General features: G+C 35.3%; 4 protein-coding genes across 4 annotated transcripts; 1 reads left to right on the forward strand and 3 right to left on the reverse strand.

Annotated features, from left to right (window-relative positions):
- Positions 1-2,521: 2,521 nt before the first annotated feature.
- Positions 2,522-3,335, reverse strand: LOC140812832 (dehydration-responsive element-binding protein 3-like). The gene has a single exon (XM_073171199.1). The coding sequence runs from the start codon at positions 3,203-3,205 to the stop codon at positions 2,546-2,548; it is 660 nt and encodes a 219-aa protein (XP_073027300.1). The 5' UTR covers positions 3,206-3,335; the 3' UTR covers positions 2,522-2,545.
- Positions 3,336-11,257: 7,922 nt separating this feature from the next.
- Positions 11,258-14,608, forward strand: LOC140812841 (uncharacterized). Its single transcript, XM_073171210.1, has 9 exons — positions 11,258-11,555; positions 12,324-12,400; positions 12,649-12,877; positions 13,045-13,199; positions 13,322-13,367; positions 13,474-13,565; positions 13,661-13,757; positions 13,864-13,920; positions 14,013-14,608. Exons 1-9 carry the CDS (start codon positions 11,415-11,417, stop codon positions 14,205-14,207), a joined length of 1,089 nt encoding a protein of 362 aa, XP_073027311.1. The 5' UTR covers positions 11,258-11,414; the 3' UTR covers positions 14,208-14,608.
- Positions 14,609-38,107: 23,499 nt separating this feature from the next.
- On the reverse strand, positions 38,108-40,991 carry LOC140812851 (protein JINGUBANG-like). The gene is made up of 2 exons (XM_073171221.1): positions 40,263-40,991; positions 38,108-38,963 (listed from the first exon to the last, which is right to left on the reverse strand). The coding sequence occupies exons 1-2, from the start codon at positions 40,914-40,916 to the stop codon at positions 38,235-38,237; spliced, it is 1,383 nt and encodes a 460-aa protein (XP_073027322.1). The 5' UTR covers positions 40,917-40,991; the 3' UTR covers positions 38,108-38,234.
- Positions 40,992-56,734: 15,743 nt separating this feature from the next.
- On the reverse strand, positions 56,735-59,466 carry LOC140832679 (auxin-responsive protein IAA27-like). Its single transcript, XM_073196820.1, has 5 exons — positions 58,679-59,466; positions 58,030-58,256; positions 57,472-57,610; positions 57,089-57,150; positions 56,735-56,969 (listed from the first exon to the last, which is right to left on the reverse strand). The coding sequence occupies exons 1-5, from the start codon at positions 59,212-59,214 to the stop codon at positions 56,932-56,934; spliced, it is 1,002 nt and encodes a 333-aa protein (XP_073052921.1). The 5' UTR covers positions 59,215-59,466; the 3' UTR covers positions 56,735-56,931.
- Positions 59,467-60,948: the final 1,482 nt, after the last annotated feature.

Raw genomic sequence — 60,948 nt, forward strand, 5'->3', positions numbered from 1 at the left:
ATGTGCGTCAAGCTGCTGATGTTGTGCTATTTGATCTGTTTGTCTAGGTGGATCATATAAAATGATATCAGATCTTAACAGATAAAACTATCTTTGCTGAGGACATGTATAAGTAACCTCTTGAGAAGTTCGTGTGTGTCAAGATGTTGGCGTTGTACCGCTTGATCTGGTTGGTTATGTAAGTCGTAAAAAAGTGACATTAGATCTTAACGGATAAAACTGTCTCTGATTGGGACATGACCGACGATAAAAAAATGGTAAAATGATCTTTAAGGAATATGAGACAACGTCAGCAGATAGACTCGTATCCTCGGACTCATATACCTAACAGTCCAACCCATTAGCAAATAAGTAGGTGAACTTTGTGCTATCACAAGTATAATGAAATAAAATTGCGCCTTGACTGACAGCTATAGTTTTTGGCTTAGTGGTAAGTACTTGATCCTACCAGCTCACTTTCATGACCACCAATGAGAAGACACTTATTATTAGATGTGATAAAAATATCTAAATTGTATATCTAATATATAATTGTCAGCTAATATGTGAATACAAAGATATATACAATGAGAGGACAACATATTGAACATTATATATATATATATATTTATATATATATATATGTTTTAAAGTCATTTTCATTAAAGTTGTTTTGTTCTTAATTTATTAATATTGCAATTAGTGTGAGTAATTTAAACAAGTAATTGCTAATTAAACTATGATTAAATTGTTGTCAAATCACAATTATTCTTTAAATAGTTGGAATGGAACATCAAATTATGATTGATTTATGATTGCTGGAGAAAATTGTTAAATATTAGTCAAAACACTGTTATCACGTCCAATGCAAGACATTTGTCGAATATTCAGTTTCTACGAATTTTTTTATCACTTTGTGCAGTGGTTTTAATTGTAAATTAAATCTAATTATTATTATTATTATTATTTTTAAATCATTTGAAGATCAATTTTGACAATTATCTCATAAACTTTCATTTTCAATCCTAATACGAACTACCAAAAATAATCTTAATCTCAACTTTTTTCACACAAGTTTTTACCAAAGAAAAGAGTGAGTCTCATGTGAAATCGTCTCACGGGTCGTATTTGTGAGACAGATATCTTATTTGGGTCACCCATGAAAAAGTATTACATTTTATGCTAAGAGTATTACTTTTTATTGTGAATATGGGTAAGGTTGACCCGTCTCACAGATTATGATCCGTGAAACGGTCTCACATGAGACTTACTCTCTTTCTCAGAAAAAGACATGAAGAATAATTGCATGATTCTACCAGAAAGTTTTAAAATTTAATAAGAAGTAAAAAGTAACATCTATTTTTAATAATTTATAACCTCGTTATCTGACATCAATATCTCATATTCAGTATAAAATATATGGTACGATAAATAAATTATAACTAATTTCTCTCCATCTAAAATAGACTAATAATATATATGTTTTTTTTAATGTATTAGTGTTACAATAGCCAACAAATTCCATCAACAACCTTACACAAGTAAAGTTGATAATCTTATGTTTTTTCCCATATCACCTGTAAATCATTTTTCTGTGAAAATTACACATTTAAATAACCTTGCAAAGTTATGTTATCAGTAAGTACTGGTTCTGTATTAATTGAAGAAATTTTCAAAAACTTCAGTATAAGTTGAACTCTATAGAGTTTTGGTCCTTTCAATTAATCAAAATTCAATGTCCTTGCAATAAATTTCTTTTTGTGCTTTTATTTAATTATTTATTTTTTTCTTCGGAATGCTGATATGGCTGCCTAATGAACAATGTTGAAATATCCGATGTGACTATGTCAGCATTTCAACAAAAAAATATCACATTAAGATAAAAAAAAATTTACAAACTATAAGTACCAAAATATAATATATATAAGCCAATTTACAATATTATTTTAGGAATTTATCGAATTAAGAGGATATATACCCAATTAAGATTGGATTGGACATTTTTTAAAAACTTTTATGTATAAATTATTGAAAAGTATTATTTTAATTTGTTTAGCTAGCTGATGCCTATGTGAGTGTGACAAAGAAAATGTAAAATATTCTGCTTTAGAAGTGTATTTTGCTCTAATAAAACAAAAATAAGTGTGTTTTGCTAAATATTTTGGCCACCATTCTCTGAAGTTAAGAATAACAGAAAAAAGAAAATTCCACCATTTTTAGTTCCACTCATATATATTATAAAAATAGATCTCTTGTGAGACGATTTCACGAATCTTTATCAGTGAGACGAGTCAACCCTACCGATATTCATAATAAAAAGTAATATTCTTATCATAAAAAGTAATATTTTTTCATGGATGATCAAAATAAATGATCCGCCTCACAAAATACGACCCGTGAAACCTTTTCACATAATTTTTTTGTCATATTATGAAAGCGACATAAAAAATTTGATATATAGTCTCAAATATTTCAGATATTTTATTTGATTTTAAAGAAGTTTATTAATTATATACATAATAAGGAAAGTAAAAAACATAAATAATAATACCAAGAATGCATTGTCTCAAAGCTGTGCAACGTGATCAATTAAATATTCACTAAATTCTTTGTCCGACGCCCACCACTGGGGGAGAAGCCACCCCTCCTCCGTGTCAACCACCGGGAACTCATAACCGCCTCTTCCGTCGACCAAACTCGGTAGCTCAACAATCTCATCAAGTTGATCATCCGATTCCTGATTGATGCTTTCTTGCGACGAAGTGCAGAGCGAGGTCAGCTCCTCCATGCCCGCCGCTTTTGCCGCCGCTTTCTGAACATCCAGCGGTGAGGATGAAGCCGGGCGAGGCAGCGAATCTTTGAGTTGAGGGAAATTCAGAATCGCTGAACTACCCTTTATGCTCAAAGCTGCAACATCGTGGGCTATAGCCGCCATCTCAGCTGTGGCATAAGTTCCAAGCCAAATGCGCGACTTCTTCCGCGGCTGCCGAATTTCAGTTACCCACTTCCCCCAGCTTCGCATCCTCACGCCTCTGTAATTTGGGTGCTTGCGTCCACTGTTTCTTGATCTTTTCTCGCATTTGTTTTCAGTATCTTCGGAAGGGTTTGTGTTTCTTTGATGGGATGAAGAGCCGGAGATGGGATTTTGCATGTAGACGCGAGTTGGTCCGGCGGAGGAAGTGGTGGCTACGATGGTTTTTGCTGATGGGCGAGCTGGTTTGCCCATTTTGTGGTGGATATCGCAAATTCAATGCATTTTCCTAATACATTTTACATTAATAGTTGGGTAAAGGAAAAGTGTTATTTTGAAGCTTGATATGGTCCCCATCCGTGGTCACGTACAAAAATTGTGTTTATATATATGTATGAAAAAAATAATTTTTTGATCCTATAATTTTTTATTTTGGATTTTATTTCACTTAATTTTCAAATTTTAATTTTGGTGTATTAACTCTGATTTTTTTTTTTTTTTTTTTTTTTTTGCTTTTAATCATATTTCGCCTGAGTGTTGACGTGAAAATAGAAATACTGATTTGCCATTGAAAAATGTTGACTTATCCTATTTCATGTTAGCACCGAACTAAAATAGATGTACAAAAATTGGAAATTGGACAAATTAGTAAACCAAAAAAATCGTTTTTCTTTTATATATTTATCTTTTTGCGATATTGATCCTTTATACTATCAAATTCCAGTTTAGGTGTCTGAATTAGTGGAGCATGTGAGCGTTTGACCAAGTATAAAGAGTTTGATTATCTCTACCAACACTTTCTCGGGCAACTCTATCGCACAAAGCTTGCTTGATTATCTAACTGACGTAGTTTGCAAGCTATTGCGTTAACTCGGGGTTCACTCTGTGTATTCCGAAAGATAGCGACCGCAAGTTTGCATATCATTAAAAAACAATTAATTTAGGAAAAAGCAATTAATTTAGGAAAATTATATATAATACAATTATATTTTAGGGAGACAGCTTTAATCCTGAATTAAATTTAATCTCAAATTCATAACTTTAGACCCATATTTTTCATTTGTTTGAGCTCCACATTTCATACTAATATTTTCCGCTTTGGTGTCAAAATCAGATATGATCCACCATCCTGACACGGTTCAATCCGAAAATAATCAGGTTTAGGATTCGGGTTTACGGGTTTGGGTCAGATCGGGTTGGACCCGATAGCTGACCTGACAAAAATGATCGGTTGGGTTGGGTTTGGGTCAACCCGGATTGACCCAAGTTGAGCCGAAAATTTTAATTTTTTTAAAAAATATAATGAATAAATATTGCCTACATTTTTTATATATTGTATGTCTAAAAAAAATATTTATTGTATATTTATATCATAAATTTTCATAATTTAATATTTATTTTGAACATTTTGTTATTTTTTAAACAATTGTTTATTTGATTTAGTAAATATTTTTTATTTTTTTACAATTAGACTTGCAAATTTAAAATATATATATAAGGAAGCTTTTGTTAGGGTGGGGTCCCCGCCAAATACTTATTATAACAACGTATCTCTTTAACGGATTGTTTCACTCTACCCATGCAGGCACTAATGAACGGTCCGGATGGATCACTCCACATGAGTGTTCCGGGCCCACCTTCATGTAAAAAAAAAATAAAAAAATTGACTCGGAAAAATCCGAGCCGTCGGATCGATCCTTGCGGGCAGTGCTCGCAGGGGTAGGGTCGACTGAACCCTCTTTAACTTACATTCTTCTTAACATTAAAACTCATTATTTATGGGGTCCCACAGTCCACTCAATTATCTTAAACTTTTTTAATATTAAATAAATATGTTTTACAATATTTAAATAATGATTCTAATTTTTAAAATCAATCTTACTTTTAAACAAAAGCTTGCTCATCGATTTCAACATAGACTTCGTCTTTGTTTGTCGAGCTGGAATTTGAGCTAGAGCTGCCTGTAGAATGTGACATTTTTGGAGGAAACACGTTTTAGCATATGTGTTTGCGAAAGGGTATATTAGTCGAATGAAACTCTCGTAGCACAATGTGTCTATATATATTGTTTTCCTCATGCAACAGATAATTTGTAATGGCTAGTTTCCAACGACTACTTTGCAACAGCTAATTTCTAACGACTATTTTACAATGACAATTTTGCAAATATGATAATAATTGAAAATCACATTAATCGAAATGAGAAATACAATAATTAATTTAATAAAAAATCCAAAAGATCAAGCGTTATGACAATAACCAAATGAAGCAATATCGTGCTAGATTGGTGGTGAAATGATATTCTCATAAAGAAGTCATTGATTTCGATAAATTATTTTCTCATGTGGTTCGGCTGACAACATTTAGAGTAGTGTTGGCATTGTGTGCGGTGTTTGAACATCATCTAAAACAGCTAGACGTGAAAACGACGATTCTTCATGGAAATCTTGAAGAAGAAATCTATATGCACCAGCCAGAAGGTTTTGCGGAAAAAGGCAAAGAGAACTTGGTTTACAAATTGAACAAATCTCTGTATGATCTCAAAGTTGTGCCAATGTGTTGGTACAAGAGATTTCTTTCATATATCATGAGCTTTGGATACAACAGACTGAGTACAAACCCTTGTACATATTTCAAGAGTTCTGATAATGATTATATTATTTTGTTGTTGTATGTGGATGACATATTAGTAGCAGACCCCAATAAAGATCATGTCCAAGAATTGAAGGCACAGTTGGCTAAGGAATTTGATATGAAGGACTTGTGACCAACAAACAAAATTCTAAGAATGGAAGTTCATCGAGACAAAAGTAACAAAAGATTTGTCTTTCCCAAAAAAATTATCTGAACAAAGTCTTGCAACGGTTCAACATACAAGATAGTAAGCCAATTTCGACCCTTCTTCCTGTAACTTCTAGTTATCCTCCGAGATGTGTCCTAGCAGTGAAGCATAGAGCATGAAGATGTTTCAAGTACCATATGCATCAGCAGTGGGAATTTTTATGTTCACCATGATCTGTACAAGACCAAACATTGCTCAAGTAGTGGGAGCAGTTAATCGGTATATGGCGAATCCTGGATGAGAGCATTGGAACACTGTTAAGATGATCCTTAGATACATTAAGGATACCTTAATTGTTGCATTATGTTATGGAGGATCAGATTTTACATTCAGGGGTTATGTCGATTCAGATTATGAAGTTGATCCTGATAAGAGTAAATCTACTACTGGTTATGTGTTTACACTTACAGGGGGAGCAGTAAGCTGAGTTTCAAAATCGCAAACAGTTGTAGCGTTATCTACAATGGAGGCATAATATATATGGCAGTTACTCAAGCTTGCAATGAAGCAATATGGATTAAAAGGTTATTAGAGGAGATCAGACACAAACAAGAGAATATTTCTTTGTTTAGTGACAGTCAACATGCCTTGCAAATCACAAGGAATCCATCCTTTCATTCTAGGACTAAACACATTGAAGTCCGATTTCACTTTGTTCGAGAAGTAGTAGAAAAATGAAACATTGATAGGCAGGAAATCCATACAAAGGATAACATAAATGCTATTCTCACCATGCCAGTGAACATTGAAAAGTTTGAGTGGTGTAGATCTTTAAGAGGCTTTGGGAAAACGTAAACAGTAGGGAATAACAAGATTGAAAAGATGTGTAGAAATGTGTTTGATTCTCAATCAAATATCGAAGTGAGAGAAAAGTCGGCAAATGTAGGTATACATTAATTATGAGGAAAAGTCAGGTTTATCTTTTGCAGTGGAAAAATCGAAATTGACATTTTAATACAAACAATGAAAATAGCGGAAAATTCTTGCGTTCAGACAAGGAATTGGATCAATAAATAGATGCAATTCCTTCATGATTCAAGTATCCCTTCATCTAGATATCTCTCGTCTTATAGCATTTGAGTGCTTAGTTTTATAATTTTTGAAGTGTTTGTTCTCCTATATTAAGATAATGTGTGTTCTCTTTAGAAACATAGTGAGTGGCTGTACACCCTAAAATATTACAGTAAAATTCTTTTCATCTTGCCCGTAGTTTTTATCTAAATAGTTTTTAAGGTTTTTCCACGTAAATATTGGTGTCAAATTTTATATTTTATTTTCATATTATTATCTCAAGTTGACGCAAGGGAACCCACACATTCAACTGGTTGTTCCTATACATTCGGGTTCAGTTGGAACTAGGGCCCTTTCCAGTATCTAATAAAAGAAACTTTTAGACTACTGGGTTGATTGGTCACATGGCTACGGATCGTGCAATACAGTCCATGATACCAAACTAGTCAGGTTGATTATCCATATGGCCCTCGACAACCCAGAAACTGTGTTTCGCAAAACAACCTCGCGCTTGGATACTTCTATCCTAATTGAACAAAAACGGACACTGCCAATTGAAAGGGGAATCTGCTTCTAGTTGTAATGATCTACTGCAATCGCTTGATTCTCTTGGGGAGTCGACGTGTAAACAATGATTTATCGGGAAACAATTAGTCTCCTCTCCTGATGTATTTATACCCTAATTGGGCCTCTGGGACTAGCAGAGTTACTCATGACCCGACTTATCTAACGGTGGATGCCCCCCTCTGGGCATTATGAAGATCCTATGCTCCTATATTAAACTAAAATTTGGTGTTATCGGGCCTCAGTTTCGAAATCTTATTTTGGCTTCCAGAATGACTTATTTGTTGATAGTGTAGGCAGAAGTGGTGGGCTTGCTCTTTTGTGGAAAGACAGTTGTTCAGTTGAGATTAAAACCTACAGTGTGGGTCACTTCGATTCAGTGGTATCTTTAGACAATGGTCAGATTGGGTTTTATGGCCATCAGAACTGAGGAATGCGGATATGATCATGGACTTTGCTTCATCGTCTCTATGCTTTATCCGATGAGTTCTCTCCTTGTCTGAAACATTTGGTGGCAACGACCATTCTACTTCATCTATGGACTCTTTTCGGGATATCTCGGTTTCACAGGCCCTGAATCCACTTGGCACAATCATCAACAACATCCTCGGTCTATTCATGAACGGCTCAACCAAGTGGTTGCTAATTTGGAGTGGCAAGAGCTCTTTCAAGGTACCACAGTGTCTCACCTAGATTTTTTTTGTTATGATAAAAGATTATTACTGGTTGAATCCTCACACCTTCATAGTGTGCTATCTAATTATTCGACTCGATCGCATTTATTTAAGTTTGAGCCTTTTGTTGGGATATCAGGAAAATAAATGAGATAACATCGTATCGGAATATCATAAGTGATATCAATAATGAATAAGATGAACACCAATATTTATAGTGGTTCACCCCAAGATTGGACTACGTCCACTTTAAACCTCTCAAAGAGATCACTTCTTTATTAATAACAAAGAAGACAAGAGAATTGAGTATACAAAGTATTTCACTCAAAACACTCTGATTTTAACACTCACTTGATCTCTACTAATCCTATTCCTTCCAAAGATAAACACTCCTTAAGAAATCTCACACTAAATCTTTTATCTCACTTCTACACTTATGATTGTAGATGAGAGGATTTTGTGTTTTGGTGTGATTTTGAAATGAACAATGGATGAATATTTATAGGTGAAATTTAGGGAAGAAAACAAAAATTAAAACATCATTGCTTACATAATCAAACCAACCATTTTTGACTAACTTAAACCATGTGTTAATTGTGTTGTTGAATTCCAATTCAAATTTAGCTGGCTTTAAATTCAAAGATCAGGTAGCTTGATTACTTACTTAGCACCTTTATGGTGATCTAACAAGGTATTTAAACAAGTTGAAGCTGATTGCTCGGCTAATACCGGAATCACTTATTGTCCTCTAGTCCTTTGGACCTTCAAACAATTTTATTTAGTGTAGACAACAACTCAAGAGTTGGGGTTCCAACACTTATGGGAAAATTTCACACAAATTTGCCGAGTGCAGCATTCTATTTTTATCTTCAATGCTCAACCTAGCTATAAAAGACGCAAGAAAGAAAATAAAAAGGACAGATAATTAAACAAAGTATATACTAAACTCCATGATCTATATATTTGCACAATTTAAATTAAAAACACCTGAAATCAAATCAATGTCCAGCTAAAATTTGAACAATAAACTTGATACCTCCTTAGAGCGGATGATCCGAGATATTATATGGATAACCTAAATCATGGTGAATCAGCGGGATTAATTCTTCTGAAGCCGAGCCGTTGGATGCCCAAGACATCTTCTACATGGGCTTTTATACAAGCTCCCGGAAGGCATTCTACCCGGATCATCTCGAAAATAGCACCTCACTCGAGTGCACCAGTTTGAGCTACCTTATGCTTGACAATAATTAATGTCAGAACCACATGGGTTTGGCGTGTCAGAGATGTTATCAAATATAAGGTATTGGGAAGCCACTTTATTCTAATTAGCAGGTGAACACTGAAAACAAGGTAATCATGAGATTTCTTTCAATAAATAACATGTATGTATTTCATTTGAGAGATCCGGATATTTTTATTTCTAAGCTCTTGGCATTCACGTATATTCACACATATACATAGCTATTTTATCCTTCATCCTTCAACTTAAGCATCAGAGTGGTCGCGTCGGACACCCCTCATGCGTCCATTCTTCATTTCGTTGTCTGCAGATTACGTTTGAAACCATATATCCCTTGCTCATCTTCCCAAACATAAGTTTCATCCGATTCGGTGGATTGTTCCAACTCCGTTTACCCAATTCATTCGGATCACATCAAAAGTGCAAATGAATGAGTTGAGTGGATGATTATCAGACTGGTAGCCGAAAGTTTACCTCATTATTTATCAGCAAAAGCTCTAGAATCCGTAGCATATATGGGACGAACAATGAATGTATAATTTTTCAGTAAAAGTGGATTGGAACGGATTGTGCGACGCAGAGTTTGAAATCAGGCACTTGCCATTATCTTCTTAATGGGCCAAACTCTATTGATTGTCCATTTTTAAAAATCTATCCATATTATAAGTTTCTGAAGCCCAAAGTGCATTTACAAGCCTGTACGAATAGCCCACAAGCCCTTTAAAGATTTGTTGGTCTCTTAAATAAATTAATCACGATGAATCGATTTTCCTTAAATTAATAAAATTTAATTTATAAAAATTTAAAAAATTAAACCATCAAATTCACTTTAATTAATGGAGTAAACAGAGACTAATATTAGATTTGGATGGAGGGATTTTCAAACCCAAGATTTAATTTTATTTGATTATTAAGATAAATTTATATCGGTTGAATTTCAAATCCATTTCTTTATTAATTCATGTAAACATAATTGTAATTTTCGTTAATTTAAAATCCATTAGTAATCAAGATTTAAGCATGATTTGTATTATAAACCCGTAAATTCTGTGCGACCGATGAACAATGTAGTTTGCCAAATGAGTTTGTTCACCTAATTTATTATATTGGGTTGGTTGTTAACCCCTACACTTATCCAACATTTTGTTTGTGTAAAAGTAGTTGGGCAGAATTTAATCTAGAAAAAATTAGCATGGAATTTTATAATTCAATCATTTTAATTATAATGGGATTTGTTCAAAAAATCACGAAATTTATTAGTTACAATGATACATTAACACCCTCAAATACAAGTGTCAACTTGATGTGTTTGGTCAAACCTAAGATCCGTCCATCCAAGAAAAAAATAGATATGATATAGTTTTGATATCCTGCACACCTACCGTGCACATTTTTGTGAGCACGGATGAGGTGTCACTCACCTATTAGATGTAATGAAATATAAAAAAATTGTGCATCCAATGAATGAGTGACACCTTATCGGTACTGACAAAAGTGTACATGATATCAATATATATATATATATATATATATATATATATATATATATATATATTTAACCAATTTGCAATTTTTATTATTACGTCAGCCTATATTTTAGAACTGAATTTCTATATTAATATGGGTCGCCATTAATAAAGAGGTAAATATGGATATAGACATTCACGCGTTAGTATTTCAAATGAAAAAAAAAATAATAAAATGGGAAAAAGTATAAATTAGTGGACTAAGATATGACAAAAATTTGTGTAAGACGGTCTCACGGGTCGTATTTTGTGAGACATATATCTTATTTGGGTTATCCATGAAAAAATATTACTTTAATGCTAAGAATATGACTTTTTATTGTAAATATTGGTAGGATTTACCTGTCACAAAAATTCGTGTATATAAGATAATGTTTGAAATCGCTCCCCTTTTTGCTGTTAATTAGGTATTTCTAATTTGAAGTTTGTATTGAATCAAACCAAAATTCAAGAAACAGTCAACGAGATCGATGAAGTGATCGCTTCAACAAAAAACACACGTGGGATGAATATAAATATATGACCCACAACACAAACCTCTGCGTTACGCCATTTTCGAACCGAAAAACCACTTCCCTTTCAAATCAAAAATTTATCTGCGAATATGGATGATTCAGAGATCAACAGAGGCAGCTTAGACGGCGCGTACCAGCCACTGCCGCATTTTTACTTGGCTTTCATGGTCATTTGGGTCTTCTCCGCCGTGTTTTGGACCTACAACACTTATAAAAACCGCCATTTTCAGGTCATTTTATCAGTTAATATTGCGTGCTTTTGAGTTTGATTTCAAGTGGGTTCTTTTTTTGGTCGTGTTGGAACTTTTATTATCTGGACAAATAATGTTAAATATGGCAAGTTATAGTATGGATATATTGAGACATTTTTTATTCATCTTCTGTTTGTTCTTGTTTCTGCACCTAAAGTTTCTTTTTTTCTATTCAATTTCCTGTTTTTTGTGTTTGATATCGAGTGGGTTTTGCTCCGGTGAATTCTTTGATCCTTGCCATAAACATTTTCTACAAAATACAAAGAATTCCAGATTTTTTAATGAAAAAATTCGTACTCAGATATCTGTGTTGCTCTTGTTTATAGGATTTAATTTACAGTTCCTCAATAAATTTCCTGTTCTTTCTTCTGCTGAAAGGTTGATGGGTTTCATAAACATTTCCTAGAATATGCAAAAAAGAAGAGAAAAAAGAATATGGTTTTGATGGTGGACAGGTGGAGTATATCATATGATATTTGATTTTCTTGTTACTCTTTCTTTTTATGCTCTAAATAGCATTTTTCATTTCATTAAAGTGGGTATTTATAACTGTCAAATACTGGTGATATGCAAGATCTCCAAGAAAATACGAAGTAATACGAACATTCAAGAATCCAAATATTATTAAGTTTGATTCGTTTAACTTTATAATTTGGTTTTTTTGTCAATCCTGTAGTTAAGAGGCTAAATTTTCCGTTGCTTGTGTTGTTAATTCTCTCTGTTATCCGTTTCTATTTGCTAGAGCAGTCAAGTACTTTGCAGTGGGCGCTTGCCACCGTTCCTGTGACTAAAGCTTTGCACCTTCTATTATCATTTCTGTTCTGGTATGTCATTCTATTTCTTGATAATTATTTACACCAACTTATTTCCACTATTGAAGTACAAGAAATTTTATCCGACAGCTTTTGTCGGATGAAAAAATGGGCCAATATCATGATTTTCATCAAACATCCAATTCTACACTCTCAACAACTATTTTTATGGGAATTCTGAAAACTTTTCTTTACTCGTTATCACTTTCTGATTCATATTTAATCAACTTATCGTGTTGTCATATGATTTCTTGTTTCAGGTATTCATGTTTATACTCAAATGTTTGCTCTTTATGGTTGTCCTTTGGGGTATATGTATCGGGAATTCTTTTTCAAACTGCCGCTTTCGTATCGTTTTCCCTCATTTCACATGGCTACCGCATCCTATGCTGTCGTCTTTCACTATCTGAGCGCCGAATAGTTTGTGGCCTCAGTTGTGTCTTGTATTTGACTCTTGTTGGTCATAGAGCTTCTGTGCCGTACTTCGCTGTAAGTTTCCACTACCTGTCGATTTCATGGAATATTGTGCTTGTCAAATATGTTGTGTTCTCTTGTTGGTCATAGAGCTTCTGTACCGTGCTTCTGTTTTTATTTTTAATATCATGTTGAATGAGAAAGCAGTTTCGGGTATTCATATCTCAATCTATTTTTTACAGGCGATCTTGCTGCTAGATTACTTCGCAATATTCTACTTGATATTTCACCGTGTGTCCCAAAACCTACAAGCTCTTAGAGAACAGTTGAATTTCATCGAGTATGAAGACATCCAGGCGATGCACAATGCTGTTTATACAAAATACGTCATGTTAAAGTATGTGTGTTCAGGTGTTCTGTCTTTTGAATTTGTGTGAAACAACTTCATTCATTGCAGAAATATCTCAGTATTAGTAATCGATTCTAATTGGTGTTGTTTCATATTTTGCGTTTGTTCAGGAAATTTCAAGGTGCAATGCACTGTGTTGCGGTGTTAGAACTTGCGGTATGTATACCTTTATAACATATTTATACCGTTTAAAAAAGAGAACTTGTGCACACATCCATAATTTGTTTTTGCTATGATTCTTTTTTCATGTTCTTATTTTAAGATTTTTATAAACATCGATCATTCACTGGAAAATTATTGGATTCGGTTGCTGGTTCGAGAATGGACGCAGTACTTTATCCTCACCTACATTGGGTATGTACAAATAAAGAAATCCTAGATTGGCAACAAAAAATCTCATGTCCTTGGCCCTTATGCGGTTAACGAGAATTTGTTTTTTCCCATCACAGATGGATTTTTAGGCCTCAAGAAATGGCATCTCATTTCTCAGTGATGCCTATTTTGAAGTCCACAATCAATACAATTGCGCCTCCCATTCACAGCATCGTAAGTTTACCTTATCGTACTAGTCAAAGGCTTTCTTTCATACTCATAACCTCGGTTAGTATAGTTGCCCTCAAATTTCTAGTCGTTAAACAAGCTAAAACTGCAGGAAATGGATGCAGAAACTTTTAAAGAATTCACAAGTCAGGAATGGCACATTGGAGTGGTAGTTAGCTTCTCAAGTTTTCTTGAATTAAATTAATTAATCTTTACTGCAGATTTACGAATGGTTTTTTTTTCTAAAATTTTTCCCCATAGCCAACTTTGTCTTCCCACAAGGAAAGAAGCTTAAAAGATTCAGTTATTGTCATGATCCAGCACCCTGGCGCGTACAATGTACCATCCAGCTCCCACAAAGTAAGCCCTATTACGCTTCCCGCATTCGTCCCAGCTTCATTTTCCGAATATCGTAGTAATCCGACACAAGAACAGTGTTCAATTCTGTTAGGGTAGTCAGTGGCATTTTGAAGATCTGGTTCTGCCATTCTGGAAGTTTTGATTGACGAGAACTGGTAGTGGATTGTTTTGAGATTGTTAGTCCGGAACCATGACAATTCGGGATTGATTTTTGCGGATGTGTACGTGGATGGTAAGTTAGTGGAAAATGTACATTCTTGCTTGTTTGTTCAGTGACACTGGAGTCTCATATTCTGTTCTTGCTTCTTTTCACCATAGAGATGCAAGCAAAATGAACTGATCTTTCGACAGAAGATTCAAGTCTTACTATAATATAAATATTCTCTTGTCTTTAATTTGAATTAACTGAGATGTATAGTTGGACACACTCTAGACTTAAGAATTCGCCGAGTGATCTGGTGTGCAGGCAAAGCCTTCCAGGAATTAACAACTCGACATAGTGAAGCAATGGAATGGAGAATATGACTACTCTATATCAGCTAACAATTTCATATCGAATTCGGGTTCAATAGCATAAAATACATTGATATGAAATTATCTAGATATCTTTATTGAAGAAGTTTCTCAAGCTAATACTCCAACTTGCCCAAATTTGAATAGAACTGCACTTCATTATGTTAGGACTTCATATGTCCTCCTATATTTTCCAATGTTGACAAAGTGTTGAGGTAAACTTTGCAAAGTTAAATGAGTTTAGTAAGAAACTATAGGTGAAATCTATCAATAGACTAAAGAATACATAAATACTGATGAATAAATGTAATTTATTAATATAAGATGTAATCATTAAATAATATTTCGATGCTTTTACGATTTTTTTATATTTTCAAATAATTAATAATTAATAATTAATATTTCAAAAGTTAACTTTCATTTAAATAATAATAAAGGTTAACTCATAATTCAAAAAAAAAAAAAACAAATCAACTTAAAATTTTATCTAAAAAACCCAACACTTATTTTCATTTTTCTCTCCTTTTCTTGTTTAATGTGGTCAACCTTGAGTTGGTCTTTTTTATGCTTTTGTAGGAATCAATTATTTCTTCATGCTTCATGATTCAGGCTATATTTTCTCTTTTAATTATTTAAGGTAGAGATTCATGTCAAAAGATTTGTTCTCCTCGGTGTAGTTTTTCTTATTTGGTCAACTTTTTTCATGTCACCCAATATCAAGGTATGTGTTATATTGTAACCTTTCTCCATCTTATCGCACATTCACCTATAATGTCTCTCACTTGGTCGAGCCAGAAACATATGAGCAGGCTTGTAAGGACCCGAAGTGGATTGCGGCAAAGGATGCTGAAATTAATACATTAGAAGCAAATAAAACTTGGTCTCTCGTTCTGCTTCCCATGGGACATCGTCCTATTGGATGCAATTGGGTGTACAGGATCAAGTACAACTTTGACGGTACTGTGGAAAGATATAAAGCTCGCTTGGTTTCCAATAGTCACGAGCTGATTACTCTCTTTTTCACAAAGTGAGCGGAAGCTTTTTTAGAGCTATTCTATTATACGTCGATGACATGATTATCACAGAAAATGATCAAAGAGCCATCGATAATGTGAAGACATTCCTAGCATCTTGCTTCAGACTGAAGGATCTTGTTATGTTAAAGTATTTTCTTGAAATTGAAATGCCTCGGTTTACAATGGACATCTCCATTAATCAATGCAAATACACACTTGTGGTCCTTTCAGAATCAGGATTACTAGGTGATTAGCCTGCTAAATTCCCCATAGAGCAATTTTCGAAACTCACTTCAACTAGCTGTGACTTACTTAAGAGCCCAACACATTATCGATCGGCAATTAGTAGGAAAATAGATCTTCTTAACAATTACAAGACCATAAATTTCCTTCTCAGTTAATGCTCTTAGTCAATTCATGCAAGAACCTAGATGGCCTCACTTTGATGCAGTTCATCGAGTGTTTCCGTATCTGTTAGGATTAATCGAACAATCACGATATCGCATCAAACTCCAGTAGATATATGAAACATGAAATCAAATACACACACAGCTCGACACAATGATATACGTGGTTCGGCGATGATAAAACGCCTACATCCACGGAAGAAATAGCCAAACTTTTATTGCCTGATTTCAACAAGCAGATTACAAGTGCACAATCCAATAGCCAAAAATTGAATCACAAAATGAATACACTCTCATATGTTCTCAATTTTCTTCCCTATCCGCGCACTCTCTGTACATCTATTATGTCTCCCGATTCTTTTTTCCAAGCCCTTTATATGCTTGTCAACCAGGGGATGTATTCTGTTGATCCCTCTCAAGTCTTCCAGCTGTCCAACCGAAATTCTACTCAAAGCCTTTATTAAATGACTTACCGTTATGGACTTCACTACAAGATCAGTCAACTCTTTTGGTTCCAACTTGAGAGTCATCTGCTTTTCAACAATCTCCACCTTGACTTCAATTTGGCTGCCTCCTCTCCACTGCCAGTTCAGTTGTATGCTGCTATTTTAACCAAGTTCATGCAATGCACAAACTTGCTCCGTGTCAACGACTTTGTCATCATATCTGCCGGGTTATCTTTCGTATCAATCTTCTCCACTTGCACATCTCCTTTGTATATGATATCTTTAACAAAATGCAGTTTTACATCTATATGTTTGGACCTTTCATGGTATACTTGATGTTTAGAGAGATGTATCGCACTTCGATTGTCACAATGCACTACAACTTTGTCTTGTATTATCCCCAACTCAGACATCATTCCTCTTAGCCAAAGTGCTTCCTTGATTCCTTCAGAGAGTGCTATGTATTCTGACTCAGTGGTCGACAAAGCTACCACTGATTGCGAAGTTGCTTTCCAACTAATTGATGTGCCACACATAGTGAAGATGAAACCTGATAGAGATTTGTGAGTGTCTATGTTTCCAGCAAAATCAGAATCGACATACCCAACTATGGGATTCTCATGACCATTCTGTTTTTCAAACATTAGTCCAAGATCTGCGGACCCCTTTAAGTATTTAAACACACCTTTTAAAGCATGCCAGTGTGTTTCACCCGGATTTGCCATAAATCTAGATACCACACTCATGCTATATGCTAAATCAGGTCTGGTACAAACCATCCCATACATTATACTACCAACTCCACTTGCATAGGGGATGGACGACATGCTTCTTTTATCTTCATCATTTTCTGGAGATTGATCCTGAGACAGTTTAAGTGATTGTGAAAAAGGTACGCCAACTGGTTTGGACTCATGCATGTTAAACCTTCGAAGCACTTTGCAGATGTATGAGTTCTGGCACAAGAATAACTTTTTTCTGCTCCTGTTTCTCACAATTTCCATGCCCAGTATTCTTTTGGCTTCTCCAAATTGTTTCATATAAAATTCTGAACTCAATAGTTGCTTCACAGCTTCCATGTTATCCCTGCTTCTGCTGGCAACTATCATATCATCTACATACAGTAAGAGATAGGTTGTTATCTTATTCCCCTGCTTGTAGATATACACACAGTTGTCATAGCTACAACGCTTGAAGTTGTTGTTGAACATGAATTCATCAAATCTTTTATACCATTGTCTTGAGCTTTGTTTAAGTCCATAAAGAGACTTTGTAAGAAGACACACTTTTTTACTCGTTTCTGTTGAGACATAGCCTTCGGGTTGATTCATGTAAATGGTTTCCTCCAGTTCTCCATGTAAGAAAGAGGTCTTTACATCAAGCTGCTCGAGTTCAAGATTTAATTGCGTTGTCAATGCCAGGATCATTCGAATGGATGAGTGCTTGACTACTGGTGAGAATATCTCGTTAAAGTCTATACCATGCTGCTGTGAGAAACCTTTTGCTACTAACCGTGCTTTGTACCTAGTTCTCTCTTCACCGGGCATTCCTTCTTTAATTTTTTATATCCATTTGCATCCAATCACCCTCTGATTCTTAGGTCTTTCCACTAATTTCCATGTTTTGTTTTTATACAGGGAAGTTATTTCTTCATCCATTGCTTTTATCCACTTTTGTTTATTCTTCCCTGATATGGCTTCTTTGTAGGAGTTGGGCTCATCATATTCTATATGTTCAGCTACTGATAGTGCATCGTATATCATATCAGCTTGTCCAAACTTATCTGGTGGACGGATTTCTCTTCTCTGTCTGTCTCTGGCAAGTTTGTAGGATCCTAGATCATGATTGGCCTGGATGTTTTGTTCTTCATGATCTGAGTTTGGCTCAAGACTAACTTCTTTTCCAGAGGGTGAGGTGTCTCTTGGCGGCTCCACCTCAACTTGTATATCATCTGAAGTTGGTTCATTGTTATCAGTGTTGGTAGCTGTCTTCGGATATCCCATTTTAGACTCAACAAAGGTTATATCTCTAGTACAAAAACTCTTGGGACCCGTGTTTTCTAAATTCCAGACTTTGTAGCCTTTAACTTCATCAGGGTAACCTATGAAGGCGCATCTTCTAGCTCTGGGTTCCAACTTGTCTTGCTTAATATGAGCATAGGCAAGACAACCGAATACTCTAAGATTAGAGTAATCACCCGGCCTTTTGTTCCAGAGTTCCATAGGAGTTTTGAAGTTGATGGCACTAGATGGACAACGGTTTATCAAGTAGCACGCTGTAGTAATTGCTTCTCCCCAGAAAGACTTTGGAAGTCCAGCATTCAATATCATACATCTCACTCGTTCAAGAAATGTGCGATTCATTCTTTCGGCCAAACCATTTTGTTGAGGAGTACCACTTACTGTTAGGTGTCTGGTAATCCCCTTTGAAACGCACAGGTCTTTGAATTGTTGTGGCATGAATTCCAGACCATTGTCTGTCCTCAAGTGTTTTAGCTTTGTATCTTGTCTATTTTCTATCACGGTGAGCCATTCTTTAAACTTTGTCAGTGTCTCATCTTTGGTCTTTAGCACAAACACCCAGACCCTACGTGAAAAATCATCAACTATGGACATGAAATACCTTCCTCCAGCATGTGTTGGATTTCTCGAGGGACCCCATAAATCATAGTGAACATATTCAAATGGTCTTGATGTATTGTGATTTCCCTTTGTGAACTTTACCCTCTTAGCTTTTCCAAGAATGCAATATTCACAAGGTCTAGTCCAAGAATTTGGTCCCCACATAACAGATCTTGCTTGGATAAGTGCATTAATCCCTGTTGGCTAACATGTCCTAGCCTCAAATGCCAGAGCTTGGTTGCATCAGTGGTAGTATGTACAATGGCAGAAGCGCCTATTATAGTGTTACCTTGTAGTATGTATAAGGTATTTCTTCTGTGTCCCTTCATGACAACCATTGAGCCCTTTTGAATTGTGAGGATGCCATTTTCAGACTTGAACTTATAACCCTTTGAGTCAAGAGTTCCCAATGAGATTAAGTTTCTTTTCAGATCAAGAACAAATCTTACATCTGTTAAGAACCTCTCCATTCCATCGTGCATTTTGAGTCGGATTGTTCCAATGCCCTTCACTTTACAAGGTAAATCATTTCCCAGCAGTACTAGTCCTTCTTCTACATCTTTAAAAGTTTCAAACCAAGATCTAATGGGACACATATGGAAAGAACACCCGGAATCAAGAATCCAATCATTTGAAACACTATGGTCTGAGATTGCTAATACTTCTGTAGAATCATAGCCATCCGATGCCACAGCTGCCTCAGGGCTTTCTTTTGGTTTGGCTTGCCAATGTTTCATCCTTTGAGGACAATATCTTTTATAATGGCCCTTCTTATGGCACAAGAAGCATTTAAAATTGCTTCTGCTTTTGGATCTTGAGTTATTTCTTTCGTTTCTTGGAGTTCTTTTCTCATTTCTTCCACGTACTGCAAGACTTTCACCTAGTATGTGCCATGTAGATTGGATCTTCTTTTTCAATTCTTTGGCTTGTACTGCTGATTGTACTTCCTCAAGAGAAATAGTCTGTTCTCTTCCATACAACATTGCATCTCGTAGGTTTTCATATGAATTTGGGAGAGAATTTAACAGTATGAGAGCTTTATCTTCATCCTAGAGTTTAACGTCTATGTTCTCAAGATCATCAAGAATTTTGATAAATTCATCTATTTGAGCTGTGATCTTCTTTTCATCCGTGATCCTGAAGGAATATAATCTTTGTTTGATATATAATCTATTTGCAAGGGACTTTGTCATGTACAGTTTTTTCAACTTGTTCCACATAGCGGTTGCAGACTTCTCCTTCGAAACTTCCCGAAGGGGTTTGTCACCGAGGCACAGAATAATTGCACTTTGTGCTTTGGCAAGATTTTGTATCTTCTCTTTCGAATCATCGGGAAAAGCATCTTCTCCCATGAATGCGTCTGCAAGCCCTTGTTGAATCAATATAGCTTTCATTTTGATCCTCCAAAGCCCGAAATCATTATTGCCTGAGAACTTCTCGGTGTCATATTTCATCGAACCCATCTTTGAGATTATCGTGATCTTGGCTTCACTTCGCTTCCCACAGACGGCGCCAATTGTTAGGATTAATCGAACAATCACGATATCGCAGTCAAACTCCACTGGATATATGAAACATGAAATCAAATACACACAAAGCTCGACACAATGATATACGTGGTTCGGCGATGATAAAACGCCTACATCCACGGAAGAAACAGCCAAACTTTTATTGCCTGATTTCAACAAGCAGATTACAAGTGCACAATCCAATAGCCAAAAATTGAATCACAAAATGAATACACTCTCATATGCTCTCAATTTTCTTTCTTATCCGCGCACTCTCTGTACATCTATTATGTCTCCCGATTCCTTTCTCCAAGCCCTTTATATGCTTGTCAACCAGGGGATGTATTCTGTTGATCCCTCTCAAGTCTTCCAGCTGTCCAACCGAAATTCTACCCAAAGCCTTTATTAACTGACTTATCGTTATGGACTTAACTACAAGATCAGTCAACTCCTTTGGTTCCAACTTGAGAGTCATCTGCTTTTCAACAGTATCTAAAAGGTGCTCCGGGATAAGGATTATTCTTTCCTTCTAAAGGTGATTTGGGTTTAGTTGGTTTTGTGACGCAGATTGGGGTGGAGATATTGCAACACGATGATCAGTTATTGGTTATTGTATTTTTCTGGAGAAATCTCATCTCCGGGAAAAGTAAGAAACAAACATATATAAGTCTTCTGCCGAAGCCGAGTACAAATCAATGGCCTCCACCACCCGTGAAGCAACTTGGCTAAGATACTTATTACAAGATTTGGATATGATCATAAGCAACCAGTCACTTTATATTTGGACAATCAAGGAGCTGTTTTAAACCATTTCTGAAGCTTTTTTTTGTTACAATGGTTTTTATTTGTTGTTTTTTAGTGTACTTTTAACAATACTGCTTTCAACAAAGGATTTCTGAACACAAAATCCCTTGTCTTTTTTTTTTCCGTTTTTCTTGTAGTGTACTTTATCTATATGTTAAGTTATATTCATCAAATCAACAACAAATTTTGCATATTTATTGTGCACCGAGTTAGAACTTCTCACATGAGACAAAAAGGCAAGTTTGACTCCATCATAACACGTTTCCAACTTTTAACCCTTCAATTGTAAAAGTAGATTGTTGTGCTTCACTTAATTAAAACAATAACATGAAAGACAAAATATTGTATCATTCGAAGGAGAGTACACTAATGATGAAAACTTTTTAAACCATGTATTGAAATCGACGACGTTGCTTTCCTAATTCAGACAATGAGTACTTTAATTTGGGTTGATGTGTCCCATTTTGATATAAGCTTGTCTACTTTAATCATGGTGATTAACACGATGTTGCCACATTGAATTCTGCAATCTAGGATACTGCTAAAGATCGAGAAGTTTTACCACTCAACTCTTTGATATTTAGGAGGTTTGGGCTCCTCATTAAGAATGCATGTATTAGTCTCGGTCCTTTCACACGACATATGATTATCAATTTTTGGCTTAAAGAATGAAAAAATATTGTTTATCCTATCTCTCTTGATTTGACATTAAAATAATCTAATACAAAAAAATATTAATTCAGATTAGAATAAACGTTAATATTATTCTAGGAGAATGAGAATATCAATGACAATATGAATCTTAACTAGTACAAACTAAAGTACAAATGATTAATCTACAGTTTAAAATAATAATAATAATAATTTTTTGTTGTTATTCGAAAATAATTTGTAAAGCAGAATCTATAAAATATCAATCCACAATTTACAGCAAATAAAATTAAACTTAAACAAAATTGTGAAGCAACAAAAAGAAAACACGAAACAATGTGAAAAAAAAATATAACTAAAAAGTGGAAAAATCCCATAAAAATTTACGTACTTCACGAATTCTGATTCGGGCTATGACCTGAGGAATTCCGGACGACCAAGTGGCTTTGGGCTTAGTTCGTAAAGTTCTTGAACATCATCTCTGATAGTCTCGAAATCTATAACTGGAGGACACATCAAAGGATGGGGATAATAGGTTGCCCCCAAGTACTCACTCATGTATTCATGGCAGTTCCTCCACGGCTTGTCCTATCCTCATACCAACCTAGCTGCAAACTTGGATTAGTCACCACGTAAGTTTGTGTCACAGGCTTGCTTTCCACTACCACTGGTTTTTTGGTGCCACCTCCTCTTCTCTCCAGTGTGGTGGATCGGAGTATATTCATCCTCCCTATTGGATAAAATAATCAGTGGTACACCCAAGCGGCGAGCTCAAGCTACTTGGGAACTTTTTAGTCCTTTTATCTGCTTGTTTTCAGATTCACGGGATTTGTTTTCCTATGTCCACTACCTCCACTACCATATTTCCTTCATGAATTCCTTTATAGTGGTGGTGAAGATACTGGTCAATTCCTTAAGATCACCCGATCGAATGCCTTTCTCCATAGACATTACAAAACTCACTTAAACTTCTTGGTCAACAGTGTTAGAACATATTATTGTTAGCTCTCAAGGGTAGATTAGTCATTTTATTCTTTTGTGCTTATCCTAGCTATATAAACATATTCTCTTTGTATTTTTATTCAGTTTTACAACACTTTTCGCTCACTCTCTATTTCTTCATGGTATCAGAGCCTCCATCTCATGGATCCTCCGTATAGTTTCTCTTTGGTAATCGATTTCTTCTCTGCATTGTGTTTTGTTTTATTCATTCGGTTTGGTTTGGTTTTGGCATAATGAATACTCGTAAAGATGATTCTCTTCAGTCGATCAGTGTTTAATTGGATGAAAAAAATTATTCGTATTGGAGTTATGTTATGAAGAATTTCTTGCTGGGGAAATCGACGTGGGGCTATGTCATAGGTGTGCAAGACAAGTCTACTGACCATACGAACCCTGATTATGTTGTATCATTGGATGTTTGGAAGGCAGATAATTCGAAGATTATCACGTGGATTAATAATTCTGTTGCGCACTCAATAGGTGCTCAATTGGCAAAATATGAGACTGCTAAGGAGGTTTGGGATCATCTGGCACGCTTGTATACACAATCTAAGTTTGCCAAACAATATCAATTGAAGACAGATATATGTGCCCTTCAGCATAAAGATATGAGCATCTAAGATTTTTATTCTGCCATGTCGTCACTCTGAGATCAATTGGCATTAACAGAATCTGCAGAATTGCGAGCATTCTCACCTTATATTGCTCAGAGAGAAGAACAGTGCTTGGTACAGTTTTTGATGGCACTTTGGAATGATTTTGAGGGTCTGCGTGGTACGATTCTTCATCGCAACCCTCTTCCTTCTGTTGACTCGGTTGTAAGTGAATTGTTAGCTGAAGAGATTTGTCTTAAGTCTCACATTGACAAAGGGACAATCCCAAATACACCATCTGTCTTTGCAGATCCTCACCGACCTCAAGCTAATCAATCACCAAAACAGGTCAAATACAAAAGTTTCTCAAGATGAGTGTGCTTTTTGTAAAGAGAAGGGGCACTGGAAAGCTCAATGCCCACTATTGTTGAGTAAAGGAAAAGTGCAGCCGCAACAACAACAACGATCAAACAACACTCCATGGAAACCACAACAACAGCAGCAGCCATCTCAGAACACTCCATGGAAACCTGGTAATCCATCAAACCAGTGGACATATCGACCACCTCATTCTAACAATGCAGTTGTTGCACCGTCTTTGGATCCGTATTTGTTTGAGCAGTTTCAACAGTTCCTCGCTTCACAGCCTCATGCTATGTCAGCTTCTTCACATATAGGTTTGTCACCCTCTGGCACTTCAGGTACATCTTCGTCTATCTGGGTTTTCGATTCTGGAGCATCTCATCATATGTCTCCTGATTTGTCATCTTTTGCTTCTTTGTCTCACAATTCTTCCATTGAAATTTCTTTTATTTCAGTCAAAGTACATAGCAGATCTGTTTGAGCGTGCACGTCTAACTGATAACAGAATAGTTGATACTCCTCTTGAGACCAATGCTCGGTACTCTCCGTCAGATGGACCTCCTTTGCTAGATCCTATCTTATACCGTACTATTGTTGGCAGCTTGGTTTATCTCACTATGACGCGTCCAGATATTGTGCATGTTGTTCATGTAGTAATTCAGTTTGTCACTGCACCAACTACAGTTCATTGGGCTGCTGTTCTTCGCATGCTCAGGTATCTTCGGGGAACTCAGTTTCAGAGTCTTTTGTTTCCTTCTACTTCCTCCTTAGATCCGCGTGCATACTTTGATGCTGATTGGGCTGGCGATCCCACGGATCGTAAGTCAACCGCTGGCTTCTGTATTTTTCTTGGAGATTTTCTTATCTCTTGGAAAAGTAAGAAACAAGTTGTTATCTCTAGATCTTCTACCGAAGCCGAGTATCGTGCTATGGCTTCAACTACTTGCGAGATTGTTTGGTTACGTTGGTTGCTTGCGGATTTCGTTATTCTTCTTTGTCATCCTACTCTGTTATATTGTGATAATCAGAGTGCAATTCAGATTGCACGCAATTCAGTTTTTCATGAGAGGACAAAGCACATGGAAATCGATTGTCACTTCACTCGTCATCATCTCCAGCTTGCATGTTACCTTTCGTTCCTTCTTCTCTGCAGATAGCTGTTATGTTTACTAAGGCATATTCCGCTTCGCGCTTCCGTTTTTTATCTGACAAACTCTCCATGATTTTAGCTATAGCATCGTGAGTTTGAGGGTGGATGTTAAATATATTATTATTAGCTCTCAAGGATAGATTAGTCATTTTATTCTTTTTGTGTTTACCCTAACAACATAAACATATTCTCTTTGTATTCTTTATTCAGTGTTACAACACTACGACTTGAGCTTTTCGCTCACTCTCTATTTATTCAAACAGAACACATATTTCCATCTTTTGCGTTGTGTTTCTCAAACCTTTGAACAATCAATCCTCCACTAGATTCAGTTTCCTTTCAATTAACACGAGGATACTTCCGCTGTAGCTAGGAAATCCCTTCATTTTTCTTCTCAGTATTTGAATGCTTTGGAGGCACTTCTGTTCCCACTAGGCATTTCAATTTTTTTCCTTCAAAAATTTTCGGGCGTCACAGACGCATCTTTGTGCCAAAATGAAATAAAATGCAATAATATATCTTTTAAATCAAACGAAGATGGATCTCGATCGATTAGAAAATCATGAGTTATATTTTCTCCTGTTTAATGAGAACAAATTTGCTTGAAAAATGAGAAAAATTCTTCAAATGATATAAACATGTGGCCATGTCACTGAGAATATATCAAAAATCAACATTTTTACAAACTTGAAAGATAAAATTGAAATTTGGAAACGTGAAAAATATATAGCTTGACATTAATGAAAATCATTGCTGAAATCGATAGCTAGAATTTTGCAAGTGTTTGCTTGAGTTGTGATTGATCGAGTTGTGTTGTGTTCCAATGTTTTCCTCCTTTTGTTCGATCATCTCCTACTTTTCCTTTTGTTTTCACGTTGCTGTACATGGGTTAGTGGGCAGTTTTGAGAAAGTAGCCGCCTGAATTCATTTGTTGTAATAGCCCAGCTTTCAATTTTTGTTCCTCCTAGCTTTCAACAACACACAAACAAACGCACATCGCAGAACAAATATCATTGACTAATACAAATACAAAGACATATCAGTTAACATCATTGATTCGTATTTCAATGTTCCGCGATATTCATGTGGTAACATAATATATACAAGCAGAGACGGAGCCAACGGGGGCGGTCGATGTGGTAGCCCTCCTCAATTTTTTTATTTTTATAGAGTAAAGTGTTATATGTAATATTTTACTTCACTTTTCTCTCCTTTTAATTTGGCAGTACTGGTCCCCCTAAAATTTTAATATATTTTTCGCCACTTAACTTTATTTTTCTGGCCACGTCTCTGAATAGAAAATATTATTTTGTTTCTATTATTAGGTAGATGAGATTTGAAAGGAATTCTATTCCTTGATATATTTTCCGTTTTTATTTTTGATATTTTGCCTTTCTATGACATCAACATGTGATGCAAGACTATATTTGATTTGATATGATTATATCTCTAAGATATGATATAATCTTTAAGATATACTATCTTTGATTAAAAAGAGTTTGTTTCCTTATAAAATTCTGTTTTTCCATATTGTTTAGTGCTGCGAAGACGAGTTAAAAAAACGTATATAGAGACGGAGCGAAGTGGCGGGTTGCTGGTGAGGCAAATTCATACGAAGAGACTTTTTCTGAGTAAAGCAATATCGCGTCATTAATAAAGTGTTGCTGTGAAGTGCTGACCACATCCGTAGACAACACCTAATCACTGTTTTGATTAGTGTGTTGAGTTTCGAAGATTTGTCACTTCTCAGTTGATGCATCCTATATAGTTTTGTTATACGGTTTGTTAGAGGTTTAGGATGCAATTTGTTACTCGCCTTTATAAGGGAGTTGTTTTATTCTTTCACTAGTATTGGTCTTTGTAAACATACAAGTTTTTCTAGTGAATTATGTTGCCCTGAGGCACCGCACAAGTATTTTATACTTGTGCATAATCAACTAACTCGTCTCTCATGTTGTTATTATTCCAGTTACGTGTTGGTGTGTTAAAAGTATATTTTCCGCTGCATGTTGTCGTGGGTGTTACAACACCTACGCACAACACCTACATTCTGATACATACAACACTCACCCTCATCACGCTCACACTGTGAAAACGGAACTTTCAATTGGTATCAGAGCTTCCACTTGACGCTACTAAGTGAGATCCTGTTTTGTTTTGTTTTCTCAGAGTGAAAAAGGATTATGGAAGCATCAACAAACACTGTTTTTCGACCTCCCGTGTTGGATGGATCAAACTATGCTTTGTGGAAAGTAAAGATGAGGGTCTTTATAAAATCTATTGAAGAAAGAGCTTGGCTGCGTGTACTTGATGGTTGGAACCCACCAAAGATCGAGGATGCTGATGGAGACTCTCGGCTCAAACCTGAAAGTACATGGACAATCGATGAAGTGCAAACTTCAAATTTTAATTCCAAGGCTCTCAATGCTATATTTTCATCTGTTGACACGAGGATGTTTAACTTAATAACCAATTGTGTCTGTGCCAAAGAAGCTTGGGATATACTTTAGAAACGTTGTGAAGGATCCGAGAGCGTGCGTAAAACTAGGCTAAGGATGGTGACTTCAAAATTTGAAAGCTTGAGGATGGAGGACAAGGAGTCTATTCTTGAGTATGATAGCCGGTTGAGACAACTTTCTAATGAAGCTCAAAGTCTTGGAGATCCCATGCCCAATGAAAGATTGGTGAACAAAGTCTTAAGATCTCTCCCTGAGAGATTTAATGTCAAAGTGTGTGCAATTGAAGAATCTAAAGACACTTCAAAAATTAATCTGGATGAATTAATGAGTTCTCTCAGAATCTTTGAAATGAACCTTGATTTACAAAGGACGGATAAAGGGAAGTCAATAGCCCTTGAAGCCTCAACCGAATCTTATGATGAAATCCTTCAAATATCTAAAGAGGTGGATAAGTCTGATTTAGGTGAAGAATCGATCTCTCTGTTTACTAAGAAATTTGGTGATTACTTGACCATGAAAGAGAAGAAGAAAATTGGACAAAAATCTGTGTTGCCCAATATTACCACTTATGCAAAAGCTTAAAAGTTTACTCCTATGAAAGGACAATTTCGACCAAAAACCGAATTGCAAATCCAATCAAATGTCAGAAACCTGGATTCAGTGCAATGTAGAGAGTGTTCGGGATATGGACACTATGCCAATAAGTGTGCCAATCGACTTCGGAGAAACAAAGGCATGACTGCCACCCTGAGTGATGAAGAGTCTGATGATGATCAAGGATCAAATGAATCTGAAAATCACACATCATTATCTGATGTGATCAAGGAGAAACGCTCAATGCAAATCAATCCATTGGGTGTTGCCACAGGTGTTGCAATACCTGGCCGCCACACCTCTTCGAATTCAGTATGTCTTAATTCTACAATCCTTGGGGAGTCAAGTTAGTCTGAAACCCACGAGGTAGATGATGATGAAGTCACTATAGAAAGTGTGCAGACAATGTACGAAGAACTATATGAGGATTGGATCAAAAGAACTAAAGGAAATGCAATTCTCTCCAAAGAGAACTGCTGAGTTGAAGTCACAAGTATCACGACTTGAAGTAATCTTAAGCAAAAAGGATATGGAATTGTGCAAAGTCAAGAAGGAGCTTGAAGAAGCAACTCTAATTCTTACAAAGCTCAATTCAAGTTCAACCAAACTTGATTCACTTTTGATGATTGGAAAAAATGACAAAGCTGGACTTGGTTATCCGAATAGCCGGTTCGAAATTGGAGAATCCTCCAATACTGAGAGAAAACCAACTGTTTTTGTCAAAGGAAGTGTTGAAACCTCGAATGCTACACACACTGAAAAAGGTGTTCCATCAAAAGGGCGAATATCTACCAAGAAGTCCAAATCCAGAAAACACCACTTTATCTGCCACTATTGCTTTAGACCTGGACATATCAAACCCTACTGTTTTAAATTGAGAGATGATTACAAGAGATGGAATCTGAACAGGTGTTGCCTCAGGTATTGTACAACACCCAGCGCAACACTGCTAATAGAAAACCGTCGGTTAAACGGGTTTGGGTGCCAAAAGCCAATGTTCTGTTATCTATACTTCACTAAAGACTAACATTGCAGGAATATGGTACTTTGATAGTGGCTGTTCACGCCACATGACAGGTTCTAAAGATCATTTGATTGACTATGTTGAACTAAGGAATGGTCACGTGACGTATGGAGGCGGTGCTAAAGGAAGAATAGCTGGCAAAGGAACCTTGAATGTTGATGGATTGCCAAGTCTACACAATGTGCTTTATGTTGAAGGGCTTAACTCAAACTTAATAAGCATAAGTCAACTGTGTGATGACGGTTTACATGTTAAGTTTGATAAACACATTTGTGAAGTTTTTGATAATGCTAATACTTGTATTTTGACAGGTATAAGGTCTGCTGACAATTGCTATCAACTTGGAGAAGATCTGATGTGCAATCATTCAAAGGTGAGTGAATTAAACTTGTGGAATAAAAAATTGGGACATGCAAACTTCAAGACATTAAAGAATCTTGGTAAGTACGATGCTGTGAGAGGTATGCCTAATTTATCCTCTGGAATTCCGTATGTTTGTGGTGCATGTCAAAAGGGTAAGCAAACACGTGTTCCCCATCAAGTGTTGCAACACTTTGGGACAACACAGTGTCTTGAACTCTTGCACATGGATCTTATGGGTCCAATGGAAGTGGAAAGCCTTGGAGGTAAGAAGTATTCATGTGTTTGTGTGGATGATTTCTCTCGCTTTACATGAGTAAGATTTCTTAGAGAAAAATCCGATACATTTGATGTTTTTAAGAAATTACATGCTAAGATTACTAATCTACATAATCTGAGGGTTGGTAAGATAAGGACCGACCATGGTAAAGAATTTGAAAACTCACACTATATATCATTCTGTGAAAAGAGAGGGATAACTCATGAATTTTTGGCCCCTAAGACTCCTCAACAAAATGGAATAGCCGAAAGGAAGAATAGGACACTGTAAGAAATGGCTAGGGTCATGTTGAGTTCAAAGAATATTTCAAAGAGATTTTGGGCCGAGGCCTTAAACACAGCATGTCATATTTCAAATCGTGTGTACTTAAGGAGTGGTTCTACTATGACATCCTATGAAATCATCATGGGAAAGAGGCCTAACCTTAAGTATTTTCATGTTTTTGGGTGTGTATGTTATGTTTTGAATAACCGAGACCATCTTGCAAAGTTTGATTCTAAAAGTGACAAATGTTTATTCCTTGGTTATTCATCTAATAGTCGTGCATATCGCGTGTATAATCTGAGAACAAGAACGACTATGGTATCTATTAACGTTGTTTTTGATGATCTTGCAGATCTAACGGGAAAAACAATGGAGGATGATATTGATGGGCTGCTGAACGAAAGTAAGACACTGCCCAACACAGATGTTGCACCCGGTGTTGTAACACCAGAGACAACACCTGCACTGGCAGAATCAAATGATGAACCAGGAGAGTATACTGAGAATGATGACGTTGTAACCAATGAAGAGATTGATATTCCCAGTAAGATTCAGAAAAATCATCCATCATCTCAGATCATTGGTGAAGCATTTGGTGGAATGCAAACTAGAAGAAAGGAGAAGGTAGATTATCGTAAAATGATGGGTCTAGTATGCATGAAGTCCGTATACTCTCAAGTAAGCCATTTCTGTTTTGTTTCACTCATTGAACCCAAAAATATAAATGAAGCCTTAAAAGATGAATTTTGGGTTGATGCAATGCATGAGGAACTTGAACAATTTGTTAGGAATGATGTGTGGGATTTGGTTCTCAGACCTGATAATGTGAATGTTATTGGAACCAAATGGATTTTTAAAAACAAAACTGATGAATCTGGAATTGTTGTGAGAAACAAAGCAATGCTGGTTGCTCAAGGGTATACTCAAATTGAAGGAATTGATTTTGATGAGACATTTGCCCTTGTTGCCCGGATTGAATCGGTTAGACTTTTACTTGCTATTGCGTGTCACATGGACATAAAATTATATCAAATGGATGTGAAAAGTGCCTTTTTGAATGGCATCTTGAAAGAAGAAGCTTATGTAAGCCAACCTAAAGGATTTGAAGATCCACACCACCCGGACCATGTCTACAAGTTGAAGAAGGCACTTTATGGACTTAAACAAGCTCCACGAGCATGGTATGGTAAGCTTACGGAATTTCTGCTTGACTTAGGCTTCAAACGAGGTGAAGTTGATAAAACTCTTTTTATTAAAAAGTCAAAGCATGAAATACTTGTGTGTCAAATTTATGTGGACGACATCATTTTTGGAGCTTCTTCTCAAAAGCATGTTGATGATTTTGTTAACTGTATGTCTACCACATTTGAAATGAGCATGGTAGGGGAATTGAGTTTCTTTCTTGGACTACAAATTAAACAAATGGATGATGGGATTTTTCTATGTCAGTCCAAGTACGCCAAGAATTTGGTGAAGAAATTTTCTACCAAGAACACTAAACACATGAAAACACCAATGGGGTCGACTGAAAAATTGTCCAAAGACGATGTTGCGGCAGGTGTTGACAACACCTAGTATCGCAGCATCATAGGCAGTCTTCTTTACTTAAGTGCAAGTCGTCCCGACATCATGTTTAGTGTATGTTTGTGTGCCAGATACCAGGCTGATCCTAAAGTCACACATTTAAAAGCTGTCAAAAGAATTTTGCGATATATATCTGGAACAGTTGACTTAGGTTTGTGGTACACCAAAGAAAAAAACACCAATTTAGTGGGTTTTAGTGATGCTGATTGGGCAGGAAACCTTGATGATAGGAAGAGTACCACTGGTGGATGTTTTTATCTTGGTAACAATTTGGTGTCATGGTATAGTAGAAAGTAAAATTGTGTGTCTTTGACCATTGCTGAATCTGAGTATGTTGCAGCTGCTAGTTGCTGCTCACAACTTCTGTGGATGAATCAAATGATTAAAGATTATGGATTCAACAGTGACACCTTAATTGTATACAGCGACAATTCAAGTGCAATTGATATTTCAAAAAATCCAGTGCAACACTCTCGAACGAAACACATTGACATTAGACATCATTTTATTCGAGATTTGGTTGAAAATGGTATGATTCGAATGGAACTTGTTGGAGCTGAGAACCAACTGGCTGATATTTTTACAAAACCGTTGGATTTTGAGAGATTTTCCAATCTTAGGAAGTCTCTCAGCTTGTGTACACAATGATCACTCACGGATGTTGTCCTCAGTGTTACAACACTTGTGGACAACACTCAGCATGCATGTGCATTTTATTACTAGGATGCTAGACATATTGCATACATCATGTTTTGTGTGAAGCTTGTACAAGTGAAGGATACTGACTGGTGCGCTCTCAATTGTGAATCAAACTTTCTATCAAAATTCTCTAAAGTATGGAGTGTGCTCAATCTAAGTCATAAAGCTGTTGAGGATGTTCGTGTACTACATGATCTTGTCCAATGTAGATAATGACTTAGAAAATTCTTGAGCAATAAGGTGAAAAATAGAAAAAGGAGAATAATTTGAAAAAAAAATGGAACAAAAACATTGTTTAGAAGAAAATGGAAAAAGCTACCTAGAGGAGTCCAATGAAGACCGTTCTTCTAGTATGGGAGCTACCACTTCTAAGTCAAAATCCAGATGGAAAAAGCTACCTAGAGGAGTCCTATGAAGACCGTTCTTCTAGAGTGGGAGCTACCATGTCTGAAATAAAAATGTTCAAGAAAGTTTGAGTCCAACTTGTGAGTGTTGCCAAGAGGTGTTGTCAACACCCAAGTACAGACTGATCACAGTTTGATCACATGTGTGTGTATTTCATTTTTTATCATATTTTAGGCATAAATTTAAGTCACTCATACTGATGTTATGTAAATTCATCATGTCCAGTGTGCTACCAGTTTTTAATTCATGAAATTCGAACAATAACCTAACCAACTTAATTTTGAAATACCTTGATATCTAACGGTTAGTGGGGTTGATTCGATGTGGCGTTTCATCCTGCTTGATCTTCTTGAAAGAATGATTACACGTTATACAACCCCATCGAAAATCCATAACAACTCAGAATGAAAAGAAAGTATACGGTACAACCATATCGAATCAAAGAGTACTGAATAAATAACTCCACCGGCTACTCAACGTCCTCCTCCTCCTCCTCCTGAGCCATCCAACCTGAGGCCTGCCCCGTGGGAATGGGGTGTCCAAGATAAACAAAACCGAGGACGTGAGCGATAAGAACGCCCAGTACAAAAGCATGAGTATACAAGCCTATATGAAATGCACATGCTATGATATGATACCAGGGTAGTCAAGAAACAGGAGTAACAAAGGATCTCAAAATGCTCAGTCTAGAGGCGCCAAGTGGATAGTGCCGCGCGGTACTCCTCTGGGTCACTGCATCCACTACAAGAACAGACGTGGACCAAAAATGTCCCGGATCACCGAAGCCCTCCCGACCCGTCGGCCACTGTGTACTCTCGGTGTCCATGCGTCCACAAGACAAGACAGGGCTGAGCGGCCCCACAAGATATAGCTTATCTCGAAAGAGATACAGCTCAACAGTAAAGGCTATCTCGAAGGAGATACGGCTCAACATGAAATGCAACATGCATCATAAAACGTGACATAATAGCATGCATCATATGACATATATCAATGCACCACATAATCATGCAACACATATAAGGATGTATACTCGACCAGGATATCTCGGATAGTACTTTCGTACCTCTATCACAGCAAGCCTAGCCTTACGCAACACCGCTAATCAGGTCTAGAACAAGCCTACGCATCAAAAGCATACCCAATGAACAATACTACCATGCTCGACTAGCAAAACCAGTAATACCAAAGGTTTAGGGTTTACCTTCGTCCGTCGACAGCCCTTTGATGTCGATTGCCTCGTAACTCAGGCGTCGCTACGCTACCAATCCTGGCAGCTCTTGGCTATCGCTCGACCAACAACTAACCCTAGAAACCTTCCAAACCTCTCAACTAGGAGACACAACTTCAAGAATTTGCAATCCAAAATGAGGAATTCCGAGCACTATTTATAGGCTATGTTCGGATCCACCGAACACACTTCGGAACGTCCGAACTCCTACGTGTCCATCGGCTCTTGACACCTCATGATCGGATCCACCGAACCTACACTTCGGATCATCCGAACTTGCATGCAAACTGACGTGTCGATCAACTCTTGACACCTCATGATCGGATCCACCGAACCCACTTCGGATCGTCCGAACTCTTCGGTGCTACCGAACCATTTTCGATCCGTCCGATCATGACCACGGTCAAAATTACACATTAAACCTTCTTAATCACCATTAATCCGTTAATTACCCAATTTGGAATTCGGGCTACTACAGTTACCGTTGGGTGAGAGTAAAAACTGATTTGGAAAGGGGCTGCAGTCACGGCTCGAAAGAATGTTACCGTTGGAGGGGCGTACTTAAATACTTAGGAATGGATGATGAATAACTTTACTATTTAGTATTTTCCCGCACGTTCTAAAATTTCTCCTGCTCTCACTATTCATTTTTTTTCGGAAATTATCTTTGCCTTCGCGATTTCCTGTGTTCCTCGATCCACACTACTTCTTTTGTTCTTTATTTCGCAGATGGCTGTCTTCGATCCTCAAGACATTATGAGTGAAATGGCTGCAAGCATGGGTGAAAAATCACCTGACCCAACACCCACAGCTGAAACCAATGTTGAAGGGTTGGAAATTGTGGGTGTACCAGAAGCACCAATCCCGCTGAAATGATCGCTCCTGGTGAACCTGGGAACGAAATCAATGTCGAGAATCCCCCAAATTTTGAGGTCGTGAATAGAGCCTTTCCACTGCTCCTATGCGCCGAAGGTCAAAAAGACAAGCAGGGTTCGATCCTGACTTTGTCCCTACTAAGAAGCCAAGGGCATCCACTTTCTCAAATATTCTGGACCCTGATTTCTCATCTGGAGACGACTCCAATGATGATGATTTTGAGTTGGTGGCTCGCCCCAAACCAACTGTTGCTGCAAAAGAATCTGGTTCTACTTCTGGTAGTCAAAAGCCAAACCCCATCACAGATTCTAAAAATGTTGCAGAAAAGGGATTTCCTAATGAGCCTGAAGAAGATGAACAATCTCTGGCCGAGTTTCTTGCTCACCTTAAGGAAGAAAAGGATGCCAAGAAACAAATGTCTAAGGATGATGAACCTGATTCAGAAATGATGAAGGAGTTTGAGCAAAATCGACCTGGAGCCTCTGATGTTTCCTCTTCATCGTCCGCATCTGACTTTGAATCAGAGGAACTGGGTGATGATGAATCTGAGGATTTTGGCTCTGAAGCCAGTGAGTCTTCTGAAGATGCTTGCTGCTGATGCTGTTGCCGGTGTTGAGGTTGATGTTGGTAACACTGAGCACAACACTGACTCTGCTGATTATGATCTCAGTAAGTCCTTCTCCCCGAAGTTTTATTCTGAAGAGGCCTTGGCATTGTGGCCCTTTTTTATTCATCGTGAGTTGATTGAGGAGAAAAACATTGATTTGATGCATATGGGAAACATAATTTGATTGAGTTCTTGAAGAACCGAAGGCTGCTCTCCACTGTCACCACTGTACTGCCCTACTGCCAGTCGAGCTGTGTTGGAATTTTATTGCAATCTTTTGAGGAGTGTGGGAGATGAGGACTCGGTGAAATATGGAAGAGTATTCGTTCGTGAGCGTATTTACAAATTCACACCATCAGTGATCAATGCATTCTACGACACTCCCGATATTGAAGAGGTGGGAGAAGATCTTGACATACATGCTATAACCTATGTACTTACTGGAGGTGTGATCCAAGTATTCCCTGATCATCCCAAGAAGTTGAGCGCTGCCGACCTCACCTCCTTCTTCTCTGTGCTACACAAAACTTCCATCTGGAACTGGACACCGACTACCAACTCGACTACGGTGACTCGATCTCAGGCCCTGGTGCTATTTTCTATTGGAACAGGACATGCCTTCAACTTCGGGAAGCTGGTGTTCCAGACAGTCTTGCAATATGCTGAAGGAGACTTGAAGCAAACCAAGCTTCCTTACCCTTCCCTCATTTATGGAATTATGGAATCTCAAGGATTCATCACGGATATAGATGAAGAACTCTGTCCTGTTGGAGGAACCCTGAAGATTTCTCCTGTCTATTTTAAGGGCAACAGAAAGATCGATCTGCCTTGGCTGAGTTCGAGTGTTGCTGCGGATGTTGGCGACACTGCTGATACAACATCTAAGCCTCTGCCGGACACTTCTCGTCTTCCCCCTACACCTCCTGCTGGTTATGTTACGCTATCTCTCTCCTACATTCAAGCTCAGATTGCATATGGTCGCCAACAAATTGCTAATGCCAAGAAGACCATTGAACATTATGAGAATCAAGTTGCAGATTACGAGCTTCTACTTGCTGCTAGTATCCATTCTGGACAAAAAGGGGGAGATATAGACAATGCTGGGACAAGTGGAGCAAAAATGGCTGATGATGAGGATGACAGTAATGAAGAATAATGAGATTTTGAGTTTGTGTGATTTTGAGTTTGTGTCTCTCTTGATGGTTCTAGTACTTCTTACTTTAGTTGTCCTTTTATTCGCTCTGATGTTTGTCCCTCCTGATTAATGAAATATTCCGGTGTTATGATCTGAATGTTGCAACATCTAACATGCCACACCTGTGTTAACTGTATTTTTCATCAGGTGAAGAACTAACGGAAGAATTCAGGGGGAGTCACTGAGTTACTAATTCAGGGGGAGTACAGCCAAATACCATTTTAGGTTGTTTTGTCCAGAAAGGCAAAAAAGAGGAGATTGAAAGGAATTCTATTCCTTGATATATTTTCCGTTTTTATTTTTGATATTTTGCCTTTCTATGACATCAACATGTGATGCAAGACTATATTTGATATGATATGATAATATCTCTAAGATATGATATAATCTTTAAGATATGCTATCTTTGATTAAAAAGAGTTTGTTTCCTTATAAAATTTTGTTTTTCCATATTGTTTAGTGCTGCGAAGACGAGTTAAAAAAACGCATATAGAGACGGAGCGAAGTGGCGGGTTGCTGGTGAGGCAAATTCATACGAAGAGACTTTTTCTGAGTAAAGCAATCTCGCGTCATTAATAAAGTGTTGCTGTGAAGTGCTGACCACATCCGTAGACAACACCTAATCACTGTTTTGATTAGTGTGTTGAGTTTCGAAGATTTGTCACTTCTCAGTTGATGCATCCTATATAGTTTTGTTATACGGTTTGTTAGAGGTTTAGGATGCAATTTGTTACTCGCCTTTATAAGGGAGTTGTTTTATTCTTTCACTAGTATTGGTCTTTGTAAACTTACAAGATTTTCTAGTGAATTACGTTGCTCTGAGGCACCGCACAAGTATTTTATACTTGTGCATAATCAACTAACTCGTCTCTCGTGTTGTTATTATAGACACAAAGATGATATGGAGATTTCACACCCCGTGGTGACATTAAATGTCACTGTGTTAGAAGGACCCAACTTAATTTACTGTAGCATTAAATTGTGTGGATCGACCTTCACTAATGCAAGTCATCTCTAATTAAAATAATAGTCTATCTCAATTATACATCTCTAATTTAAATATATGCGTTGCTGCATGATCGTTACCAAAATCGACTTGTCACGAGAAGCATGCATATATCTCAAATTAACTTGATAGGCTGTAATTTGCGACTTTATTCATATATAATAAACCCTTGTTTATGAAACAAAAAATAAATAAATTAAACAACCCAAACTACTTATATATTCCAGTCTCAAATTATTTAATTTAATTTAACTTAACCACAAAAATATATATACTACTTGCTAATATATTCAAAAATTTTACGTCAGCATATTAGTAGTTTGATAAACATACAAAAACTAAAATTATATTATTAACCATTAATATTACAAGTCTAGTGGAATGTTTCCTTGACTAAGCTAGCTAGCAAAGTCACAACTCAAAATACTCGCCAGTTTAGAAAAGTTGAACTAATCGTGCTTCATATCAAGTCAACTCGAAATACTCGCGAGTGTTTTGGAAAGTATCCCGAGTACTCGGGCTAGTAGCATGATGTACCCGCCACACTTTCAACACACCGTCGAGACTTCCACTACACACCGTGCAACCATCCTCGGCATTTTCGTCCATCACATGTCCCGATAGCACAGTAACACACCTCACTGGTCCCCTATGACCTTGCAACAGCGCGACCGAACTATGCTGCCCATCCAACTCCCTAGTCCAAACCCGACAAGTCGAATCCGCCGAGCCACTCACGACATAACTTGCCGCGCTAGACAAGCACATAACGGCATGAGTGTGTCCCGACAAAGCCCCTCCGTATTGCAACTGCCCCGTGAACCAACCCTTCAACCAATAATGCACGTACCCATCGCTACACCCTCCATACAACACCCTACCGTCCGAGCTCAAAGCTAGAGTCTTAACAGGGGAATGCTTTGCCGGAAGGGTTACAGTGAGCGAATGGGGACGATCACCGCTGCAAAAATTGCGCCTCCACACTCTCACCGTGGCATCGTCGGAGGCCGTATAGAGCACTCCGTCGTCGGCTACCACGATGGCGTTGATCGGTTCCAGGTGGGCTTGGATAGTCTCAATGCACTTGAAATCTGAAATTCTCCATACTTTTACGGTCTTGTCAACGGACGCCGAGTATAATACATCATCTGTTACATTGATAGCTAGCGACGATATCGGTCCCATGTGCTTTATCTGCAAAAACATAATTCAAACTTTTTAATGAACACGATTCAATATAATCTATAAGATAATATTGTTAACTAAATACATAATTTTGTTCATAAATTTTGCAAGTTGAATTGAATAAGAACCGTGCATTTATAAAATAAGCCGTGATAAATATTTTTATTATGCTATGAAATATTAAAATCGAAACTTTAATTAATTTCAAGGGAGGGAGGAAGTAGGTCTGCCACATTAAAAGCATGCAAATTTTTAATGAGTTTGGTAAGTCATAATAATCATTAAACATGCATACGTCATATTTATCAAATAATTGGAAATTAGTTTCGGCTAGATGAATCAAATCAAATAATTAAATATGGATCTTTATGAGCTCAACTAACATTTGTCCATGTTATTCTTTTTTGGGGAAAAAAACAACATTTCGCCATGTTCACGTTCGAAGGTGTCGGCTTCAAACAGGGACGTAAATATGGGGGTTGGAGAAAATATAATTAAATATGTTTTAAGAATTATTATTACTATAAGAAAAAATATATTCATAAATATTTAGGAATTATATGATAAACAAAGTACTATAAACTCCATATTTGAATAACGTGAATATATATATATATATATATATATATATATATATATATATATATATATATATATATATATATATATATATATATATATATAGACACACACACACTCCAAAGTTTATTGGCGATGCCTTTTGGCAAGTCACTTGGCGTTATCCTCATTTACTATTTTAAGATAACACCTAAAATTTTAAAACTCCGTTTCCAGAAATATTTTAAAAATATTTCTGGTGTTTTATAAATGTAAAATATTTTAAGTATTTGTTTGGACAAGTTTTTTAATTTTTTTATTCTAGTATAATTTTTAGAGAATAACTGAGAGATAGTTTTTGATATTTTCAGAATAAAAAAGTGCATGTCAAATGAGTAAAAAATCGAGTCATGTTATAAATGAGTAATTTTTTTAAAAAAAAATACAATTAAAGTTTTATAGAATAATTATTCAAACATTTTTTAATGTAAAAAAACATATTTATTTTATAAAAACTTTTATAATTTTTTTTTTTTAAAATACCTATAAGTACTTGGCGGAGAGTTATAGCAAGTGGCATAAATTCTAAAAATTTATTTCTTCATTTTATAAATCTTAATGCAATATATATATTTAAATTTCATTTAAATATTATTTATGATTTATTTAAATTTAATGTAGATGCTATCACTAGGCTCGAAGATTGAAGTAGCAAAATAATGCAACTATTAATATAGCACAAATTATTACCATTTTATTTCCTCCGATAATATAGCTCCGGACATAACTTCCCGCCGTCGGAACCGTCGCCATCCGCACGTGCCTGATCACCCCTTCCCACGTGCGGCGCCAAACCCTAATCCTACAGTCCGCATAAGCAGCATAAACCCTGTCATTGGACACCTGCATCGCCACCACCATGCTCGCCTTCGTCTTCAGCTGCCCGCACTCCGTGAACTCCGGCAGTTTCCACACTCTCACCGCATTCCCTTGTGACCCCGTGTAAACCATGCCGTTAGCGGAGGCGATGCACAGTATCTGCCCGTCCTTCTTCAGAACCGAGGATACACAGCGGTAGGTTCCTGCGCAGGCTGTGTCCATCTTGGAGGAGTACTCGGGACTGAAAGAGATGCGCGGGGTTGTTGGCTGAGAGTATTGGTGGAGGCTCAAGGAGAGCGAGGCGGCTGTGGTGGAGCTCAGCCTTGGGGGGAGGAACGGTGGGTCGGAGATTGGTGTCTCTTTGGTGGAGACGCTGCGAGGGAAATGGGAGTTGTCTCTAATGGAGAAGGATGGTGAAGTGGGAAACTCTTCTAGGGTTGCTGCCATTTTCATCTGCTTCTGAATAAAGTCGTACATTACTCCATCTACATATACACACACCCCTGTACATATATATACATACATGCACAGATTAATATTACGAGTGGTGTAGAATATTAATGGTGGAATTGAAGGGTGTTCTTGAATAATGAATGGGCAAATTCAGTAAATGTTTATGATAAAATTGAATACGGTTGCACTTAATAATTAATATTATTGGTAAAATCTGAATAAATGAGGGGACGGGTTACATAGCTGTCCATTGACATGATTTCCTCGAGAGATTTAGCGATTGGTGAACTCTCTTATAGAGTACTTGAGCTGATCCAAACAACAGTGGGGTATTTATTCTCCATGATTTACTTTGATGTTGCATACATGTTTGAATCGATTTGATTATGTTATTGGATTTTTTTCATTACTTAATTTAATTCTTTTAAATATTTTTCGTTTTTTTGGTTTGAAATTTTATTTGTCCAAAACTAACGCAATATACTTTCTAAAGTTTAATATTTGAGAAATAAAAACAATGAAAAATTATAACTTTGATCTTATATATTTGCTTCTTTGTAATTTAAGTTTTTTATATTATCAAATTTAAATTTTAGCCCTGTATATATTACATGCAATTTTAGTTTTTTTTTTAATCGAAAGTACTGATATGGTACTGCATGTACGCCCAACATCATTTCACCTTTGCTTTGTTTTCAAATCATCGTCATGTTGGAAAAAAGGGACTAGAAATGCAAAAAAAAAAAAACAGATTTCTGACTAAGAGTGGAAATTTTGACTATATAAAGGATCAAAATTGCAAATAGGTCAATATACGTGAATAAAATTGTAATTTTCGATAGGAAAAAATCTAACTGATCATTTATGCGTAAATGTTTTCCATGAGAAAAAATATATTCAGAGTCCAACTGATGTCTAATCATAACTGCAATATGATAACTTATCAAAGGGCGACAACTAGACGATCACTGATAAGTCTCTTTACCGAATCAGTCGGGCTATTTGACGGACATTCTCTGGGTATTTCTAGAACATTCTTTGAAGAGCAGAGCATAGCTATAAAATATTCATAAGAGTTTTTTTTGTCTGTTAAAATGTCAGAATCCATGCTCACTATCGAAACAACGTCTATATATGAAAATAACTATCTGATTGAAAAAGACGACCATTGTGATCAAAGCCTATAAATAGATAAGTTGGATGGACTCTTAGAACTCTCGAATCTTCAAATATTTAACAAGCGAATTTTTCTGGGTATCAAGTTTCTAAAAAAGCCTAACTGATCAAATTTTTTTGCAAGTTGAAGATCCTTCGTGCTTAGATTTATCCTTTGTAAAATACTTGTAATTATTTTAGTATACTAAGAGTTTCAATCAGGAAGTGGTAAGTCCTACTGAAGCGGTTAGTTGAAATTTTTGTAATTATCAAAGTCTTATATTGAAATCCTTTTCGAGTAGAAGAAAAGATGACATAATAGTTATTCAAGTCTCCGAACATAAAAAACATATATATGAATTTATCTTTTCAGTCACTTGTATTTCTTACTTCCATTTTCCTAGCCTAACTGTTAATCAACGCTGCCATTTATCATGTTTAGGGGTGATCAAATTTTTTTACTAACCGCCCGAACCGCCCGAACCGAATTGTACCGCACCGTGTTTCATAATATTTTATAAAAACCGCGATTAAAAATATTAATCATAAACCGCACCGCATACGCGGTTCGGTTATTTTTTTGGTCAAAAACCGCACCAAACCGCACCGCCGAAATCGTTTGTCATAATATTAGGCCTAAAATTATAATAATTTGTAAATAACATATTTTTATAAATAAGTCATCATTCATTATATCACAACTCTATTCAAAATTATTATTTTTACAAATAAAACTTATCTTTTTCTTAATTATTCTTTAAATTAGTCTTTTATTAAATATTTATTTCTTTTGTTACAATATTTTGTTTGAAGTTTGAAAGTAAAAAAAAAGATAAAATATTATAAATGTCATTTTTGTTGTGAATGTGTTGTGTTGTTAAATTATTACCTTGGTTTTGAATCTTGATTATTGTTTTATCTATTTTGATTTTTATATGTTTTGTACTATATTTTATATTTGAAGACAATATATTGTTGTTGTTTTCAAATAAACAACCGCAACCGACCGCAAAACCGCTTGAAACCGCTCAAAACCGCAAGGCTAATTTTTCATGTAAAACCGCAATTAATTTTTCAAAATACTAACCGACCGCATATGGCAATTCGGTTTGAATTTTTTCAAAATAACCGCAAAACCGCACCGTGATCACCCCTAATCATGTTCGATCAGACCAGTTCAATGAGCTTCTTTTTCCACACAGTACTCAGCTGTTGACTTACTGATACTCAATTGACGAGAATTAAAATTCTATGTTTCTAACCCAACATAATTATTTTGAAATTTTGATGAGTTTTTTTTATTCACCTCCCTCTAAATTATCTCCTGATCCTAATAAAAAGTGTAGATTAAGTACTATATATGTCAACACCATTTCACCGCTGCATCGGTGTCACATCATCTTCATATGGAAAAAAATTAAAATTGAAAAAAAAAAAACAAAGATATCTAAATAATATTGAAAGTTTTACTGTATAAAAAACCAAAACCGGAAACAGGCCAATATACATAAATAAAATTGTGATTTTTCGTATAGACAAAAATCAATGTTAAATATAAAAACACTTTTCTTAATATTTTTTTAATTTAATTCTATATATAAAAAAAAGCTTTTCATTTTCAAGTATAGAAAAAAAGAAAAATTGCAATTTTAGTTCTATAAATTGCCTTATTTTGGATTATAATTCTGTTATTTATCAAAGTTTGGTTTTTATCCACTAACCTACTAGATAATGTTAATATTACACTAATACTTTCATGTGTGCGGACGGGCTCATGTGGCGAGAATAAAGTTTATGTTACACGCAATAAAATTCATACAAGCAAAACACCACCCAATATCTCAAAATCGTGATAAGAAATAGATTTGTCGTTTTCTTTTATTTTTGCTTTGATGGATTTTAATGAGTGTAATATGGGTTGTATTCTCGACATATGATATACGTAGAAGAGATTTGATGTTAAATAATCTACATACAGTTACAAAAAAAAAAGTCTAGTTAGTAGATGAAAACCTTACATTGAAAAATTACATGTTAAAATAAAAATAACAAACCGACTTAGAGGACTAAAAATTGTATTTTTTCCAAAAAAAAAGAAGGTATGGGAACTATAGTAATCATTTGGTACATAATTAGAAAAATTTTAAAACGAAATTGTTTTTGTGGCACCAAAAATTAAAGTTGGTGATGTTGACGTAACTCAAATATTTTAAAATCTTAAACAATTCAAGTGTTACATGTTTCTAATCATTTTTCTAATATGGCTGATTGTCGATCCTCAATAGTTTCCTTCGAGTTATTATATCAATTAGTTTGAAATTCATGAGAACTGAACACATAATATTGGAATTGATACAAATGTTAGAAGTAAAACTAAATGCTTAGTGTTTTATCAAAAAATATATGTAGTGACTACGACGAACTCAAATATTTTAAAATATATAATAATAATATATAAGTGGCATGCAAAGTTCAATCAGCCTGCAAGCATAGATTATTATTACTACTCCCAGGCACTAAATAAATGGCATGAGATTTGAGGATGAGAAAAGATTAAGGAAGATGTTTGTGGTGTTCTTGTCCTACGTACCATATTGATTGAAAATGAATGTTTAAAACAATTTATAAGTAGTTATAATATCTTATGTTGTATCTTCTATATTGATAATTGATGACGTGATTTATAATAAAAATGTAGCGAATGTTAGAAATTATAGCCATGTACATAATTTAATTAACATGATAAATGAATGCGGAAGATCGATCGAATGTCACCTTCAGCCGTTGAATCTGAACAACACCTGGAACACCCCTCTTTGAATATCTTCTAAATGTTTGAGACTCTTCCAAGCACTCCAAATCTTACTATAGATGGTGTTGTATACATATAGGTGTGTGCACTTAAGGACCGCAAGTCCGCAAATTCCAATATTTATAGACAATTTGCACTGTCATCGATTAATTTTGAATTGATTGTGATTTATTTTGATGATATCTATATGAGATATGATAAACTAAATCTCAAGATATTTAATCTTAATCCAAAAGATATTCTTGATTTATCTTCTTTTAAAAATGAGACACCTCCTTTATTTATCTTAATGAAATGTGTTGAAAACAATTAAACTATTTTATGTATTAAAATAATATAATATAGTATTTCTCCTACTTGATCCACATATTTCAAATAACTGAATAATCTAGAAATCAACCTTCATCCAAAATTAAGAAACAAATATACGTATCATGGCTATATATTCCCTAATGTAACTTAATGAATAAAACCAATGATTTATTCTAGGTCCAACTTAGTTGATATTTTTGTCAAAATAATTGAATATATACATAATTAAATATGAGAAATATCATAATTAAATGAGTTTCATAAATCAAAAACCAAATGTATTTCGTCGACATACTACTCCAACCAGCGGTGTAAATTAGTCGCCCTGACTTGGGCTATCGGCCGGTGAACTCAATCTCCAGAGTTGGGTTCCATTCAACAGAAGATTTGGTTTAAAAAGAAAAAAAGAAAAAAAAAACAGAAATTTGGTTGATTTCAAAGTTGTGGGTTTTTGTCCAGTTTTTGTCAACTTTCGAAAATTACAAAAAAAAACAATAAATCCAAATTTTTTGCTTAATGATATCAAGGTAGAGGGTAAACTCACTTTGATATCAAATCTTAGAATTTATAATCATGTACATAATAGAGTGGATCTCATGTGAGATCGTCTCACGGATCTTAATCTGTGAGACGGGTCAATCATACTCATATTCACAATAAAAAGTAATACAATTAACATAAAAAACAATACTTTTTCATGAATGACCCAAATAAAAGATTCGTCTCACAAATACGACCCGTGAGACCGTCTCACACAAGTTTTTGTCGTACATAACATAATTAACATGATAATTGAACGTGGTAAATGAACCGAATGTTACCTACAACCATTGAATTTGAAAAACACATTGAACATCTCTTTGAATATCTTTTAAATATTTGAGAGTCTTTAAAGAACTTTAAACCTCGCTATAAACCGTGTTGTTTACCTTTAGGTGGGTGTGCTTGAGGACACCCCAAGTTCCACTATTTATAGACAACACATATCATCATCGAGTATAAGTTTGAATCGATTGCTATTTATCTTGATGATATCTATATGGCATATGATAAATCAATATCAATATATTTATCATTTTAATCCAGATAATATTGTGATTTATCTTTTTAAAAATATGAAACACTCTCATATATATCTTAGAGTAGGTCTCTTATGAGACGGTCTCACGAATCTTTATCTGTGAGACTGGTCAAACTTACCGATATTCACAATAAAAAGTAATAATTTTTCATTGATGACCCAAATAAGAGATCTGTCTCACAAAATACGACCTGTGAGACCGTCTCACACAAGTTTTTGCATATATCTTAATGAAATATATTGACCACAATTAAATTATTTGTAGACTAGAATAAAAAAATCTAACAGCGAAATAAAATTAGTTTATATATCGTATAACGATTATTCAAGTAGATCATTTTTCCAATACTCACATTGTAATGAAAATATTCTGCTAAATATGCTTGTAATTTATTACCCTACGTATTTGAGGGTTTGAAAATGTTCCACACAATTAATGACATCTTGTTTAATTTTAATTATTAGGTTGTATTATTATCCTTATAAATAGGAAATAAATTGACAGAGAAATAAATAAGATTAAGAGATTTTTGGAGATAGTGTTTTTCGATACGATATTATTACTCATGAATGCATGTGAGTATTAATTTTAAATTATTATTTGTTTGAGAAATTATTTTTATTAACAGATTGTGATGTACGCTATACGTGTATTTCGTAAAAAAATTAAAGAGTAAAGTCGTTTTATTTAATTTTTTAAAAAAGATTTTTTTTATTGAAATGGTATCTCATATAATATAGTAAAAGTAATTAGTTAGTTTGATGAAATGAATGATGTTTAGACCACTCTAAAATTACACAACGACTCGATATAATTAGTATAAGGGAGTTGATATTTACATCGCATTTTGTGTTATCTACACTCTATTTTATGTATAAAATATGTGTAGATTTATTTACAAATAGAGTACAAATAAATAATAAGAAATTGAGTGTAAATATAGCTATGTTATTATAAAATTATTATTATTATTGTATATTTGATTACGTATGTCTACATTAACGATGACGCATGTAATTTTGGTAAGACTTAAATTTTATCAACTCGGTACAAGTAATTAATGCATTGGCTAACCATTGGTAGGTGGAATTGTGGGTGGTGGATGAATATGCATACCGACAATTGATTATTTTTATAGGGTTGTATTAGTTGCAAAGATTGAAAAAAAATTAATATATCTGAAATTATTTAATAAATATAATAATATATTTTAAATTAATATCATTTTAAAGTTATGTATCTTTATTTTATATAATTATCCTTGTATGTTTGTGTGTGCGAGTGTATAGAGTCGTCAAAACGAGCTAGCAGGATGAGTCGTTCCAAAACCCAAATTTTGACAGGTTAAAAAGCACACAATTTGAGTGGATTGAAAAATTATCAATCTAACCCGCTTATTTGGTCGTCGTGTTAACTTGACATGACCTACCTACTTTGGAGTGGGTATCAAGTGAGACCGTCTCACGGATCTTAATTTGTGAGACGGGTCAACCTTACCCATATTCACAATAAAAAGTAATACTCTTAGCATAAAAAGTAATACTTTTTTATGGATGACCCAAATAAGAGACACCCGCGGGTCAAAGAATTCCCTTTCCTTTTGAAGGGGCCAAAAAAATGTCTCCACCTGCTGCTCCCGGAGCTCTAAATTGTTGTGGTACGGCTAGGGGTAGACGCAAGTGTGAGGTACTGCATTGGCATTCTAAGCAGTGTTTCCCGGTAGCTGAGGAAGATCAAGGTTCTTAGCACCTCAAGTAAGTAGGCTTTATTCATTTCTCTTTTAATATAGGTGCAGGTGCAAAAGTAATAAACTTCTTTATTCACTAGGTAACCAAACTGAATGAACTTTTTTGCTTCTCATATAGCTTTGAAATGATGAAAGAGGGAAAGGCTCCGTCTCACAAATATTATCCGTGAGACCGTCTCACACAAGTTTTTGCCCCTACTTTGATGGTGCTATTAGTGTACGCATATCTTCATAAAATTTTAAAAATACATTAACATTGTAATTGAATTAATGCACAACATATATATGCACCCATGTATTTATTTATTTATTTATTTTGTAAATAAGAGTACTTTAAAAGTAGATTAAAGACTTGTATAATACAAAATCTTGTTTTGGATTATAAATTGAATATTTCCCAGAAATAGTATTAGTTCATTCGGTCATTGTACATATAAAAATGTGCTAAAATAATTTTAAATGGATACATCACATACATTTATGGTTATTCGATTATTTATTCAAAAGTTCATTTCTTTTTTTTTTTTTATTACAACTCACGCAGGGGAGTGTGATCGAACCCGAGGTGGGAGGCCAGCTAATCCGGCGGGTGAGACCATTGAGCTAGAAGTCCGGTCTCTTCAAAAGTTCATTCCTACCAACTTGAAGACGAAGAAAATGTCTTTAGTCTCGAAGTACCATATCTAAGCAAAAATCAAATATTATGTGGTCTATATGCGTACAAAATTTTGTCGACGTCAACTTTGAGAAATCATTGACAAATAACCACGAAATTTATTAGAAATGTCTAAACTAAGTGGAGAAATTTTAGACCATCAGAATCATACAAATCGGGACAATGATGTGTCAATGCTCCGATTCCACATGCATGTGATTGTTTTCCGTAGGTAAAAACTTGTGTGAGAAGGTTTCACGGATTTTATTTGTGAGACGGATATCTTATTTGGGTCATCTATTAAAAAGTATTACTTTTTATGCTAAGAGTATTATTTTTTATTGTGAATATGGGTAGGGTTGACCGTCACACAGATAATGATCCGTGAGACGGTCTCACATGAGACTCACTCACCTCCATATGTGGTCGATTTTTTTTCAAGATATATTTTTTTTTCATTGCTTAAAATTTTCATATCGAACACATTTTTGAATTTTTAAAAGATCAATGCTAGATTTCAAAATACTAAAATGGTGATTAGGGTACTTGATCGTCGCACAACTATATCTTCGAACTCTAACAATTGATACACTTTTAAATGTTGTTTTGAGGGTAGAAATTTAAGAACTATTTAAACGAATTTTAACATTTTTTACGAAAGTCGAGATTTTATTTCCATCATTAGAAAATATATTTTTAACGTTTAAAAATATGGTGCTGAAATATAACTTTTCAATTTTGTAACATAGTATAAACTACACGGTAGTTTTCGATTTTTTTTTCCCCATAATTTTTCCATTTATAAAAAAGTGTAACTTTATGATGATTACGAAATCAATCTATATTTTCGAGGAGCTGATTTTTTAATATTTTATTTTATTTTTTTAGGTCTAATATATTTATTCACTGATATAATAAAATCATAATTTTCTCTTCGATATTTCAAATTACTAATACCGATATATCAACTTTAATACACCAATTATTTAGATGCTTAAAAAATAACTTTGAGTATTATTAATTTGTTATTTATCCTTTAAACTATTTTACGTTTAAAAGAATTATAATAGCTTGTGATTGTGTGTGTGATGAAATGAATCAATTACAATGTATATACTCTCAAATGCATCCTCGTACCAAGGGGAAAAGCTTTCCCCAAGTTAATATATCTATTTTGATTCTCTTCCTGGGCTTGCTCTCATTTCATCTATTTTTTCTTCATATACGCTGTCCATAATTTGGAACACCATCAAAAGTTTGTTGATTGATCTTCAAATATTGTATTTATGATATCTAAGAATGATATGAACATTTGAAACAAGAATATGACCGTTTGTAAAAGTTTTGTATTGTTTCTTACATTGAAACTGTCATATTTGATTGTCTAGCCACTTTTGATTTCAGGTTGTTTTGGCGGCTGGAATTTTCAAACTGTCCAGTCGGATTTTAGCGGCTGGAATCCAAGAGAGGTCCAGTTGGATTTTGGTGGCTGGACTCGAGAGGTAAGAAGTTGAGCGGTCTGAAGTTGAGTCTAGCTATACAAAGTCGAGATGTAATATTATTTTGATCATATCTCTTGATTTACCAATTTTTAGGCAAAGTGATAAAAAAAATTGTGTCATTTCTTTTAGATTTTTATAGAATCAAGAATCACTCAATTTCGATTTTATATGAGAGATATATGCTTGAAATAATGGCACTGCTCATATCTAGTCGACATTTGTATTCAGGTTGTAGATTCAACAACTTCATCACGATTTATGGGCCACTTAAGCTCTGATTCAGACTCTTAGCTTGAAAGAAGATTTGTATAAATTTGTCTTATGTTTTTAACACATGCTGAATCGTTTCATTACGATAAATGAACTGAGAGATATGACCGAAATACTAGAACTGCTCAAGTCTATCTCAGTCTACCCCGCTCGTTCTAGTCTATCTCAGTCTACAGAACCTACGGCTCTGATACCACCTGTTGTGGGGACCCGGGCTCTAACTCAATTCCTTTGGGATTTATTGGATCTTTGCTCGAAAATGTGGGTCAAAATTTTGTGTTTAACATTAATTCAAATGTATAATAAAACATAATCTGTCTCTATAATAATTAAACAACATAATGTACATATAAATCTGTTTAGTACAATCATACACTAGTGTTTAAGAGTTCCAGTACAAATCTAATACCAACAACTAGTAATCTGCATCGCTCGAGATCTCCACACTATCAACAATCTCTTATCTTCCTCGTGACCCAGATCCTGCCCCACCTGTCGCCATGCACACATACAGACACGACAACAGCCGGATAACTCCGGTGAGAACAAATCTCAGTATAAAACATGTATGCATGCAATGTAATAATCATGTACAAAAGCATAGCATATATCAATTAACATGAATTAAAATCTAAACATGTAAAGGAATACAAATCTGTATTCAACATCTAATTCTTGACTCGATTCGTTTCTAATCTAGGGATCTCGGTGTGAATAAGACGTCACTGATTTGTCACCTACCCTCCCACTCGGGGTAACTGTACGTCTTATTCCTAGACTTCGGTCAAATCTGTATCGAGTGGCTACACGTAGAGATGATCTGCTCCTACGCGTCGATACACCGAACGTCTAGTTTGACAAATCTGTCAATGATTCCTATCTCAAAGGCTTGAATATAAATCTATAAACAAAGCATAATCATAATCAAATATAAATAACAATCTAGTATGTGATTTAGGGAAACTCGTATCAAATCTGAATCGAGTTGTGCAATCCCGTGACCACATGAATTATACCTTTATTGTCGTAGGAATCGGTCGAGATCTCGAAGTCGAATGTCAACTCTGTCAATTCAAATCTGAAATGACAATGCATAAATGTGCTATATCAAAACACAACTCAAACAAGTCTTGTACAATTCAATACTCATTCTCGGTACAAATTCGACGGCATAACGGCTTAATTCTCCGATACTAATAACTCAACAATAGCATACTCCATCATACTCAACTCACAATATCATCAACCATTAATATACATTCTGAAATCTGTATAATCTCATACTCATATAAGCTGGAATTTCGAAATAATAACATACAGTGTCTGAAAAACGATCCGGTAACGAATATACCATGCTCAAGATATCAAAAACACATATTCTAACTCATATCTGAATTCCTCCCACATGTATATTTCGAAACATGCTGAAAAGATAAGAAACTTACATCCTCTTGTAGCCAATGATGCAAGGATCAATAACCTCTACTTATATCAAAATTTGGATGGATAAAAGTTGCACAATCTTGCTTTTATTCTCAAAGAACTTGAAGCTATGGAGAGTTTCCTCGGTTCTCATTTGCTGGAATGAAGAAAGAATGACTCAATTCGAAATTCTATATATATATATGTCATGTGTCAAGTTAAGAAGCAAGGGTGGCATTCTCGCATGCAGCACTGCAGGTGCGGTCCTCTTGCACCGCGGGTGCGCTTAGCTCTCGGCCTCATCTTTATTTCCAGAAATTCGACGACCGCGGGTGCGCTGGGTTTTTCACCGCGGGTGCGGTGTCACTTCGGCCTGCATCACTAAATTCTGAATACTGCACCGCGGGTGCGGTGTCTCCTAGCACCGTGGGTGCGGTGTGGCTTCGGCCTGCCTTTAAAAATTTTCATTTTCGTGTTATGCATTCTCATATCTTCAAATCTAACATCAATGACCACTGATAATTCTCGAGCCTTACAGTTTTTAAAAACCGTTGTCGTAGGCCAAAAAGGACACGCTAATAGACAATGGTTTTTAAAAACCGTTGTCGTAGCTCGAAAAAAAAACCGCTAATAGATAACAGTTTTTGGAAACCGTTGTCGTGGCCCAAAAAAACACAATAATAGACAACGGTTTTTAAAACCGTTGTCGTAGGCTAACAAAAAAACAAGCTAATAGACAACGGTTTTTAAAAACCGTTGTCGTAGGCCAAAAAGGACACGCTAATAGACAACGGTTTTTAAAAATCGTTGTCGTAGCCCAAAAAAAACAAGCTAAAAGACAACGGTTATTAAAAACCGTTGTCGTAGCCCAAAAAAAACACGCTAATAGACAACGGTTATTAAAACCGTTGTCGTAGACCAAAAAAACACACTAATAGACAATAGTTTTTATGTTGTCGTAGACATATCAATGACAACAGTTTTTAAGAAACTGTTGTCTATGAGCGGGTTTTTTGAGCCTAAGACAACGGTTTTTCTTGAACCCGTTGTTAAAAGACAAAGCACAACGGTTGTTGAATTAAGATTTTCTTGTAGTGCCAGTTGTTTGTTGTATCTTTGACTTCTAGCTTGATTTTGAAACAACTATTTTGCCGAGATAACATCCGAACTAGCCCGATTGGCCTGAAATATGACTTGTAGAGAATTATGTTTTCTATTCAGCCGTTTTTCCCATTTGTTATTTTGATAATACAGCTATGAGATATAATTGAAATATTGCAGCTATCCAGAGTCTAGCCGTTTGCAAAATTGGTGTTCTAACTTCAACTTTTAGTGAATATATTAGAAACACAATAATTAATTTGTGATAATCAAAATTAAGTTTGCAAATATTTCTACAACCCAACAGTAATACATTAATTTATAAAATAATATTTTAATTTTAAAAATAAAATTTAATGTGAATTAGTTTATAATTATATTATAGTATTTGTCAATTTCATATAAACTATAATTTTTAAATTATAGTTTTATCCGCAAAATAATATAAAAAAAATAACATATTTGGAATTATATGATATGTTTGGAATTTAACATACTCAAAAGACTGATTTTATTAGTTAACTTAATTCAAGACCAAAATGGGTTAGGTGTTCGGAACCATTTGGATAATCCCTCGTAAAATGACCTTGAAAGTAAAAAATGTGTATCTAATTGAATTTAATAATAATGATTGGAGTTAAAAGCAATTTAGGTTAAGATAAAACTGATTTATATCATGTATCAATTAAACCATTTACAACTATTTATGTATCAATTTGTCAATAATTCGTATACCAAAACACTATTTAATATTTTTTTTACGAGTAAGTCTCACGTGAGACCGTCTCACGGATCTTAATATGTGAGACGGATCAACCCTACGGATATTCACAATAAAAAATAATACTCTTAGCATAAAAAGTAATATTTTTTCATAGATAACTCAAATAAGAGATCCGTCTCACAAATACGACCCGTGAGACCGTCTCACACAAGTTTTTGCTTTTTTTTTACCTAACGTTGCTAAACTTGTAAAGCTTAGAGGTATTCAACTATGGTTTGTTTCGGTTTCATATAAAAATTTAAACCAAACTATATTATATTGATTTTATAAAATTTCAAACCAAACCAAACCATAAATTTCGGTTTAGTCTGATTTGGATAAAGCTAAAACTTGTGTGGGACGGTCTCACAGGTCGTATTTTGTGAGACATATCACTTATTTAGGTCATCCATGAAAAAATATTATTTTTTATGCTAAGACTATTATTTTTTATTGTGAATATCGGTAGGGTTGGCTCGTCTCACAGATAAAGATTCGTGAGACCGTCTCACAAGAAACCTACTCTTTAAATAATTAGTTTTAAAAGTTGAGTGAACATTTTTTTGACAGTTAAATACAATATCTATAATTGAAAAACCACAAATGAAAATACTTTAACATGTTGCAAAATTTTGAAATGTAAAAAAAAAAAAAAAACTCTAACTTTAATAACTACTGTTTGTTTATTTGTGTTAAAATATTTAATAAATAAAATTTCTATTTAATAATAAAACACAAAATACTATAAGAAAAATCATACTAAATTAACAAGAAAATAATATTAATGTAAAGGGTTGATCAATTTGGTTTGATTTGATTTATTTTTATCCAAATCTTGAACCAAATCAAAATTTTTTTATTTGGTTGATTTCAAAACCAATTCAAACATGTTTGATCCGAGTATTTTTAAACATGGGAAGTAATTAAAGCTATTTCTTCTGGTTTATTTCACCCTACCTTGTGAGGCACTGCCCCATGAGGTGATCAAAGGTCCAGATTTAAACACACATACACCTCATGAAGTGATCAAAGGCCCAGATTTAATCACCATGTAAAATCAATAGCTGAGATCCTGTGAGGGCACTGCCCCCACAGGTAGCATCTACTCTACCATTTCTTCTGTAGTGTCTTCCAAAGTTCCAGCAAACCAACCGTCAGCTGAATTCAGTTAGTCAAAGGGGCCGAATAGAACGTGGCATCCACCATGCATTTCGAAAAAAAAAAAAGAACAAAAGTTTGAATTTGTGCTGTAATTCACTCGGTGGAGTTGTTATATTTGGATCGGTATGGATCTCGCACCGAATGAAATTTCACCCGGCATGACATCTGATTTTCCTTGATGGGCGTGGGGCAAATGAATGGTGAATGTTCCACCGGCCATGGGCGTTGGAGAATAGAATATCCCGAATAGTAAAATTCTTGGCCGTGTAAGTTATCCATGGGTTTTGAGGCAAGAAATGTCAAATACACCTATTGCATGTGTCAATTTCCTCGCACCATCCTGAAAAGTATCTCAAGAAAGGGCTGGATTATGTTGATGAAATTGGGGAAGAGTGAAGAAAAAACTGGGTATCGAATATCTCAGACGGGTTCTTGTCTTCCTTGATGACCATAAAAGATGAACTAAAAGGTAATTATGTTATTTTGGTGTTAAACATTGATCATTCCCCATTTACTCGAACTTTGGGATGTCCGAGTTGATGTAGTCGGTGACCGCTTGATCAATGATTCTATCTACCAATACTTTCTCGGGCGAATGTCACACTGAGTTTACTAATTGCGGTCTACTTAACTAGCATGATTTACATGCTATTGTATTATCCCGTTGTTTTCGTGCGGCTAACATAAGGATAACGGTTGCGGGTTTCATGGTCATCAAAATTTGAAAAAAATCGTAAGTTCTAGACATAATCGGAAACCAGTTATTTATGATGCATGAATCTTACATCTTGTTCCACATCGCCAAATTCGAAGGTTCTTTAATTTTCCAATCGAACAATTTGACATATAGATTAACGCGAGAAAATAAGGTGGTTTCAAGCATCTAGTTTTAGAGGACAACTGTGATACTGTAACTAGAGACAGTTATTCCTTCAGACAAAAATGCAATCAGTTTTATATATGAGGGATGTCTTCTTTTATCAATGTCTATTAAACTTGACCAACATGCTTGTGTTGTTTGTAATTTAACTCATGAGTTCATATACTCAGCAAATTATTTGTTTGTTTGATTTTCTGTTGGGGCATATTCTGTTTAATCCAATATGGAGCATGGCAACAGTGCGGCTGCTATGGCTTATTCTTGTGTGTCTGATTTATTAGACCTGTCGACCAAATTATTTTCGAAAATTGGCGTTTACTCTGTCGTGCGTTTGTCCTGTTCGTCTGAAGACTTGTAATAGATGGTAATAGGTAAAATTGTATGCAAGGGTGGGGCGTTTTTGTTCAAGTACTCAATCTATCAGGTGGCCATTATGGTACTCGTTCTAATTCGACTTGTAGTATGGGACCAAATGTGAGTATGTAATGAGAAGAGAGAACTTGGCTAACAAGGGAAACTGAGACACAGAAAGGGAACTCAGTATGTTCTCCATTGGCTTGTTATCCAGGTCCTGGACGCATTAATGAATTTCGCTTTCCCCAGTTGCTTGCGCTCCTCTAATTCATTGAACAAAGATCTGTTCCAGCTCGCGCATCAAATCTTGCTGTTGAAGACAGTAGACATGGCTTATTTCAGAGGCTTGGCTTCGCAAGATTTTGAGACTTCTCCATTCAATTGATACGCACAAATGGCATATCTTCAGGTTTTTTAACCGAAAGCATAACCTTGATCGATACTGGTGAGTTAGTTGTATTTTGTCGTCTTAAATTTATTCCATAGACAGTTGAATGTGATTTTGCAATTGGTCAGTAGTTTGAACCGGCATGTTTTCGCTTGTCTGAGCATCCGATGGGTTCGAGGTTGATCATAAAAATCGAATAAACTGAACTTATCAGTGGACAAAAAAAATTTACAAATCTGAAATAAGCTAACCAAACGGATAAACTTGACTTATTGCTGAAAGAATCTGACCAAAGAAACGGATTCATATTGCAAGTTTCTAGTTTACATTGTCACTCGTTACAAATACATATCCGAACATATTACTGGAAAGCATTACTTAGATGAATACTGCACATATGCTAGATTTAAACACACACAAAAAGGAAAATAAAACCCTTAGGGATTTCAGACAAAATCACATATATTTTTATCACACTCTGCTCTACTTTTGGCTCTTGTACTTCTCCATCGTCCTCGGAGCTGAAACCAAGACAATAATCAACTTATTTGTCTTGCACAAGTGATATTTAACATTCAAATTTCATCACGCTTTCATATAGACGTAAAAACGCATAATTAAGGATGACTCTGAGTCATACCAAGTCCAATTGCCTCCGAGCTTTTCATGATCCTTAATCTCTTGCATGAATCTGTGAACATCCTGAAATGAACCACCAACAAATAAAATTTTAAAGACGAAGAACTACTAATTTAGCACCATAAGTAGATATGTTCAGAATGAGTTGCAAAATTTTCTTGAGAAGATTGCATATCCAACAATTATATGAACAATGTTCTGTTACAAGGCATGAGGAGACTTGGGACTTGTCGAATGGAAAAAAAGATTAGAGACTACTTCAGCAGCAGATTTGGAAAGTAGGTCCTGCTACTGAGACCATATTTTATTTTCCACAAGCCCGGCTTTGGGATATTGATCTTAACTTAAATAACGCAACAAATTCAAGAAAAAACTGCAACTCACTCCCATGGAACATCACCAACGAGCATCCAGTCACCATCTTTATCTTTGTATGTAAGCACGTATTCAGAGCCATGGAGAAGATCATTTAAGCAACTCTCAGTAAGACCCTCTTGTCCAGAAAGACCCCGACCATATTGCCCTGTTTACAGATCATGCCAAAAGGCGGAAAAAAAAAATAGCAGTTTCAAATAAAATGCACATTTGAAACATAAGTTGTCGAGAAATTATCTGAGCTGATTGAGAGATCTAATCACGCACTGTCACACTCACACATGCTTGCAAACAGATCATATGCTCGATGATGTGCACCAAATGTGTCGTATAAGACCTAAATCTACGTAATTCAACAGTAACCACCATTATATGATCTTGTCCCACATTTGATCGTTGGAGAAGTATAAAGGGTTTTATCAACCGACTCTTCTAGCAACTCGTGTTTATCATTTTCGTAAGGCGATGATGGATGACAAATAATTGTTACTGGTACTCATTGTTCAGAGTCCGGCTTGCATGGTGCCATAAGCCAGGTTTATGATACGGAGGGGGGAAAGAGAGTACCTATTGTAAAACAAGTAAACATCTTCTCAAGAGCAGAAGACACTTCTGCATAGCCACCGTAAAGTTTGAGATCAATTTTCCTCAAATATGGAGCTCCATCCAAGCTGACCTTAACATAAAGGCAGCCTGATCCTGATTTCCCCATAACGTCACAATTTTTCGATAAATTTGAGGTGAGCGTGTTCTTTCGAAATGATCGAATTGGTGGCCATCCAACTATTTGTGCCCTGTTGAACATCAAAACTTTAATATTATGAAATTTTCAAGAAAACAGATAAGACGATTACGGAGTAAGAAAACATCATCCTTCTTGAATCTTTGAACAAGATGAACCACATAATTCCATTTAAATATTTGTCGACTAATATTGTCCCTCTCTGGAGACACACAAGATTTCGACTGTTTCACCATAAAAGATGTGGCAAAAACAAGACTTCAAGTCGAATTTGTTCATAAGAGACTCAAAACAAACAATGTTTTCTCAGGCCTTGATCAGAGTAAAGACTAAAGAGGTAATATGTTATCCAAACAAAATTTAGCTCATTGTTAAAGAAACCAGGTGTAAAGAGCATACAATACTAGCATGTCAAAAATCATTCAAAAAGAGAGGAAAAAAAGGAAGATTTCTCAGTTCCCAACTTAAACTCACTTTGAAGCAGGGGCAGTAGCACCATTTTCATTCTTCTTCCCCTCAACAGGCTTTACAGGGGTATTACTCCCAATCTCCTTCACGGAACTCAAACAAGACTGCAAATTATTGCCATTTTTTGAAACACCGTTCATTCCTCTTGGAGAAAACAAAACATCATTTTTCCCAAAATCAACCTCAGATGCACCATTGACACACAAACCCCATTTCTCACAACCAAAAATAACATCCGAAAAACCCCTCTTTGCACCCGAAACAAAGCCTTTCAAATGGCTCTGGTAAAACCCATTATTACCCTCATCCTTCAAATCTGTCCCAAAAAGAGAAACTCCATTAACAGACTTTCTTTCAGGAGACTCTGAGCCTGGCAACCCAAGCCTCAGCTCCGTTTCTTTCAGGTTTAAAACCCCACGTTTTCCCTCATTTTCTGCGGAAACTTTAGAGGAAGAACAAGAAGTTGAGAGCTTATCAGAGGTCTTCTCCAATGGTGGAGGCTCAGACAAGCCTATGTAATCATGTTCTTGAGGTGTTGACATGAAATATCAACTAAAATGGAAGATTACTAAATTCTTGAAAAGATGAGAACTTTGCAAGAAAAAATGTTAGGCTAACGAGAAAGAGAGCAGCCTCAAGAGAGTTTCTTGCGGTTAGTTGGGCTCACAAAAAGACCTTACTCGCATATGTTGATGCAGAAAAAGAAATTTCTTTGGCCTTTCTGAACACTTTTGCATTCGTCTACCGCACAAATCATTCATCCTTTAGTATAATTATTATTACATATTTTGAAATATAATTACATGGAATAAAATAATAACAGTAGCTCAAAAAAGGCAACAAAAATTTAGAATTATTTAATTGCATTAGAACATATCCAATTATCCATCATTCCAGTTTCTGCTGTCAAAACAATAGACTATTTTTATCATTTCGTCACCATCATTAAAGGTACACTAAAATCACTTATAAAAATATTATAAAATAGCGACTCATTGATGTAAAAGCTCTGAGCTGCACGGACTGAACGATAAAGAAAGAAGGGAGAAAAGGGCAGCGGTAGGAGGGGAATATAGCGATGACTCAAGACAGTAAAAACCCAAAAGATGGAACAAAAAATTGAAGAAAAGAAAATGAAATTTCTCTGCAAACAAATATTTGCTCAGATTTCAACATGCAACAGCAAACATTCCTGTCATTTAATTTACAACCCGATTCATCCGTCATTATCATTTCAAGTGAAGAGATTCCTTTATTTTTCTGGGTTTTCTTTTTTTTTTTTAATTTAAAAAAAATGGATTCGATAGGGAATTTTCTACGGTGAAATTACACGCATTATTACCATCAAGAATTTTATCTCAAGGCCCTCGACGGATTCAGAAAATAATAACGTAAAAATATTTGGAAGGTGGGATCTATATATCTAAAAATAAAAAATAAATATAGCTGACGATAAACTATAAAATATTTAAAATATCATAGTTTTGATCTGATGTGTCAAAAAATATATATATTACAAATTCTTGTGAGGTGGGTCAATTTTGAGATACAGATATTTTATTTAGTTCACCTATAAAATATTATTTTTAATATTAAAAATATTATTCTTTATTGTCAATATGTCATGACCGACTCTCTTAGAACGTTCATATGAGATAGTTACATCTAAGTAATTAATTATCGAGTGAATAAAAAAATTTATGAGGAAAAGACATATAGTTGAAATTTCTCGAAGAATATATATATACATATTTGCATTGATATACTTAGGGATGACAATGGATAGGATATGGTTCGAATTTCATACATCCATCCACATACTCATTTATTAAATTCATCCACATACTCATCCTTATATATATCGGGTATTGAATTTCATCTACATCCTCATACTCATCGGATTATCGGATACTCATATCCTACCCAAATATCCTATTATCATATATAATTGAATTTTTTCAAATTTAAATTGTCTTAATGAAGTTATGAATATTTTAAAAATTATTTAAATAAACAAGAAAATTAGTAATGATAAAAATTTGCAAAATAAATTTTATAGAAAAAATAACAAAATATTAAAAATAGCCCAAGTTAAAAACAAAACCAAAACCGATAAAAAACAAAGTTACGTACATTCCAAACTCCCAAAATTAACTGGTTAGAAAAACCTTAAAATGAATTGGGAAATATTCAAACAAAAAAAGAATACAATGAACCATAATCAAGAAATAAAATATTTTTCAATTTTTGAAGTCAAACATAGAATAAATTTACCA

The sequence above is a fragment of the Primulina eburnea genome, chromosome 1 (assembly GCF_022965805.1).
Source record: "Primulina eburnea isolate SZY01 chromosome 1, ASM2296580v1, whole genome shotgun sequence".
Taxonomy (NCBI): domain Eukaryota; kingdom Viridiplantae; phylum Streptophyta; class Magnoliopsida; order Lamiales; family Gesneriaceae; genus Primulina; species Primulina eburnea.

Coding starts and splice junctions, on each gene's coding strand:
- LOC140812832 (XM_073171199.1), bottom strand. CDS start 3,205: ATGGGCAAACCAGCTCGCCCATCAGCAAAAACCATCGTAGCCACCACT.
- LOC140812841 (XM_073171210.1), top strand. CDS start 11,415: ATGGATGATTCAGAGATCAACAGAGGCAGCTTAGACGGCGCGTACCAG. Junction 13,200..13,321: donor ACAAAATACGTCATGTTAAA/GTATGTGTGTTC, acceptor GCGTTTGTTCAG/GAAATTTCAAGGTGCAATGC. Junction 13,368..13,473: donor TTGCGGTGTTAGAACTTGCG/GTATGTATACCT, acceptor TCTTATTTTAAG/ATTTTTATAAACATCGATCA.
- LOC140812851 (XM_073171221.1), bottom strand. CDS start 40,916: ATGTATGTATATATATGTACAGGGGTGTGTGTATATGTAGATGGAGTA. Junction 38,964..40,262: donor TTATCGGAGGAAATAAAATG/GTAATAATTTGT, acceptor ATGTTTTTGCAG/ATAAAGCACATGGGACCGAT.
- LOC140832679 (XM_073196820.1), bottom strand. CDS start 59,214: ATGTCAACACCTCAAGAACATGATTACATAGGCTTGTCTGAGCCTCCA. Junction 58,257..58,678: donor GCTACTGCCCCTGCTTCAAA/GTGAGTTTAAGT, acceptor GATGTTCAACAG/GGCACAAATAGTTGGATGGC. Junction 57,611..58,029: donor GTTTACTTGTTTTACAATAG/GTACTCTCTTTC, acceptor ATCTGTAAACAG/GGCAATATGGTCGGGGTCTT.